The sequence below is a fragment of the Podarcis tiliguerta genome (assembly GCF_965153285.1).
Source record: "Podarcis tiliguerta genome assembly, chromosome: 2".
Lineage (NCBI taxonomy): Eukaryota > Metazoa > Chordata > Lepidosauria > Squamata > Lacertidae > Podarcis > Podarcis tiliguerta.
In genome coordinates, this window is record NC_139535.1 from 30,222,205 (window position 1) to 30,294,293 (window position 72,089).

Here is a 72,089-nt window from a genome sequence, read left to right on the forward strand (position 1 = left end):
ACAAGATTTAGCTATTGCCACATACAGCAAACTCGAGTTTGTTTTAAATAAATAAATAAAATAGGTTACATTTCGTCATAACCTATCTGCTATATTATTCCATATTGTACTATTTGATATTGAAAGATATAGGAATATTCTACCAGAGGGTCTTTGGGATAATAAACTTATTTATAAAGGGAAGTAAGAAAATAATACTTTATTTAATTATTATCTATACACAATATACAGTTCAACCCAACTAGGGAGGACAAGGGCTACGAACACATTTTCAACTTTCCAATGAGTCTTTCTTGTTCTTCATCTTTATTGCTGCACTGCCCCACGATTTCTTACATGATTTTTTTTGTACATTAGCATCCTGAGTAGCTTATTAAAAATAGTTCATTTCATGGAAGAATGAGAACCGTAGCAAGCACCTATGAAGAAAGAAGGAAGAAAGGAGGTACAGTGGTACCTCATGTTAAGAACTTAATTCGTTCTCGAGGTCCGTTCTTAACCTGAGGTACCACTTTAGCTAATGGGGCCTCCCGCTGTCACCACGCTGTCGGTGCTTAATTTCTGTTCTCATCCTGAGGTAAAGTTTTTAACCCAAGGTACTACTTCCAGGTTAGCAGAGTCTGTAACCTGAAGTGCCTGAAGTATCTGTAACCCGAGGCACAACTGTAGAACAAACACAAATGAAACAACAGAAGGGCATATTCCTTCTCACGAGCTAGTTTGTTAAAGTGGAGTAAACGCTTTCAGAAAACAAATCAACAGCTCATCAAAGCACTTGGCATTGACTCTGTAGAATGATACCCACACTCATCTTCAGCCTCAGTCTTAATTAGATCCTGGATAGAGCTGGATGCCAAAGTATACATTGTCCAAACTCCCTGTTTGGGATTCTGTGCCTTCACTTATTTGTGTATTTTATGTGTGTGTGTGTGGGGGGGGGGAGTTTTAAGAGCCGCACACCATTATTCAAATAAATTGATAAAATAAAAATAACAAAGCAGAAGAACTGAACCCCAGCAATGAATAATGAAGATGAAAGAAAACCAGAACAAAGAACCAAAGGGAATCACACACTCTTTAAATCAACATCTAACAGGGTAAACAAAAAGGTTTTCACCTGGTGCTGAAAAGGCAAGCCTCCCCGGAGAGGGTATTTAGGAGATGAAACATCAGCGCCAAAATGGACACGGACTGTGGGGTGAAGCAGGACACAGAGGGGGCAGCCACGCAAGTTATTCATGTGCCTGCCCACTTCATATAGAGTGATAGCAACTTGCTGAAACTAACAGGTCGGAGTCCAGTCAATGCCTAGATGGAAGCTATCCTGGGAACATTATATATGTTGCCTTATAGTTCATCATGGACTAAATGTAATACATCAACAGACCTATTGGATTTTCCAACAGAGATTTCCTCATCTCCTTCACCTTGTATGGCTCCTATGGGGAAGGTGTGCCACAGTTTGTATACCTTAGGATTTGAAGCCACCATAAATCAGCAAGATTGGCAATCTGTCTCTTTGGAACCCAAATCTGTCCCACCATCCCATCCCTTGGCCAAAATCTGATGCACATCCGATGTACAGTATACATGAAAAAATGAAATAAATCGAAATACTTTGTGGTTGCAGCACATTGTAACCCAAGATCAAATGACTCCATTCTGTTATTAGTCTGTTTTAACTTTGTGAGGTCATTTTATGGACTGTGGTCAGGCGGAATGAGTTCCTTGCATTCCTTATGGCTAACTGGAGAAGAGAGCTGATAGTCCCACACTAGACAGATAGCTTATGGAAATCTGGCCACGGAAAAACTGACTAGTCTTGAAAAACCTGCAGGAGACATGTCTTGCTACATGATTACTCTTTAAAACTGCAATAGGTGTCTGCGGTTACAGAGCACAAGACTTCTGCAATTCTGCATTGTGAGGGAGCCAAGAAGTGAGCTTTCCCTGCATTTTCCAAGCCGACTGATATTTTGCTTCCTTTGAACTTTGCCAAAAGTTTATGGATGCCTTTTATCCTTGCTCTCCCTCCACCCCTGGCCTTCCAGGTCTGGGGGAAGTAGCAAAAAAACAACAACTACCAAGCACGGTACTTGGAAACTCTGGCTTCTTGGCGCTGAGAATTTTTTTGTCACTTAGATGACGTGACAGAACTTCAGAAGAAATGTAAGTTCAGAAACATACAGTAATTATTAATTTTGTCACAGGGGCGGGGCTTGCTAAAAAATTGTGATGACGAGTAGGATACATCCTCATTAAGAAAGGATATTTGGAAAGCTGAGTAAGAAACCAACCCCTTATTAGGCTTGCCAATTTGTATGGCGGTTTCTTGCCAGCTTAACAGCTGTGCCAATCAGAGGTTCAGCAGCTAAAAATTTCTATCTTTGCAAGGGAAAGCTTCACCTGTTGAATTTCCCCTGCGAATTTTTAACATTTGCGGAGGGTGATACCCCCACCACTACCTTCAAAAATTGCTGGGCAGAAATACTTTGACCCAGCATGATTTTTTAAAATTTCTATGGCCAGAGTATAACACACAATGCGACCTTAATTCAGACTCCTAAATCCTTGTTGGATTAAATTGCTAATGAGCTCTGTAGGAAGACCCTGTGAACAACTGAGTAATGTTTTCCATGCCCCAAAGACCATGGCAAAGCATCCCTGTAGCCTCACATTTGCCCTCCATTGTATCATAAAATAAATAGATTTGCTGTCCTTGCAACTGATAAATGGGCCCGGGGGAGAAGGCTGTTAAAGAGGAGGACGTGTTGGTCCATTCTTAATGTGGAATGGAGAATATTTGTTTAGGAAAGACCAAATACTCCTGCTGTAAATTTAACTTCTTGTTTTCCCTTTGATTTCACAGTTAAGACCAGCGCACACGGTCTTCTGAAAACGGCCCACAGAAATCTGTGCAGAGGGAGGTCAGCAAAAAGGCAGTGGTTAAGTGTTTTCATTAGAGGGGATTCAAAACACACAGGGCGAGATAAGGGAGATTCATATGCTCAGTGGATTTCAAACAAGCACATGAGTCACCGGCCAGCCATTTGGTAAGCAAGTATCTTTCTCTTTCCCAGCAGTATGATAAAACGCCAAGGTGGGGGTGGGAAGTGGTGCCTTGATGTTGGGAGGCTCAAAAAGATGTGTGTGTGAACCTAGAAAGTTCCCACTGAGCGGAGGGGGAGAAAGCCAGACAGCCATTTATTTCAACACACTGCTGGATTTACTTAAGTTTGTCATGCAGAATATCTAATATAGCTACTACTTGGATACTTAAAGAGAGAGGACACATTTCAGGGATGTTCACGAGGTGTGTTTTGACAGACATGTCCCTAGTCAATAACATGGAAATTGGATCGGGGGGATGAAAGGTTAGCTTGCTGTTTGGCTGCCCAGATACTAAATATAGACTCTTGACCTGGAGTGACACACATCGAGTTATATCATAAATGGGCAAGACAACATGAGCGTGTGTTGCTCTGACACAGCTAATTTTCAAGCTGCAGGTTATTTGCAGGTTGGAGAATTAAACTTCACTTTGGCGCTCAGAATACTTACAAAGCAAATATAACCAAAATCCCTAATGTGAAATAAGAGTACTAGATTTGGCTCCAGTCTAGGGTAGATTGCTGTTTCCAAGCTGCTACCCTAAAGAACAGGGATTTTGAATTTTGTGGGGAGGGGGTAGGGAATAGCATGTGAGTTGATCTTTACTTGGACAATGGCTGCCTTGCTTAAAAGAAAGACAGTAAAGAGTGGAGTGTAGACTGGAAAGATATAGTTTAAAATTCCACCTCAAACAAGAAGCTCACAAAATGACCTTGAACATGCTACCTCTGGCTCTTGGACAAACCTACTGCACACGTGGTTGTGACGATAGAGAGGGGATGATGACACAAATGCTGGGTGGGTTCAGGATTCTGTGAACACTTCATTGCAGGGTGGCCTGGGTCCCCACCAGCTTGAAGAAGGTCAGTGGGGAGGCCATCCTGGGGGGTGGGAATGCCCTGGGCCTAGAGGTTTATGCCAAATACCTCCAGATCACCTATATACTTTTCTTGGGCAAGATGACTGAGAGGAAGATGGTTCAGCTGTAGACACTCTTTGAATTTCTTGATCCATTTCAACCTGGGTTGTGGCCCAGTTTCGAGACAGAATTTGCCTTAGTTGCCCACATGGATAACCTACTTTGGGAGAATGACGAGGGGATGGTGACCTCATTAATCCTCCTAGATTCCTCTCTTTGAAAAATGAAATTGGGGAAAACCAAATAAATTGCTGTCTCAGCTTTAGCAAGTTATACTGCATAAAGGAGGGGGTAAAAAAGCAAACTACTGTGTGTTCAAAACGGCAGAGGAATGGCAGGGCAAACATTTTCAGAAGATATACAGAAGCACATTTAGACAAATATGAACAAATGTACAGCATCATTAACATTAACACACCTCATTAAAGTTATGGGTGAAATAGTATTTTAACCCTTTTAATGGTCTCTATAATGCACAATTCTACTAATGACAGTTGTTGGAAGTATGGGAAAGGCCAAGTGGATTTTATCCTCTGTTGGTAGGCCAGCCCAGAGGATATTCATGATGAGAACTCCTATTCATGAAGCTGTGATCTAACCACCTGCACCCATCTGCAACGGTGGTCTCAAACACACACTGGTCTTAAATATGAAGTGAATGAAGCTTATGTTTTCTAGACAGAATGAAGCTGCTTTGCGAAAAAATGCATCAAACACCAGCAGTGGCATAGCATGGGTTGCCAGTGCCAGGGATGGGCAAGTGTGTGTCCCCTTGGTGGCCAGTGCAGCTGGGATAAATTCCATGAGGCGCATGACTGCCCATGCTGCTGTAGCTGGTGGCAATGACTGCACACCTTCTTGGCTTGGCGGCTCTGCCACCTCCTGGCTTGACCAGCCCAGAGGTGGGGTGTTTGGACATTCCTTCACCGGCCATGAGGAGAAGGAGGCACTGCCTCAACCCCAAAGGCCTGGTCCATGTGCAGCTTGCCTCCTTGAGGCTCCAGGAGGCAGCAGGAGCTCTGACACGTGGCCTTGATGAGGGAGCCTGGTTGGGGGCATCTGGTTGTGTCCCTCTCAGAATTTTATGCTTAGGGTCACCACCCCTCTGAGCCCCCTGACACTACGCCACTAACCACCAGAATTTCTCAAGAAACTACAGGATTGATAGGGATCAGGGCTAACATGTACCCGGCTTCAAAAACTAGTAAGGGGAGTTTACTGCATGTGGAGTAAGTTGTAATGCATGCACACCCTAAGTGGATGGACAGCCGAAGTAGAATGCCATCAACTTCTTTAAAACTGTAGCTTACACACTTTTTATTTTATTTTTAAAGAGCCCCAATCCTTCCTCTCCATCTCTTTCCTTCCTGTCATTGAAACCACCAGAGATGCTTTTCTTTGATTATTCTTCATGGAACGCTTGTAACATTTGCAAGTGTTTTGCTTGCATGTTGTTCCCATCATGTAAACTGACTATCTACATCAGTGCAAGCTGTTTTCATGAATGACAGGACACATGATCTGGAAATGTTCTGCTGGTATGGAGAAGCTCTATGTGGTTAGAACAATGTACAAGAGAAGCAAAAGACGATTACCATATGACTGGGGTAACATTTTGGGTCAAAGGTCTGCATAAACTGTTTTTCACAGAGGCTTAAATCCTGTGGTGTGGAGCATCTTCATTGTACTTGGTGGTACTGGCTGGTGGACTGTTAGAGCTATTCCCTTCATGGGCTTGCAAGAAGCATGTGGTTGGTCACAGGGGAAAACAGGGCACTTGACATACACTTCCCTGGGAGGAAGCCCAGTGGAACCAAGTAGAACTTACTTCCTAATACAGTGGTACCTCTGGTTACAAACACTTCGGGTTACAGACTCTGCTAACCCAGAAGTAGTACCTTGGGTTAAGAACTTTACTTCAGGATGAGAACAGAAATCGTGCAGTGGCGGCACGACCACAGCGGGAGGCCCTATTAGCTAAAGTGATACCTCAGGTTAAGAATGATTTCAGGTTAAGAATGGACCTCCGGAATAAATTAAGTTCATAACCAGAGGTACCACTGTACAGATGTAATTAAGCAGGTATATATGCTGTCAGTGGACTCTGTGAGACTGATTCAACAGAGCTCTTACATTCTGTGCTCTTAGCACAGGCGGAACAGAGAGGTTCCTCTGGTTAAGTGGTTGGGCAAGGCTGGTCTGTCCACAAAAAGGATTACCCAAGATGGCACAGGAGACTTGATGAGAAGGAGCTGTCAGGAAGAAATGCTTTTTTCTCTTCTGCAGGGTTGAGCTGTAACTTGGAAAGGTTATTTTTCTTCTGCACCCCCCCCCCCAATAACGCCTTGCAAGATTACATCTCTCTCCCAGCGGTCAGATGTACACGATGTCTGTGTGACCCTCCAGCTTATGAATAAAACCCATTTCCCCTCCTTAGTCTTCCCTGTCTTCTTCCTCTCACAAAACAATGGCACAATGTAAGGCTTAACCCATAACATCTGTAACTGGCTCAGCAAAGGCACCAACAACACTGAAACTGCGAGAAGAGAGAATAATGCTTGGGCACCTTTCTTGTCCTTTTACTCTTTCAAGAGTCATGCAAACGGCTTCTTGGCAAAAAGGTCTCTAGAATTTATATATCTATTATGATATCCATATTGAAATGAAAAAACAACCCTCTTTTGATCACTGCTGGACTCTTATTCCTGCTCCTGCAAAACCTATTCAATACTAAATTTTATTCAGGTTCCTTCATAAAATGTTGAATTGTCTTGGGAAGCTAATAAAGGCACACTGACGTCAAAATGAAACATAAAAGGCAGATGTTTCTTGTTACAATTATTTACCCACAGCCACTTTTCCTTGTTTTTAGACAGTGCAGAAGATTATTAAATGGGCCATGCTAACTTGCTAATTATTGTTTCCACCATCGCCCCTGCCAAAGGTTTTATAATAGACAAAGCTTTCTTCGACAATGTATGCATTATTAAATTCATTCCTTTTGTTTCTGTTAATGAAATTTAATTTATATAGATCCACAACACAGATGGTATCATTAGATGGCTAGCTGACTTAGAAAGATCAGTCAGATGTATCTAAGATTAGATCATTTCTTAGATTATATTGTGAACTTGCCAAAGGACCTGCGTTACGCTAGTATTGATTATCAAATTTATGTTTGTCCGCATCACCTTATTGTTAATGGGATGCTATGCAATCACGTATCCAATTTGTCTAGATTTCTTTGATATTTCTGTTGCAGAAATGAGATAGTTGCTTGAAGCAGTTCAGGAGATCAGTAGATTCAATAGCTGGCTTTCTCAGAGGCTAGGAAATACCTGGACAGGGGCAAAAGGACCTCCTCCTGCCCCACTAAGCTGAGGATGTTGTGAATCAGGCATCTATGTAAAGAAAACAAGAGAAAGATTGCAGTTTGGGATAGGCAGGGAAAGACACAGGAGATGAGTTAGGGCTCCATAAGTATCTTACAGTGGTGCCCACTGGGAAGGGAAGGGAAGGGAGGCCAACAGTAGCTGGAAAGGCAGAGTCAATGACAGGATTGTAAGTAAAGTACTGACTGGTTGTAAGTAAAACTGCAGGCAGGTGAGGGCTGGCTCAGGACAGATTGAGATGGGTAAGATATTGGCCCAACTGCCCTAAAGGACCAGCCTTCACTGCTTGGGGTGCTTCTTGTCCATTGTGGAAGCACTGGACTCTGCTGGGGTATTTAAACGGTGCCCCCACCCACATTCACCCTGTATATGTGTAAATACAGTGGTACCTCAGGTTACATACACTTCAGGTTACAGACTCCGCTAACCCAGAAATAGTGCTTCAGGTTAAGAACTTTGCTTCAGGATGAGAACAGAAATCGGGCTCTGGCAGCGCGGCAGCAGTAGGAGGCCCTATTAGCTAAAGTGGTGCTTCAGGTTAAGAACAGTTTCAGGCTAAGTACGGACCTCCGGAACGAATTAAGTACTTAACCTGAGGTACCACTGTATCTGCAAACACTTCAAAATGCCTAAGGGCTCCAGGGACCTCCTTCTAAAGGACACCAAAACTGGGGAAGCACTGCATCCCTGGAACTTCTCATGACTTGAAGAAGTGGGTGAACAAAAGAATAGGAGGCAGCCCAGTGCAGGATAGATGAGGCTGATCTCGCCATCCATCCTTCACCCTGAGTGGCCCAAGACAGGGTGGCCCAAGACATTTGGCTGCCTGAGGGGGCATCAGAAGCTGATGGGGTTGGCAGTTGACTCTTATACCAATACTGTCAGTGGCATAGTTTGGCCCTCTGGGAAGCTGGTAAGCAGTGAGGGTACAGAATGGGCTGTGTGGCACTCACAGGTCTGTCTTCCAACAGAATGGTATGACCGGGGACACAGAAGAAAGGGCTGTCTCTGGTGCCACCTCCTCCCAACTGCTGTCTGAGGTGCTTACTTTACTCTGCCTCATGATAGGGCTGGCCTTATACAACAACAACAACAGCAATTTATTATTTCTACCCCTCCCATCTGGCTGGGTTTCCACAACCACTCTAGTTGGCTTTCAACAGAACATTAAAAACATAATAAAACTTCAAACATTAAAAGCTTCCCTAAACAGGGCTGCCTTCAGATGTCTTCTAAAAGTCTGATAGCTGTTTATTTCCTTGACATCTGATGGGAAGGCATTCCACAGAGCAGGCACCACTACTGAGAAAGCCCTCTCCCTGGTTCGCTGTAACTTCACTTCTTGCAGGGAGGGAACCACCAGAAGGCCCTCAGCGCTGGACCTCAGTGTCTGGGCTGAATGATGGGGGTGGAGACGCTCCTGCAGGTATACTGGGCCGAGGCTGTTTAGGGCTTTAAACCCAACATTTTGAATTGTGCTCAGAAACATACTGGGAGCCAATGTAGGTCTTTCAGGACTGGTGTTATATGGTATACACATCTACATTGTCCTGGCCTTGCTACCTCCACCATCCTCTCACCCCCCCCCCCAAAGATGTTAGTTGTATGCAATGCATTATTAAAAACAAAACAAAACTAACGAAGAAGCAAAAGCTACTGAACTGCAGCAATAGAAGTCGTGTGTTTTTATTTTAAGAAATGCTTAGTCTTTCTGTCAACTTAAAAGCCTGCCATTTGCAGAGCTCCAGAATACAATTCATAAGCCCTGCTAAGTGGCAGAACGGGCTTTACAGTATAGCTGTCGACTCCCCCCCCCCTTTCTTTACCCCTTTCCTCCCTAACATAATACATTTTTTTCCAACTCAGCAAGTTTTATTCCCTGCTGGCTGCTTTTGGCCTGCTATTATATTGCACCAATAACATGCCCATATGACACTGTAGTATCTTTTTACAGTATAATTGCATGTACATATTTTCATTCGTAGCCCGAAGCTTCATTTAAGGGCGCATGGTAAGAATCCGTGCTCCACCAGACACAGAACAAAATAATCAATAATTCCAGACAAATCTGTTTTTATAGCCATTTCTATAATAAAACAATATAAAGTTACAGCGTATAAGGAGACATATTAATGTGACTTTCCATATGTAGTGTAGCTTTTAGGTCTCTTAAACCTTCAAGTTAATAATGCCTAAGGATCCCACTGTGAGTTCAACTACACTTTTAAAGGCATGCATGCCTTAAAGTGTGCTTTAATAGTAATATATTGCTCTGCACACAGTCAAAGAAGCAATAGGCTGTATGTCACTAGGCTTCTTTATGATGAATACATGTAGAATAAATATCGAGGACAGGATCCAATGGACTGCAGTCAGAGCTTCTGCATGAATTGGGGTCTGGGAGGCTGGCCCTAACCTCTGACATCCTGTACACCCCCCACCCAATATATTCAAAGGAGAAGATTCTGCAGACTTGTGTTTGATGCAGAACAAGAAGCTGCAGCCAGAATAAAAAACATCTGAGGAGATGTATCATATATTTTTCAGATGACTAGGGAAGAAGCCATAGAGCGCATGCTTCATGTGGAAGGTCCCAAATTCAATACTGGCATCTTCATTTAAAAATATTACATGGAAGGTTATGTGAAAGGCTTGGCTGAAACCAAATGCAACCTGGTGGGCTCATGATGCCTCTGCAGCCCCCAACATCTGCTGGTTACTTCCTGGCAGGCGAACTGGTGCAGGCAGGCAGCGGTAGGCAGCAGCAGTGCCATCATAGGCAAGCCACCTGCCATTTTACTTTATTTTACTTCATTTAAGAGATTTGAAGTCCACCCTTCACCCAAGGGCATGAGGGTGGCAACAGTTCCTGCAGTGCCCCAACATCAGGGCCGGCCCACCTATGAGGCAAGCTGAGTTGACCTCCTCAGGCGGCAGGATCCACAGGGGAAGCAGGTATGGCCTCCAAGGAATGCATCGCCTGCTGCCACTGCCACAGTGGTAGCAAAAGCTGCAGCACACTCCTTGGGCAGCCTCCCGCCTCCCTGTGCCGTCTCTGCAGTGTCTTGGAGAATAGGAGGCCCTGCTGGTCTCCTCCAACCCTTGTTTCTGCATCCCCCACTTGTTCCTGATGTAGATCTTCACTTATCACATCTTCCCAGGCGGGGCTGGGGTGGGGAGCGCCATTTTGCAGTGCCAAAATGTATTGGGCTGGCCCTGCCCAATATAACATCGTTCTAGGTGTTGTCAGCAACTTAAAAGGGCAGAGCAATTAAAACTCACAATAGAAGCAGAAATCTATTTCAAAATGCCCACTGCAACAGGGAAGTCATTGGTAGTCAACTGAAGTTCCAAGGGAAGGGAGCCTGTTTAATATAAGCCAGGAAGGAAACTTGACATTCCCTGCCTACTGTATTATGGCTGTTCCCACTGGGACTAATAGCAGCTTTAGCAAAGGAGGGGCAAATTTGGATCAGAAATGCACCCTGGGAGGAAACTCAGCTTTACTGCTCCAATCCAAATCTGATTGCAGATCCTTTTCTTGCATCGCATCTGCTCTGAGAGGCCCACGCAAATAATTTCTTATCTTCCTCTTTTTCACACTTGAAGGGAGCTTCAGATCTGTGACCTGCTGATATGAGGCTGTCCCACAAGCTTGGAAAAAGGGAATGCTTTGTTGTTATTTGGCCTTCAGTACTGGAATACCCAAAGTGTGAAGTAGTTTGCTTTTTTATCAGTGAGATAACTGGTGATATTTTAGGTTGCCAATTAGCAGATTACCAATTTCAATTCAGTGGAGGCAGCTCATGGGAATTGCCTCATGTTATGAACCTTGGAAGCAGAATTGCCTTATCGCACTCATTGCAGTGGCAGGGTCTAATAGGCCTATAAATATAATCTCCTGATACCTTGATGACGATCTTTTCCTTAATTCCTATTTGGTGTGAGACTTCTTTTTTTTGACACAACCTTTCCTTCATCAGTAGTTTAATTTTGGGATCCTAATCTACACGTACTGTATTACCAAAGGTGGGCTTTGTGGCATGTCACACAGAGCAGTGTAAAGACTCCTTGGCTATAAATCCTGACCAGTATCCACTGTTCCTGAGCATGACTCCCCCTAGTGAAAACGCAAAGCTTTGCATTACCCAAGTGTGATGTTCAAACTCCCCAACCAACGCCATGTCAAATTATTATTTTAAATCAGGCTTCCTCAACCTTGGCCCTCCAGATGTTTTTGGCCCACAACTCCCATGATCCCTAGCTAGGAGGACCAGTGGTCAGGGATGATGCAAATTGTAGTCTCAAAACATCTGGAGGGCTGAGGTTGAGGAAGCCTGTTTTAAATCATAGCCTTGTTAATGAGTTCATTCTTTAAACAACTTGTCCAAGAAATGCAAACATCTACACAACTGATGCTGTGGTTTGGGTTGTCCAATAGGTAATTGAGGTAGGAGATATCGCAAGATCTCTTTACCTTGCCCTTTGACTACCGAAAGAGATACTTTTAGGACTCTGTCCCATTCCTTTTCTTCTAGAAAAAAAAGTGCCGGTACTGTGTACCCTTGACTACCCCCAGAAACAAACACTGCCCCCATTATCTTGACTGCAATTTGTTTTAATGTATTTAAATGCTCACTTTAAGGCAATGTCCTAAGTTCTTAGGTGCCCTATCTATAATATTTCATTGCAAACAATAAGCAGACCAGACATTTTGAATACACTGCCTGCATGAAGCAGTGCACTCCTGGATGAGAAAATGTGCAACCTGCACTATAGGAATCAAAGGCAGAACTCTTCATAATACAAAACAATTAGATACTTTGCCCTGTGACGGAAGATGTATACAGCCTTTGCAGAAGTATCCCAAGGCCTATGGAGTTGTATGAAATATTTTTGAGTAGCCAGACATTTTAACGATTGCTCTGTACTGCTTCTAAAGGTCTTTCATGACGCTGTTCACCAAAATAATGTTCTGTGAGAGGACATTGTATAAAATGTGTGTGTGTGTGTTTCAAAATTAAAATTCCACCTTCAAAAAAAGGTAGGGAAACGGCATGTGGAAATCTCACAGAAATGCCAGTGGTTCCAGTAGATCTGGATCTGTAGTTTTCTTTCCTGTGGTTGGTTTGTCTCAGAATCCTCCCGGCTGGAATTCTGCCTGAGGTGGCCGGTGGGGTGGGGGGTGGGGGAGTGTGAATGTCACCACCTCCACAGACCTCACATGTTGTGTTGTAAAGTGACACTTCTCAAAATGTTTCATAACTTGTGTGCTGCTTCCATTTGGGCTCTTGCACACATTTGACTTCTCCCCCCCCCCCCCACACTCTGCTTCCTTTCAATTTTTAATCAGGGCAGTCATATGTTGTTAGCTGCTTTATCTCAAGGGCAGCAAGCTGGCTCAGGAAGGAAGGAAGGAGGGATGGAAGGGAGGCTAGGTGACTAGACTGGATGGTGGGCCTTGTCCATAATAATAACAATAGTATTAGTAGTAATAAAAATAATAATCAGCCCCAAGAAGTCAAGGAGGGCTTCCTACGATTGCAAAGCGGGATGCTCTTCCAAGCAACAGACATTGGCTTTGCAGCGTTCAAGCAATCTGAGAAATACATAAAGTATTGTTATGAGTTTGGACTGTTAAGCTGTGCGCCAGACCCCTCTAGTCCCTGGATCCAATAAGTGTTAGAATTTAATCAAGGCTTCTAATTCTTGGAATAGCCTGACTAGCCTCCTGCAGAGGTGATAGCATGGGTGAGGGGGAATTAATGGGCTCTGTGTAAGGTGGCAAATGGATGGGACCATCTCCCTCAACAAGACCCTTTTGAGTGTTAATGCTGTGAACCCCTCCATCTTAGGCTCAAGTTGTATATATGTATAAATAAACCATATGTCATAAAGACACCACAGTCTCCGCTATGCCTCATTCCCAAAAGGAAATGAACCCTGGGTAACATGCCTGGAACCCCCTGGGATCTCTCACGGCTCAGAGATTGGATGGTGGGCAACAGCACTGTATGTAAATTATGTATCCCTTCTTAAAAAAAAACCCTCATTTAAGATTTAGAGCTGTGCGAAACATCCACAGACAGAAAGCTGGCTGCAGGAGACCTTGGATATATGTATGCAATTTGTATAAGATGGTTAGACTAACACTCTTATGCCAGCCATAAAATAAAATCAAAAGTATATTCAGTGGCAAAGTGAATTATTTGCCCCAGTTCAAGACTCCAGTTCAGTCCAGACAGAGCAAAAGAGCTGTAATTCTAGAGGACTGGACTCATGACCAGTCGAAGGTGAACGAATCTTATGGAACAAATGAGCAACTGTGTGTGCTTATTGCTTGAAAAGCTGATAATATGTAAATGTCCTGATTTCCCAGACAAGAAACCGAGGTTAATAGCTAATGCTGTTTTCCAAGGCATCCAATGAGTTACAATTTAAGAGAGGGTCAAGAAGATTTTCTCGCCTATATCTGCTCCAGCAGTTAGTTGCGGCATGTGCAGAATATTCCTGAATTCATTTACTCTGGAGTAGTTCTTTTGAAGTTGGTGAAAGTTTTCCATATATTTTAAAGGAGGAAAGCGGGACTCTTAATGTGATTAAACTGGAGCTCAGCATGTACTGAACTTGCTGCTCCTGGCATTCCACATTAAAGACGCACACTGATTGGAGGAATAGTCTTCATTCTAACGCCTACCCTTAAAAACCCATGCCGTGGTGGAAGGAAAGGAAAAAACACACACATGCATATTTAGAAGAATTTGCTCGTTGTACCAATGGAAAATTGAACTGCAGCAGCGCAGTGAAATCCAAGATTTAATCTGGGTTTGGAAAACGGAGAAAGCACAATTGCTGAAGAAAATGCACTGGTTACATAACTGACCAAGCCCAGGCTTAAATCATTAACATGTGATCATGTGCGGTGCACTTTCTGTTTCCAACAAACCGTTCTGGGATGCTTTGGAAAGGAAAGCACAACAGACCCCCATCTTTGTGGCCTGTTAATCTTCCTGAATGCATTTGTTTGGTTTCATTTAGTGTAGCAACTTGATGTATTTAGAGCATGAAAGGTGGTTGACCGAGCATGACTTGCAAGATCACAGCAAACAATGTTTTTCTAGTATTAAGCAAAATCCATAGTAAAGACATGAGACCATCTGATCTCAGGTTACTCAGCTAAGGAGAGAGAAAAAACCCCTCTCCCGCTGCTCCCTGCTGATGCCGCAGATGCCAAGAAGGGACTGGATCTCTTGCTACTTATTTGTGGGATGAAGTTGCGTACAGCTGCAACCATATTCGCATCTCTGCTGCAGAGGGTGGTGCTAGCACTCAGCAGGGGTCATCTTTGGATCTGGAATCGGTTTCCAACTCCAGGGCTGAGAAACTAAGCACTGGATGTGTACTGAATAAAACATATTGGAAACATTAAAACATAACTTGAAACCATGATATTAAAAAGACAAAAATTGAAGAAGGGCAGGGGAGGGGAAAACTTTATCAAAAATAACTCATCTGCTCTCGAAAGCCTAGGCAAAGAGGTGTGTCGTTGCTAACTGATGAAAAGAGCACAATGGTGGTGTCAGAAGCACCACCAAAAGGAGGAAGTTCCTTAAGCAGGGGGCCACCACTGAGAAAGCCTTACCTCAGACCTCAGCAGTACCAGCAGAGCCTCTCTTTCTGATCTAACATTCAGTCAGATCTATACGGACTTGGGATCCAAGTTGTTTAGGGCTTCATATGTTAACATAAGCATCTTGCGTTGTGTTATGAGAGAGGGAGAAAAGGAATTATTTCATTTTTCTCTAACTTACTTTGTATTGTTGTATTGTACAGTGAAAGACAAGTAAGAAACCTTACAGATAAATAACTAAAGCAGAAGCCTAAACCTATATTCTTTTAAATGTGTTTGTGGGAGGGGAGGGTTATTGGTCTGTTTTGTTCTTGTTTTTATTATGTATTTTGAGTTTTTATTTTGTATTTTTATGCTGTGAACCCCCCATCATCCAAAGATCTCAGTTCAAACAATTAAAAAACCCTAAGAGTTCCAATAAAACAATGAAACCTTTTGAAAGACTGAGCCCATTGAAAGACTGAGGAAAGATGAGCAATTGCAAGATTGACTATCCCCTCACATAAAAACACCTATGTACTTCATGGTAAAGACTATAAGCTGACCTCTTCTTCTTAAACTAGCTTTCTGTTTTCAGAGGCATCTGATGTGGGGAGCATTGGCGGTGACTGGTGGGGAAGTACAGCAGATTGTAAACCACATAAAGGGGAGTGGGCCTCTTGCCCCCACATAATACACAGTGGTGTTATTGGAGTCAGGGGGCGCTGCAACCGTATTGTGCAGGCAGATGGCAGCTGACTGGTTAGCAGTGACCCATCATCAGTCTGTGCTGCTGATGTCATCAATTCATGCCACACCTCACTTGCTGCTGCTATTTATTAATCCGCTCTAAATTTATTGTTAAGCTGCTGATGCTGGGAAACATTTGCACAATCCCCTGGAGAATAATTATTTGATCCTTTCTTTCCCCCTTTCGTCTACTTACTGACATAAAATGCATGGACACCCAGAATGAGGTCATGAAGAGAAAGTTAATGCAGTTCAGATGGATGTTTTGAGAAGCTGGTGGTTCACACAGCATGCAGGGCCCTCTAGGTTTGGCATGTTAAAATTCCCCAAATGTGCACCGGGATAATACGGAAACTAAAACAGAATATTTTATGCAAACATCCCCTAATCTGCACAGCTCTGGCTCTAGGAGGTTATTGCGTTCCCAGAGAATTTGAATATGTTATCCAAAATGAGATGCTAGTTGCAAATTGAGAAAAACGGAGGTCTGACGAAGTGCAGAGCTCCGGAAACACAAGTATAACAAGCAAATAATCAGCTCCAATTTAGCTGCAGGAGGCTACAGACTTGGTGTTTATGGTAGGCGTTGTCAATACAGCATTGGCTCCATCAGCTATCAAAGCTTTAAATTTAGAATTTAGGGCTTATCCACACTCCCCTTTTACCCTGGTCTTTCCAGGCAGAGGTCCGCACTTTTACATTCCGTGTCCAAGCATTTTTTCCTTGAGCTTTCCCTGCGGAAAACTGCTCTTTAAAGCAAACGTCAGTTTGGGTTTTCTGTGGATTAACGTTTGTTCCGATGGAGCTTTAAAGAGCAGGTTTTCGTGAGGAAAGCTCCAGAGAGAGAGAGAGAGAGAGAGAGAGAGAGAGAGAGAGAGAGAGGTGCTTAGGCACAGAGACATGGACTGTGCCTGGAAAGAGCAAAGGAAAGTTAAGTGTGGATAAACCCTAAGCAAATTGTTGTGCTATCTAACCCAAACAAAAGAATGCTGAAATTACATTGCTCAATATTTCTTTATTGCATATCCCTGCCCACCTGCAACATGCCTTCCCTAAGACACTTCAGATTTTATCTGGACACAGGATGACCAATATATAGAAAGGAGATGGATCATTAACAGGTCCAGGGTAACTTGTGTGCTGTAAGAGGTGGTGCTCTTGCTATATCTTCCCACTAGAAGGTGTATTGTGCAGGTATTGTAAAACAACAACAACACGTTTGTTGGCTGAGCTCACCCTTGCTGTGTAAAGTTTGTGCTCTGATCAGTGCTGCAGTTTTGGCTAACTCAACACTGCATGACTAATATTATTAGACATTCTTAAAACAACAACAATGTGCTGCAGCCAAAGGACAATGTCGCAGTGCTAATGCCGCCTTGGCTGATTAATTGAGCAGTTGATGCATAATTTGTCAATATTAAGACTGAATGTTCTGTTGACATCTGTTCCTCATTCCCCTTTGCCTGTGGTGTAAGTACATTAATACTGGATGTAATACTGCCACCTTCTGGTTGCAGACAGTGGTAGGAGGCCTATAGTGAATAAAAAGTTTGCAATAGCAATAGGATTTGAAATGTCTTACATGTCACCACAGGGAACCCCAGTGAAACCCAGGGTGAGGATTGGTAAATTTTCCAGGATGAGGCATTAGATCCTTTCCTTTTGTTCACAGTCCTTTCATTTACAAGACCACGTAGCTTCCGTGTTACAGTGATTTACTGCACTTATCTCTTTATTTATCCCAATGTATCACAAAGGAAATCTTTCCGGGTTAGAAGAACAGTAGTTCAAAAGGAACAGTGTCCAGTGGCAGCTGGTAGAAATTCTGGCAAGGCGAGGCTCAAATTATGCTGTGGTTGACCACTTGTGAATACTCATGCTTACATAAACACTGATGGCTACATGTGGCTTGTAATGTTGGAAGAGGCCTTGAACTGAACATACTAATTTTCTTCAGTCTTTCTTTTTATATTTTCGATGGTTTCCTTTAATCCATCTACTGGTGTAGATCCTAATCCCTCGCTGCTGACCTATTTTTGAATCTTCTCAAATACGCCTATATGTCATCAACAAAAATAAAGCTATGGTGTCAGAATCGGGCCCTTTTAACTTGACACGGTTTAGTTTAGGTTTTTTTTTAAATTAACCCCAGCCTTTAATTTTTTTTGGGGGGGGAGGTGGGTGAATAGGATCATCTTCCTCTTCTCTATTTCAACACAGCGATGGCAGCAAAAATTTATTTTCATACGCCTATCTGTGAATCTAAAAGTCCCTCTGCAGGCTTTCACACTCAAGAAAGGATGTGAATTTATGACATCTCCCAGAGGATTCCGGCTCCATAAATTTAATAGGTTGGAACAGCTTTAATCCTTGCTTCCATATGTTTTCTGAAGCATGGGATGATATTGTAGCAGTTTCCCTCCTCATGGGCAGAGCAAAAAATTCAAACTAAGGAAAGGAAGACTTTTCCTCTGACAGCATTTGGCACTGTCCTTCGGTTTTTACCATTCTTTGAACTACAAAACGAGCAGCCATTACTAGTCTCATACCATCGTTGCTGTTGTTATAGTCATGTAGAACCAAACATGTATGCAGTTATGTATGCACAGTAACAAACAAAAAGACAGGTCCCTTCTTCATCCGATGACGGATGCCAACAGAGAGATGACAGGAAGATGGAGATAATGGCAATGGTTTCAGTTGTCGATACTCAAAAAGAGTTGCAGTGTGGAATAAGAACCAAGGGGTTAAGTGAAAGGTTCTGCAGAAATGCTGGGTTTTGAAGGGGCAGCATCATGCAGTTGTCATGGAAGGAGGTTCAAGGGATACAGAGCAGCTAGGAAGAAAGGGTGGAGTTTTTTGAGAAAGCAAGAAGGCCATTGAAAGTTTTGAAAATAAGGGTGATGAGGAGTTGTGTACTGGGAAGGATGTCATGTGGTTTCAGAATGATGGAGAGGAATATCAGGCTTCTGAATAGAGGTGAGAGGACCAATGGTGTGGCAATGGAAAGTCCTATTAGGCAGGGGGAGGATCTCCTAGAAAGCAAATTGGCCATTGCTTCACCCTAGTTCTATCTTACTGTCTCTGCCCTTCTCTATTCGATGGTGAAAAACTGCTATGTCCCCCACACTCATCAATTGAACATGTGTTCCCCGCAGATGAATTGCAAAATTCGGCAAACTGCTATGACAATTAAGAAACATGGATGCTTTTTGTCAAAGGTCATAAGGGCTATTTCACAGGGTTCAGGCCAGTCAAACTCAGAATAGGATTTTTGTTTTATTTTTTAGTATCAAAGATAGAGAGTAGTTGCTGAGGATTAGTCACATGCATATTGATTAGGGAATTTGATATGCTTGCCTGGCCAGGAAGGTGACAGAGGAGCAGCAGGAAAGCCTGCATTTAGAGTTTGCGAAGCCAAGATTTAATTCCTCTGGAGGGTCTTGTACTAGGCACCAAACAGTTAAATGTGAACAAATCCTTAATATTTGCTGAACTGGCAGTTATGACCAGGATGCCTTAAAGGCTTTCCTCCTCCAGTTTCAAACATGAATTACAAACCACTTGAACAACGTTGAGTGTTGTCATTTGTCCCAAAACCTCAAAAGCCTCAGCCAAAGCCTATCCATCTTGCAAATTATGGAGGGAGAATTGGAAGAACCGAGTGGAGCCAGGGTATTGGCTATTACTTTCCCATCCTCCGCTCAACTATTTGTGATCCACAGCCAACATTAGTTATAGCTTGGTACAGACCGATTCCTACGGAGAGTGTTTGGAGAATAGGCACCTGGAAAGGGATCCCTATGCTGTTTTCTGTTTCCACCTCAATCTTCTTACAGGCCTGTGGGGTCTCTCCCAAAAACTTGTCTTCAGAATTTCAGTTCAGCATAAAGGAGAGAGGAAAACAACCACCCAACAGTTGGACCTTGATTTAAAAGGACATATGAGATTCACATTTTGAATACGTGATCTTTTTCTTTTGTTTTGGTCCTTTGCATAGTCATATTAGGCACAATATTTTCTTTCTGTGCTGCCTTAAGCTTATTTCACAGCTGAGATCAAGTGTGTTCTTTGCAAAACCCTTATCTATCATGTTGTTGTTTAGTCGTTTAGTTGTGTCTGACTCTTCATGAGTCCATGGACCAGAGCACGCCAGGCACTCCTGTCTTCCAGTGCCTCCCGCAGTTTGGTCAAACTCATGCTGGTAGCTTCGAGAACACTGTCCAACCATCTCACCCGCTGTCGTCCCCTTCTCCTTGTACCCTTAATCTTTCCCAACATCAGGGTCTTTTCCAGGGAGTCTTCTCTTCTCATGAGGTGGCCAAAGTATTGGAGTCTCAGCTTCACAATCTGTCCTTCCAGTGAGCACTCAGGGCTGATTTCCTTAAGAATGGAGAGGTTTGATCTTCTTGCAGTCCATGGGACTCTCAAGAGTCCCCTCCAGCACCATAATTCAAAAGCATCAATTCTTTGGCGATCAGCCTTCTTTATGGTCCAGCTCTCACTTCCACACATCACTACTGGGAAGACCATAGCTTTAACTATACGAACCTTTGTTGGCAAGGTGATGTCTATCTATCATAGGCACAGACAAAGGTTTGATGGACACTGTCCATGCCCAGCCCACTGGGGTTGATTGTGGTGCTAAATCCATTTCTTCCATTTTCTTCCAACGAGGGAGCAAGCTTTGTTATGAGCACACTTGACACCTGAAATATGGTGACCAAGAGAGAAAATAGACAGCTAACCATGTATCTCAGAATTGTGTAAAATGGTCCTAAGAGGGTTTGACTTACACTGTGGGGGCTGCTGTGCATCTGAGCTGCTGGAGCAGGGGACCCAGCAGCTAACAGGAGGTGGAACCAGGGGTAGCAAAAGGCGGAGTTATCAGTACTAAGAATCCTCCCAAACATTACCTTCTTCCCTACTCAATCCTTTTTCACAAGGACCACTGTTCTTAAAATGTTTTTCAAACCAGCAACTTTTCAGCTCCCATACTTTTAATTCAAGCTGCGTACATGCTCCCCTTTGCTCTGTGTTCAGTGTGCTCCCATTGGTTTTGGAAGCAGTATGCACAAAATATTAGTCACAATCCATTTCTATACTGTATCTATCCTGTCATTTATTATGTTTTAACGTGTGTTTCCTCCACATTTTTGAACTGAGAAGCAGACTGGAAGCTAGCAGCATTGGCACAGGTAACAAAGGCAAGAAGAGGAGTTGTTGCTAAAACCCCAACTTCCAGAAAATATACTATATAGCTGCTATCACTTATTCCTCTACTTTTTATTATGCATTGCAGAGCAAAATCATCAACCATGGAGGAAGCTTCATCTGAGCAAGCTTTAAGAACACAAAATTATGTGATCATCTTGTTTCCAGGATCCTATCTTCCCCACTTAGAGACATCCCACAAGAAAACCCAGCCCAAGAGTTATTAAGTCAACCCAACACATGGTACTATTAGTAGTTGACTGGGTGCCTGCCAACAATAATGTCTAAATTGGTTATTTGAGTATAGCCCTGCACTGTTTAAGTAGTGGCTCATTGATAACCACTTGGAGTTTGCCTTTCCTTCTAAGCGGTTTCCAAGAAAGCAGGGAAAAAATGACTTACGACAAGAGAAAGTTCAGGGAGGAAAGTGTTCTTTGCAATGGAACAAATATTATATGATTCAGAGAGTTTGGAGAGCCAATTCTTCTAGCATTTTAAAGGCATTTTTGATTATTTATTTTTTAAAAAATAAATATTAGAACAATCATAGCACATATCCAGGACACACAGAAGTATTTTGGGTGCTTACTTTTATGAGAAGCATAATATTTTTAAATATTCATATTTAATATTCATACTATGGCATTACTCAGTTTTAACACATTTCTCATATTTATCCTGAGCTACATTTTTTCTTCATGAATATTTTATACATTTTGAAACCATTTGTATAGCCATAGCATATATTCCTGTGATTAAGATGCAGAATGTAGTATCTTACTGTGGTGAGTTGGTGGCGATTGCTTTTGAATGGGGTGGTCCAACTTTTCCTGCCAAGTGGATCACATGAGTACTTTGACATCGAATCCATGGGACGCACCCTGCCTTGCCATGCCGGGGGGATGCCAAAATTTGATGCCCCCCTCAGCCCTTGCACAGCCCTTGCTGGGTAAGCAAGTTGCTGGGCTTTGGGAAGGAGGTGCAGGGCTCTGGCAGGGTCCTAGAATTCGCCAGCCTCCTTCCCCAAACTGGGAAAGCACTAACAAGGCTTTGGAAAGGAGGAAGGAGGACTCCAGGACACTGTCAGAGTACTTATGGCTCCTTCCCAAAGCCCATCACCTCTCTTACCCAGCTTTGGGAAAGCAGCACGAAGGCTGGAGGGGCATTGTCATGGGCCAGGAGACGGCTTCACCTGTTGAGCAGCAGCCTGAAGGAGCAGAAGGCAAAGCGACTCCACCTGCTGCTGATCAGCCTTCTTGCTCCTGATGTGAACCAGCTGGCTCCAGCTTTCTTAAGCAGGGTTTCCAGCCTCAGTCAGTTGCTGGAAACAACATTTGTCGTCCCTGGCCAGATCTTGCTGCTTCTTGTTGACCTTGGACCCTTGGCTTTCTTGACCCCTGGCTTGTCTGACTACATGAACTGAGGTACTCCTGCCCTTAGGACTGGACTGAGCCTTGCATACGGACTCTGCCTCTAGGCCAAGAGTCCTTGAAGCCTGGCTGGTTGGCTGGCTACTCCCTCTACTGAGCTCTGCTGTGGCTGGCAGCACTGGACTACGACAGGCATCCAATGTTGCCAACAGCCACCAAAAAAGGCCTTGAGGGCCACATGTTGGAGAACCATTCTTTTTAGAAGTTCTCTTCACTTTCCCAGGGTTCTCAATGATCACCTTAAAATTCTATAATACAAAAGTCTCCCAAACACTCCTTGCCAATGGCATTATGTAAAAAGTTAAAGTAGAGCAGGCAGCAACAACCAGTTTGCATAGGAGGGAAGGGCCATCAGGAGGATGCTGTCTGGATAAGGCCCTCAAAGTTGGGTGGCACAAACAAAAAATGGTTTCCTGTTGTAAAAAAAGGGGGGGGCGAGGGAAAGAAAGGGTGTGTGCGGAGATTCCATACACTACCAACAATGGCCCTGCTACACACAAAAATGAAAATGCTGAATAGATGAGGCAAGTTATATCCAACCAATCCCTTGTTTATCTTACTACTTTTTCTCTCAATTCCAGTTGCCAGTATCCACCACTAGTCACAGTGCTTGTTACCTGGGTAGGAGGAGCATGATTCAAACTGCTTCATTCAGAAGATGTCCTGGGCCATCTTGCAATGCCATCATATAGAGATTGCCAGAGCCACCCTATTTGCTCGATAGTGTGATTCAGCTTCATAATGAATCATAGAATCATAGAGTTGGAAGAGACCACAAGGGCCATCGAGTCCAACCCCCTGCCAAGCAGGAAACACCATCAGAGCACTCCTGACATATGGTTGTCAAGCCTCTGCTTAAAGACCTCCAAAGAAGGAGACTCCACCACACTCCTTGGCAGCAAATTCCACTGTCAAACAGCTCTTACTGTCAGGAAGTTCTTCCTAACGTTTAGGTGGAATCTTCTTTCTTGTAGTTTGGATCCATTGCTCCGTGTCCGCTTCTCTGGAGCAGCAGAAAACAACCTTTCTCCCTCCTCTATGTGACATCCTTTTACATATTTGAACATGGCTATCATATCACCCCTTAACCTCCTCTTCTCCAGGCTAAACATGCCCAGCTCCCTTAGCCGTTCCTCATAAGGCATCGTTTCCAGGCCTTTGACCATTTTGGTTGCCCTCCTCTGGACACGTTCCAGTTTGTCAGTGTCCTTCTTGAACTGTGGTGCCCAGAACTGGACACAGTACTCCAGGTGAGGTCTGACCAGAGCAGAATACAGTGGCACTATAACTTCCCTTGATCTAGATGCTATACTCCTATTGATGCAGCCCAGAATTGCATTGGCTTTTTTAGCTGCCGCGTCACACTGTTGGCTCATGTCAAGTTTGTGGTCAACCAAGACTCCTAGATCCTTTTCACATGCACTGCTCTCAAGCCAGGTGTCACCCATCTTGTATTTGTGCCTCTCATATTTTTGCCCAAGTGCAATACTTTACATTTCTCCCTGTTAAAATTCATCTTTTAATGAATTTTAACCAGCACCTTTGTACAGTAAGGCCTTCACAGCCATAGAGCGTGTGTGTTCAGGCAGAGCACAACAGACAATTAGATCTACATTGTGTACTTTTACGCACAAAGCCAAAAAGAGATATATAACCTCAGAGTAGCTATGGGGAACTGCTGGCCCTTCAGATGTTTCTGAACCACACCTACCATCACCCCTGGCCACTGGCCATGCTTGCTAGGGCTAATGGGAGGTGTAGTTTAGAAACACCCAGAGGGCCAAAGGTGCTCCAGCTCTGCTTTAAATCCTAGGGGAAATAATCATTGAAAAGTGTGTGCTACTTCTGCCCAAGCTCATGAACTGGGGGATAGCCATAGAAGAAGAGTTTGGATTTGATATCCCGCTTTATCACTACCCGAAGGAGTCTCAAAGCGGCTAACATTCTCCTTTCCCTCCCTCCCCCCACAACAAGCACTCTGTGAGGTGAGTGGGGCTGAGAGACTTCAGAGAAGTGTGACAAGCCCAAGCACACCCAGCAGCTGCATGTGGAGGAGTGGAGACGCGAACCCGGTTCCCCAGATTACGAGTCTACTGCTCTTAACCACTACACCACACTGGCTCTCAGAGGGCTGAAGCTGAGCAACACATGAGCTGATCCCCAAGTGGGGGGAAAGGTGCCCTTTCCTTTTGCTCTGTTCCCTAAATACTACACAGGCAATTACTCGTGCAAGATAAATTAAGACCCAGGATGGAGTTTATCCATTGCTGCCTCTCTGAGCACCCTGTTTTGAAACGTGGCTCACATGGGAGTTCTGCTTGCTTGATTTGGCTCCTTAATTTATGGCATAACAGCATGTGGTAGATAAGAGAATTCCCATTAGGACTTCACAGAGCCCCTCTCCCAATTTTTTCTCTGTATATTCCAAGTGAAGGTGGAGAGGGCAAAGCTTTGATGAATAAGGCATATTTTCTCACTAGCTTCTTTCCTTAACTAGCTCAGGTTTTTGAAATAACATGGAATGACCACCGAAAACACTTCTTTGATAGTAGTGAGGAACTTAAGATAAAAAGCAGCTGGGCAGGAGGGTTCCTTTCCTTTTTTTCCTAAGACAAAAGGAAACAACTTTGAACTCGGTAGACAATGTAGTTTAAACCCAAACAGATGTGGCGTAATCTCCTTTTTTGATCCTCTTGTAGGTTTCCTTTTAAAATGCGTACATGTGCGTTGAAATGATGACTTTCAGATGTCTCAACGTAATTTGTCTCTGTTGGAGTATCACCTTGGTACATAGATCATATGTGCCGAATGTTTAAAGTCTTTGAACATGAACTGAAGGGAACCGAGTAGAATTTATGTTGGTCTTTTAGCTCCTTTTTGGTGACCATGTAACAGAAGCAGTATAATCGCACTAATGCAGAAAGTTTGAACAATGACACCCACACCCACGTCAATAAATCCTTTACCGTAAGGCTTTCAGATGTAACTAAGCTAAACTGATCTAAGTTAGAAAATATGACGTTTGAGACCATGAAATGGTAGACTAATGTGCCGTAAACACCCTAGCTTTTCTTGCTTGATTGACATTCGTTAACATGAGGTTTTCCTGTGTGCATGGCTATGCTCTTACCGCCCTAGCTACCCCAGTGAGATACCACAATTAGGAATCAACAATGGAACAGATTTCCTTTCAATAGCCATGCCAACGCACTTACGTGATAAATGTGGCAATGACACCGTCCTTCTGCGTGTGCATAAATCTACTTCCAACTTCAAAGAGTTATAGATTCATGGCCTAACCACCTTCTGCAGGGGAGAATATAAAAGACTGGATATACAGAGGAAGTGGCAACAGAAATATGTGGTGCCCAGGTGTGAATAACAATTATAATATCAGAACTGCATGTCTGGGAATGATAAAGTGAAGGCGGAAGCATGAACCCAAACTGGTGGGAAGACTGCAATCAAATTCTCTCTTAATAATCCTAGCACTTATATGATACTGTCTTCAGGCCCAAAGAGATCCTTGCTTGAGTTCCAAATATGCTGAGGATCTTTCTTCTGACCTTGGCTTAGCTCCACCAAATTTTCTGTGCTGCAAAATGTGAGTTATGATCTTTAACACCTGTGGCTAAGATTTAGTTAATACAAGTATAGGAGAATCTGGGAGCCTTTAGAAAACGTTGTTTATATCTCTGAACATTCCTCTTTCTTGAAAAATTGCTGGTTCACTAGCCATTTCTCTGCTCCAAATCCATTCAGAGCACACCTAGTCAAAAATTTACATTCTCAGTATTACAGTACTTGCTCGAAAATCTCTTATGCAAAAATACTGTCACCCTACAATTCTCCTCTCCCTTAATTTTTGACTTGCCATCTTTCTGAAGAAACATGTACTTGTTGAGGAACATCTCCCATGAAATCATTCCTTCAAAGACCAGTCTGGCAAGAAAAAGGACTATTTCAGTGTGTTTTTTTCTTTAAAAAATGGCCAACCTAGATTTTGGTCACTAAACCTCTCAGTGCTCATGATGAACGATTCAGTCGACTGATTCACCACACACAAATTCAACCTGTGCTTGGGGAGAAAAGTTAATAGAGCATTCATGGAAGTGTGTGACTCAATAGCCAGTGCGCAGCATTCTTATTTACATTTTTATCCCACCCTTCCTTCAAGGAGTCCATTGTTCTCCCCTCATCCATTTTATCATTACAACAAGCTTGTTAAGTAGATTAGGTTTAGGGTGTGTGACTAGCCATGATGTCTATGCTCTGTCTCCACAGTTGGAGACAGCAATGTTTATGAATACCAGTTGCTGGAAACCAAAGGAGAGGAGACTGCTCTTGTGCTCAAACCCAGCTTCCCTGTTTCCCACAGGCATGTGGTTGGGCAGTGTGAGAAGAGGATGTTGGACTACATGAGCCATTGGCCTGATCCAACAGGCTCTTCTTAATGTCCTTGTGTTCTAATAACTGGGCCCAAGGTTATCTTGAGAGCCAGTGTGGTGTTGTGGTTAAGAGCGGTAGTCACGTAATCTGGGGAACCGGGTTCGCGTCTCCGCTCCTCCACATGCAGCTGCTGGGTGACCTTGGGCCAGTCACACTTCCTTGAAGTCTCTCAGCCCCACTCACCTCACAGAGTGTTTGTTGTGGGGGAAGAATGGAAAGGAGATTGTTAGCCGCTTTGAGACTCCTTAAAAGGGAGTGAAAGGCGGGATATCAAATCCAAACTCTTCTTCTTCTTCTTCTTGTGATCTTCAGGGCTCAGGAGGGATTTGAACCCAGGTGCCCTGGTTCTGGACTGACATTCTGACCACTACACCACCTTGGCTCTCACTGAAGGTGGTAGCAGACTTCTAGGAAAAGATGATAACATAGACTAAAACAAAAAACCAGCCAGGTTGTATTCTTGGGGTTTGTATTCTGCTGCATAACTTCTCTTTGTCTAAATGAAGCCAAAAGCAACATACTGAAGCTGGAAGAAAGATGAAGCTGACACATTTCTATAAATCACAGAAGTTGTACCTTGACAGAATTCTGTGATACTGTCCTGTGTCATTCTAGGGCAAATGTCTATTTCCAGCTGTCTGAGAGTTCTACATTAATTTCCTAGATGGGGTGTGTGTGTGTGTTTTAATCCTGCATATGGGTGGAGTTCTGAAATAAACCAGATATTTCCTGCTTTCTCTTACATGTCTAGGTCAAAACTTTAATATCTTTGCCAACACTGTCACTCCAAGCACAACAAACTGATGCTGAGATTTAAGGGGGGGAAACACACCCCAACCCCTCCAAAAAGAAAATCTCCAGATAATGCTTTCACATGATTCATTGTGAGATAAGAATGTAGTATCTAATAAAGTAAATACAGCCATGCCCAAAAATGTGATTTAAACAGCTGTTGGCTTAGAAGGGGGGCTGAAAACCAAAGGCCGTTATTTCTCAGGATCTTGTGGTAGAAAGTTTTGCATTCATGAAGCTTTAGAACATCTCTTCCACCCACCCAGTGAAGCTCAGCTGTAATTTCAAGTTTTCTACTCTTCAAGTTTTATTTAAGCAGCTATAGTTAATGTCCTTCAGATGTTAAGGAACAATACAAGATGTGCTGCTTATAACATGTCTTAGCATATTGCTAAACCAACCACTATGCTAAATATTCCTTAACATAGATGTCCTCCTACTCCGAGGAGGAATCTTACACATCCTGCCTATTTCCTTGGGCTAGGTAGTCTGTGTGCCCTGCCCTGTTTCCTGTAATCAGAATAGGTTGGCATCTTACCCATCACATGACTGAGGAGAGTGGTCTTATAACCAGGAGCTATATTTGCAATTTTCCAAGACATTTTGCCGATTTCTGCCCTGGATACTGCTTGCGGCTACAGTATTCTGGATATGTATGGGAAATTCCAGGCGTATGGCAATCCTACTATAAACAGTGCAAGTACAGAGAGCAGTGGGGTCTTTCCCATGGGCCCCACCACTATGCACAGTCAGTATAATGTATTGGGATGCCCCATTTTGGCCTTCAGGCTTGAACCATCTCCTGAACATGCTGCCTAGATACCACAACAATAGCATCCCATGTGGCCCCAGAAGTGATGGGGAGGAAGTTAAGGTCTACCTGTGTCTTTGTCTTCCTCTCCAGCAATGGAGCAAATGCACTTGCAGCTTTTTCAATGGTCTCTCGTCTCCTTCTGCCCCGTATACTGGACATCCTTAGGTGGGAACAGAGATGCAGAGAGGAAGCTATAATTTGTAGTAGCTGGCTGAGGCTACAGCATCCTTGAAATACCGTTCCTGTTGGGTGATCTCATCAGATACAGTACAAGCACCACCACACCTCGTGAAAGAGGGCTTATTCCTGTAATTCGTTCTATGTGTATATTTGTAAACAGATACAGCAAACTGTATGCCTGTTGCCTTTGTCCATGGAATTTTCTTGGCAGGGATACTGGAGTGGCTTGCCGGTTCCTGCTCCAGGTGGATTACGTTTGGTCAAAACCCTCCACTATGACCTATCCATCTTGGGTGGCCCTGCACGGCATAGCTCATGGCTTCTCTGAGTTATTCAAGCCCCTTTGCCATGGCAAGGCAGTGTTCCATGAAGGGGAGAGAAGGCTCCCTGGAAAATACCCTCATGTCGGGAAAGATGAAGGGCACAAGGAGAAGGGGACGACAGAGGACGAGATGGTTGGACAGTGTTCTCGAAGCTACAAAGGTGAGTCTGACCAAACTGCGGGAGGCAGTGGAAGACAGGAGTGCCTGACGTGCTCTGGTCCATGGGGTCACAAAGAGTCAGACACGACTAAACGACTAAACAACAACAGCAAACTGTGTTAAGTCTCTGATAGCATCTCTTACCACCCTCAAATTTTGATGACTCCTCAAATTTTGTTCTTCTCAGAGTGAGCTCGTTAATATTTGTAAAATTTTATTACTTATTTCCTAGCCAGAACATGGTTAGAAATCCTCCATAGAAGGGAAGAAAGCAGTTTCAGCATGTGAGTCTCATCACTCATGAGTATTTCTTATACTCGCCCCAACAATTTCCTGATAATAATTGTTTCTACTAAAGTTCAGATATTTGGTTTCAATTAAGCTTCTATTGGTTCCAGCCAGATAATCTTCTCCATCACTCTGCATTTTGTGTGATGAAAGAAGTACACCGAATTGCACTTCATCAGCAGCTGAATGTTTAGTTTTAACAGAGCCCCAGGCTACACTACGGTTAATCTAAACATACACATTTTGGACGAGTCAAGTGCTTTATTGTAAGCAATGTGGAAGTGGATGTGTTTGCAGCTGTTCTTCCAAAGGGGACCCCAAAGGTGGGCCTGGTGCGCTGCAGGTGTCTCACAGACATCTGCCAACAGTTATAGCTGTTGGAGTCAATGTTACATAAAGGCCTAAGTGGGTTTCATTTCTGGGTGATAACATTATAGCTGGCAGCTCAGTCTTGAAGAAAGATGAAATTCAGTTTGAGCAGGTCACTGAAATAGACGTCCAAATGAACATTCTCTGCCATTACTTCTTCTACTACTGGTCACTACTGCCTCATAGAACACTTAGGTGTTTTGTTGCTTCAAGAAAATAAAAATTGGTGGTGTTGTGGCTTCAGAAGACCATTTGTGGCTACATGGAGTCCACATGGCCTATACAGTCTAATTTTAGAAAGCTCACAAGTTTCAGACAAGAGGCTTTCCAGGCCCTACCTGACCTTTTGCATGCAAAACTGAGCCACAACTCTTCCTCTGAGCATGGTGTGGATTCTTAAAAACTCCCAGTATATTAGTTATATTTTGTATAATACAGAGAAGAGACAAGAATTGTTCTTTGAAAACCACCTGAATTAGATACAAAAGCTGTGCATAGACCTGAATCAAATTTATTTCTTGTCACCCTAAACCTTACCTGCTTCACTACAAAGAAAAGGAGAAGCAGCTACCTTCAATTTGGCACTGCCTTGAAACCTGGATAGCTTGTCCATTAAGAGCACAGGGTATTCATTGCTGCTCTGTTGATTTATATTGGGAAGCTGGGCATGGAAAGAAGATGTATGAGCAGTGTAAAAGTAAGCAATACTCTTTGGCAGTAAGACAAATACCTGTTGAAGTGTATGCATGAAAGAGTAAAGGTGCTTCTCGTACACAGAAGAAATGTTTTTAGTGAATGCACCACATCATCTTTCCATTCTTTTCAAGTGGATCAAAATGTAACATCAAATGAGGTTTATTTCATGCAAGTAAATTTTTACACTCTTTGGTAACTAGGCTCTGTTGGACCTGAATAAGGCAATTTGAGCTCTTGGTAAGCCCATCTGCATGCAAGCTTGACAAACGCTAACCTTTATTAAATGGACACTCCTAAATTCAGGCTAACATAATTGAAACCAGTAGGAGAATTAAATTATAACTAACCTCATAAAAATGTGTCTTCAAGCAAGGCATGATGCTGAAGAAATTGAAAAATGAAACATGTTGCAAGGTACTCCGGCTACTGCAAGTCTCATTGTTATTTTAGAAATTTGTAGGTGCCAGCCTTCAACTGTAAAAGGATGACATCTTAGGGTGGTATCACTGCTAGTCTTATCCAGTTTTGGGAAACACTTGCCTGCGAGTGCTCCAACTGGAGAACAGCCTCTACCAAAGGTGCCATGTGCTTTGAAAACACTTGAACTCAGGACGCAAGGGAGAAATGTGCTAAGAGGAAGGCATGCTTGGCAAATCCACACCGTGATCAACTCCCACCCGGAAACGAATGTCCCCACTATGGAAGGACGTGTGGATCCAGAATTGGCCTCCACAGTCACTTACGGACTCATTGTTAAAACCGTGTTTATGGAAGACAATCTTACTCAGCTACGAGTGATCGAAGAAGACCCAGTTTAAGTCAACAGACATGACTAACTATTCTAAGTAGGACTTAGCTGATCCTACACACAATAAACTGGCATAAAGCAAGATTGTGCAAGTAAAGTTATGCCAGATCCAAGCTCCATTAAATAACAGGGCTACTGCTTGCTAAAAACCAGCCTTTAAAATAGTATTTTTGTTACTTTATCTTCAACCCATGTTGGGTTGCCCTGTCATGTGACTGAGCTCAATGATCTTGGAGTCCAGTCTGACTCTTGCTTCTTTGCCACACCCCTGGAATGCTCTTTCCTCCAGGGATTACACTGGCTTAAGAGCCACCAGGGTCAGCTCTGGGCCCGAGCTGAACCAGGATGGAGGCATATCTCCAGCTGAGCATGGGTTGAGGGAATGAAGGCAGTGTAGCCCAGTTGCGCCAAGATCCTTTTGGCTCAGCTGAAGATTCACTGGTTCCTAACCTGCTCATCCTGGTGGATCTTGCTATTGGGTTGCTCCCTACCACCCTTAATTCTGTGACGGTTTAAAACGAAGCCTGGAACATCATGAATGTAACAGCTACCTGTTTCCCCACCTCAAAATGCCAAAATTTTAAGTCAGGTCATGAAATTAAGTTGTTGTTGTTAAATGTCTTAGTCACCTTTCTCAAAACAACCCACGGCAACTTACAGAAATGTAAAAGATATGAAAGAAATGTAAACCTGATAAATGTACCAAAACGTACACCACAATGAATCCATGTCATACTAAAAACACCCTGCATAAAAACGAGCAAAATCAAAACCAGCAGGATATGCAATTACCTAAAAGTAAATAAAAAACTAATGATCTGTAAAAACAGACCATCACATGCCATCAAATGCCTGAGTGCAGAGGCAAGTTTTAACCCATTATCCGTGTCAAACAGGTCTCACTGGGTAGAGCATTCCATAGACACGAGGGCAACAGCTTAAAAGTCCCTTTCCCATGAAAATGTCCAGCACTGAAAAGACTAATCAGTTTGCAGAATCTAGGGCTGTAGGGGGAGAGTTTGTTGGCAGTGGAAGAGAAATTAAAGGATAGAAATACTGCATTTTAAATCCACTCTGGAGAAGAATCCAGAGTTACATGACGTATTAATTTATGCTTAAAAAAATTACAGACAAGTCCCCCTGGCCCCACTCATTGCTTTCTATTTCTTCTTAAAGTGTTCGGATTTGTAAATTGGAAATGAGTTCACTTCCCAGACTAGATAATGTATTTTTCATAATTAAGATTCTAGTCTTGAGAATTCATGCAAAGAACAAGATATGAAGTTCCACATTACATGCTGTTTTATGTTCATTCAAAAACGTGATACTGAAATCTTCCAGAGGGTCTGGCTGTAATATGTAGAGGCAGACAACTAAACTAAGCATCTTAATTCCCATGAGATTTCAAAGTCTTCAAAGTCATGATGTAAGAAATAGAGGACCACTATTTTCCAGGGGCAGCTATTATTAGCAATCTTGCAGCCATTAAAACATTTCCTTAAAAAAACACACTGCATTATACAAACTGTTACTTTAATCGTGTCCAGAATAATAATCTAGTGAGCAGTCCAAAGTTTTTGTTTACTTTTATGCAGATTTACTTCCATTATTATATATATATATGAAGAAGAAGAAGAGTTTGGATTTGATATCCCGCCTTTCACTCCCTTTAAGGAGTCTCAAAGCGGCTCACATTCTCCTTTCCCTTCCTCCCCCACAACAAACACTCTGTGAGGTGAGTGGGGCTGAGAGAATTCAGAGAAGTGTGACTGGCCCAAGGTCACCCAGCAGCTGCATGTGGAGGAGCGGAGACACGAACCCGGTTCCCCAGATTACGAGACTACCGCTCTTAACCACTACACCACACTATACACACACACACACACACACACACACCACACTATTTCTAAAAATCTAAAAAAAATTCCCAAAACTTTGAGAACTTCATTGGAACCAATCAATATGTCATAAAAATGTGCCAAGCTTTTTTTAAGAGTCCTTCTTGATTGAATTGTGCAGTTTCATTTTTTACATTCATTGAGTGAAGTTCTACCACAGTCCAAATGAAGGTTATAGTTCACAGCTATAGAAATATGTGCTGAGGCTTCCATAATTTTTTATGAGATTAGGATTCCCATCCACACTCTACTCATAACAACCATTTCTCACCCCTTTTCAAACTTCAATTCTCTTCAAAAGTAAACGTGGAAGTATTTATGGATACATATTCCAAAAGAAAATGGACGAAGCAATTTTTCCATCGTCTCTGTCGTGAGATGTGGAAAATCTTTTCAAATGGTTTCAGTTCACCCTTTGATCACTTTTCCTTTTTTTTTTTTGAATGGCATGATGCCCGGTGTGTTTTATTTTGTTGATTTCCACCTGCTTTGCGTTAGCAACTGTTGAAAGCTGGAGCATGATTTTGATCGTGACTTGGGAGAGTTAGGAAGTTGATCCATCATACATGGATGGGTTCAGTCAGCAGATCAAACAATTCCTAGGCACATCACTTGTTGCTGAAAGTGAGTTCAATTCCCATAGATTTCCAGATGGATGGAGAAATGCAACAGTGTTCCCTTGTTGAAAGCATTACAGTGGCCCATTAGCAAAGATATGTGTGGGTGGCTTCCGTGAACTGTTCTCCCTTTTCTCTCAAATCTCTTTTGTTTTTCTAACTCATGGGGGCAGTAAGATTACCTCAGACGCAGCCTGGAATATTCCCTGAGGGTTGCCTTGGGAGACGGGCACCTTTGTAAAAATAACAGGTGTATCTAGATAGTTTTGGTCTTGGTATCTTCAAAGGGAAACCTGCAAAGCAGAGAGGGAAAATGACAAATCCTGACTGCTGTTAATTGTTCTCCTTCAATAAAAAAAGCATGGCTTGTCTATAGATTCCGTCTAGTATCTCTTTCCAAATTAGGGGCTGGCCCTCTGTGCTTTATTATCTGATGTAGATAAAGCCGCCCGTATCTCCAACTTCAAAGAAGAAACCTTTGGCACTGTCCATTTCAATTAATCACGAGAGAAAAGAGTTTTTAAGTAACTGGAAACATTTATTCTAATGTATGAGAAGATTTCTTACAACTAAGCATTTCTTTTCAAAATGCAAGGGCAGCATAAGTGCTTAGCAAAAAGACTTTCTTATCTTTATACACTTTCATTCTCGCTAATCAGCAGTAACAAAGACGTGGCTAATTTTAGAAGATTTATATTTGATGTCCCCCTCTCTCTGTGCTATCCTTCATTTGCTGCTTTTTTTCTTTTTTGTTTGGTTAAGAAGAAGGAAAAATAAAGGTAGAAATCTACAGGATACAAAACAGGGAAATAAAACCCCAGAATTACTGTGTGTAGAGTATGCTCACAGAACTATGCAGCGGTGTATGGGATGTTAGGGGAGGGGTAGTACCTCTTTTGCCCCCACCTGGCACCCAGCTCTCACCTGTGACTCCTAGAAGCTGTCAGCATGCAACAGTGGCCACGCCCCAACTAAATCAGATGAGGATAGTCAATGGGTCTCAAACCCTCAGTGAGTTAGGGAGTTCCCCCGCAGGTGAAGACAGGCTCCAGCAGATCAAGCAGATGAGAGAAATAGTGGGTCCATTGGTTAAGAAGCCGGTTTCTGCACGTGCTGTAGAGGGAAGTGAAGGGGCTCATCAGCCTGAGAAGGTAGTCCTTCTAGGACAGGGGTCAGCAAACTTTTTCAGCAGGGGACCGGTCCACTGTCCCTCAGACCTTGTGGGAGGCCAGACTATATTGGGGGGGGGGGGAATGAACGAATTCCTATGCCCCACAAATAACCCAGAGATGCATTTTAAATAAAAGCACATATTCTACTCATGTAAAAACACTAGGCAGGCCCCACAAATAACCCAGAGTTGCATTTTAAATAAAAGGACACATTCTACTCATGTAAAAACACACTGATTCCCGGACCGTCTGCGGGCCGGATTGAGAAGGCGATTGGGCTGGATCCGGCCCCCGGGCCTTAGCCTTTCCTTCTCCTGCAGATATCCCACAAAGCAGTGGAGGTTTAGCAGGCCGGATTTAGAAGGCAATTGGGCCGGATCCAGCCCTGGGCCTTAGTTTGTCTACCCATGTTCTAGGAGAAGGAAAACATGATCCTAAACCTCCACTGCTTTGTGGGATATCTGCAGGAGAAGGAAAGGCTAGTGGAAAGCTGATTTAGATAAGAAAAAGTGAGTTAAGTATGCTTCCTCAGCACCTCTGTTCCAATGCTGTTCAGAAAGCCCCCCCCCCAAGGCTACTTTGAAATAAATATTAAGACATGGTGGAGGGATCAAATCCTAGGTATTGATCATAGCAATCCCACATCATTAAGAGAGGCCTGTTTTCTCAAACTCCTGATGCCATTACTTTTAGGGCAGGTTTACACATTTTTCCCAGTAAAATGTTAGCTGCTGGAAAATGACACCAAGTGGTTCAGATGGGAGGGCAATAGACACTTTTCATGTTTATATCCTAATTGTGTGTAGTCTCTCCATGCCAGAAACATCATGTTCCAGTGCTGTCATGGAGACTCTTCATGGAGACTTCTTTTTTAGGTAGAGTCTCTTTGCCAACCCTAGCTACCTCAAGAATGTATGGCTCGGGCATGAAAAATCGGCACAAGATTTAGGAGATTACTGAAGATCACTGGCATGCTTTTTCACATGCTAAAAATGATAGGATTCCTTTCAGATTTGTCGTAGACTAGTATTAGATCAGTCTATGGTGGAAAGCTAAAAGTTCCATGAAACATTATACACCACTGACAGCCTTTACTGTTTGCTAAAGTTTCCTGAACCTCTGTACTGCTGCTGTTTTCCCCATTTAGAGAGTGATATACATGAAAATGCTTATTCCAGAAGTGGTAGGACATTTATTTTTTGTCACTAAGGTATTGAAATTAAATTAGAACAGAGGAGAAATTGTCATTGGCCCGTTAAAGAAGGACCACATACACATGGCTAGAAGATTAGTTAACAACTGTTTTGGCTGCATTACGCATTAGAGACAGAATGCCATCATTTCACTCCTGAGCAATTATACTTTTTCCAGATTGTCAGAGGGGCAGAGGTGTTCTGGGGAAATTGCTTCTTTGACAATGCAACTAGTATCTATGTGAGACATATTCCATTCTTTTGCCATATATGTGCAAGCAGATATCTTTCTGGGCCTGAGAAGTATAGTGTGCCAACTTGAAATTGCTTTAATTAAATAAAATAAAAGAAAAAAAGTATCCAATTTAATGTTGTTTAATTTCAAAGCAGTTAAAAAACCCTCCAAACAGTAAGAACTTGAAATCTAATCATTACTCTTCAGGCATCAGTCCCTGAAAATATATTCTTAAGATTCAAATATCATGATATATTTGATTGGCATGAGAAGGTGCTTGGATAGGGAACCAGAAATTATGGGCGTCCCTGAATGACATCCACAAGCCCCACCCACTGACTCCTTCCCATTTTAGCTAAATTATGCCCTTCCCAAGTATGCTTCTAAAAATAGTAATTAAGGAGGCTGGAACAAGAGGAAGACAGACCCTCCAAGTGTCCCTATTTTCCAGGGACGTCCCTGATTTAGAGAAGCCATCCTGGTTTCTGATTTGATCCTGGAATGTCCCATTTTTCCTTAGGATGTTCCTAATCATGGTTCTTTGAGTGATTAGCATCATGGACTGATGAAGATTGCTGTGAAACCTGGATAATATCTGAAGAACAGGTCTCATCTATTTGACTTCAATTGATCATTTGGCTTTGCGCTTCCAGCTAATGACCACTTGAAGAACGCTTTCTGGTAACCACCCCTACATTTATTGCTTTGTGCTTCCAGTGAACGACTATTTGTTCCAGCTGTGTTATGACATATTTATCACGTACATAACCAGTACAGCAACAAGAGACACTGGTGTTAGAATTCCTGCTCCGTGATTGCAGTTATAGGATTGTTGTCTATCACATGACGGTGTATGTTTTGACTCCACAGAATGAGAAGTGACGGAGACAGGATGTTTGTGTTACTGTGTTCCATGAAGTGGGACTATTGTCCTTTGTTCTTTTTCTCTTTGCTGTCTAGAGAGAGAGGGAGCCATGTTGCAGTGCTCCGTGTGTGTTTGTATGTAAATAAAGTAGATTAGCCAAAATGCTGAGTTGCTGAGGTCTGTTATGCAAACTGCGAACACTCTGCGGTGTCACTGTGTGCTGGTGTTTATTGGCATCAGTTGCTGTGATGTTCGGGCTGAAGAAAGCTTTTGAAGCTCCCGAATGAATGACCAGGAGGGAGAGAACATACCAGTCGGGCATGTGTCTCTACCAGGGTCCTACTCGAGTGTAGGACGAGCTCCTGACAACTGGTACATTCTTTGTTCATGAGTACCTCCAGGCTTGGTTATGCACATTGCACTTTAGTTTGCTCATTGTCTAGTTGGTTTATGAGTGTATATATTTATTCCAGTAAAATTGTTTTGGTTTGTTGGTTTGTTGTTCAATTATTGTTATAACACCTGATATTTTTGTGTATACTTTGTAGACATGACTGTTCATAAGCACAATCTCTCGAACTGTAGAGCTAGCTCAGCTCCTTGGTTTTCTGAGAGCCAGGAACTGCAAGGCGAAAGTGGTGCCAATGAGGTCAAACCCTGATGAATGAAGCCAAGAATCAGAGCCGAAGACACCAAAAACACACCAAGGCCCAGAAGATTCTGCTTGTTCAAACAAAGTCTCAGGGGAATAGTCTGTTCTGTCTAGCAGGGCCCTGTCACCAGCCTAAATGGGCAGGGCAAGTTCAGAGCATGAAAATCCTTCATTGCCCTGGAAGATACTCCAAACTGCAGTTGTGATGATTCATTGCAGCTACATAAAGAGCCGAAGGTTCCTATTCTAGCTCACATGTGGGGGTTTTCTGACACAGAAGGAGTGGTTGGTAAAGTTGCTTTCCTCCTGCAGAAAAAGCAGATTCTGGACCAGATAAATGCCAGCAGAAACAAAGAATGGGTGTGTCTGTACTTAATTTTTGGTGCACATTCCATTTGTTTCAAAGTATGTCTGACATCAGATTTCTGGCAATCCACACCATTTTTAAAGGGGGATATATATATGTTGACCCAGATTTATTTTGCAGCAAATCTTCATGATATGAGGTTTTCTGAAAGCCTTGTATAACCTGTGTTGAATATTACGAAATAACTTCCACTGGTTCTATTAAAATGACTTCAATAGTATATTAAGCCCAGTGTTCAGGGGTGTAGGAAGGGGGTGGGGGGTGGGCCGCCCCAGGTGTTATCCTGAAGGGGTGTGACATTCGGCGACACCCCCCCACAACTCCCCCAAGCCCAGTGAGTGGCAAAGCGGCAAGTGGCAAAGCAGCTGCTACGACTCTCCCTCTTTCCCTGGTTTGCTGTAGGCTTGGGGGTGCCAGAACACCCAGCTCCGCCACTGCCAGTGTTTACATATTGAAAAATATGTGGCATGGCACCATTTGCCTTTTGCATTGATGTTTACTGTCCCCCCCCCTCCATCCTAGTTAAAGCACAGACAAGAGAAGAGTTAACTCCCATAATCTGCTGCAACATCAGAAAGTCAGATACATGATGGCCGTATTCCAGCAGAATATGTATTAGTTTTAAAATCATGGGGAACATTAGCTCTGCCATAGACCATAATGGCTACTGAGGAACTCCGTCAACCAATCCTGTGCCAGCTAATGAGTCTGAAAGTCTACGGAGGATGCATCAGAAAGAGTCTTGTGGTACAGCAGGACACAACTCATTTGATGTAATATTATCTTTAACAGACGCTGGGTAGTTAAATTTAGAACCAGTGGAGAAACTGATTCATTCTTTTCAGCCATCGTCTGATTTACTTCGCAAGCCATCCCTTGCCAGAGACTCCCTTGCCAGTGAGGTGTGGCCACAAGCTCTGAGAAGCTTAAAGCAATATATTTAGATTTTTACATCAGACATAATAGAAAGCTAAATTAGTTAGTGAGTTGAAAGTCAAAGACCAAAAGTACAGATACAGTGCATGAATTTGATTAACCAATTAGCCCCCTTCGAAGAGTTTCTTTGTAAAAGAAACCCTTTGGCTTATTCATCCTGATAAAATGTAATCTGGGAAAAGATTTGAGGCAAAGAACTACTTGATTAATAGTTACTCAGATGACAATTAGGAACATGAATATAGGTGGTCAGGCCTCAAACATTCTTCTGCATTGAGTATTAAAGTAAGCTGCTGAGTTTGCTGTATCTAGGTCAGCGCACCATATGTTTCCTGATTTGGATCAATGTCCTGAACAGCTGTAAGATTGCAGGTCTTCAGTTTTTAAATATTGGGTATTTCTTGAGACCGATCCAACTGAATGATGAAACTCACTGCCACAGGACATGAGACTGCACAATGTAATTATTAAAACTGTTTACAAAATGAAGGATTGCTCATCTGAGTTGCCTGTATCGGGGCCAAACTAGATGTGATGGTGGGGAGATGTCTTTTCATTTTCCAAGTAAGTTTAGGTTTACTGGATTTATGACTCGCTTCCCACAACACAAAGAACTGAAGCAGTTTGAAACATTAATAAAATGCAGACATAAAAACAGGGGCACCAGCTTTAGAGGGCTCTGGGTGCCCGAGCATCCACAAAAAAAATGTTGTGGGTGCTCAGCACCCACACTGCAGGGCCCCCAAGCAACTTCTGTTGCCTTGCAAAGCACTGCAAGTCACGTCCAAGGCCTTGTGAGACCTCAGAGATGCTTTCGGAGGTCTTGCGAGGTCTTGAACTTGACCTCTGGTGCCACCGGAAGTCATGTGCCGAGGATGTCATGATGTCATGTCACGCACACTGGGCACCCATGGCCTGGGGCCCAAGTCAGCTCCCTTGTATAAAAATGCATTAAAACATTAAAAACATAGATTTAAAGCACCCAAAACAATTGCAATATTGGCATCAGGGTATTGGGCAGACCTCTCTGAGGAATGCATTCCATAGATGCAGGGTTACTACAGAAAAGGCCCGTTCTTTCTTGTGCATGTACACATATGTGTTCCAATCCAGACTGGGACTGTGGCACAGAATTAAGGTATTGTGGTTGAGGTGACCTCAGATGATATGAAAGCACTGTCTGCTATGTTTGATCTTTGATAGCTTATTCTCACATGCATATAATGGTTTCAGATTGCTGTTACCGAGTGAAAACATTCTGCTGTTTAAGCTTATACACCGATATAATCAGTAACAGCTACTATTGCATTGTTGAGAAGGCATGTATAACTCAAATTAAGCATTTCCTAATCATGCCCCTGATCTAAAAGCCCTTAACCTTAATTCCAGATGTGTGCAAGCTGATCGTGATTACTCAGTGGCATGGAAAATATGCATGTGAGCTATTATAATTTCTTATTTCTGGGGCTAAGCCACAGTATTGCATGCCATTCAATACTTAATTCGTTTAAATCCTGCTTTTCCTCCAAGGTGCTCAAGGAAGCATTCCTCTGTTCCCTGATTTTTTTACTTATTCCCTGGAATCAAGTGCCATATCTAATGCAGGTGACACCTCTATTTTGGCCACCGAGAGCAATGGAGTCCCTGCAGTGAGCGTATCCTTCCCTAATTAAAACAAGCACTGGGAAGTTCAAGGTCAAGCCCTCTCATGGTTACAGGAATACCTCTTAAAACACGGTGGTGAACCTCCAGTCCACAGGAACTATTTGACCCCAACACGTGTTCCAATTTGGCCCACAAACTCCTTTCCACAAACCATGCCCTCCTCCCTTGCCACTGATGTCGTATGTGATGTTGGCTGCTGGGCCAGCAAATGTGCTGCTGAAAGTGAACTCCCGGTTCTTCTACAAGCAGTGCTTTCTGACGGTGCTGATCTGCAGACTGGTGCTCCACTGAGATCAGCTGCACTAGAGAGTTTCCCATTGGGAACTTCCTAGTGAGGCCAAAGGGGTTTGATGTCAGCGTGAATTGGTTGATCGTTACAGTCAGTGAGCCCCTTTGAAGGTATGCTCCATTGACAGTGCACATTCAAAGGTGCTCATGGCAAGCTCTGCTTTGCCCACTTGCAGGAAAAGTGTTTGAATGCGAACTGTACCCACAAGCAAAACTCCAAAGGGACTCAGCTGGATCATACATACATTGTTGTTGTTGTTTAGTCGTTTAGTTGTGTCCGACTCTTCATGACCCCATGGACCAGAGCACGTCAGGCACTCCTGTCTTTCACTGCCTCCCACAGTTTGGTCAGGCTCATGTTTGTAGCTTCGAGAACACTGTCCAACCATCTCATCCTCTGTCGTCCCCTTCTCCTTGTGCCCTTCATCTTTCCCAACATCAGGGTCTTTTCCAGAGAGTCTTCTCTTCTCATGAGGTGGCCAAAGTATTGGAGTCTCAGCTTCAGGATCTGTCCTTCCAGTGAGCACTCAGGAATGATTTCCTTAAGAATGGAGAGGTTTGATCTTCTTGCAGTCCATGGGACTCTCAAGAGTCTCCTCCAGCACCATAATTCAAAAGCATCAATTGTTCGGCGATCAGCCTTCTTGATGGTCCAGCTCTCACTTCCATACATCACTACTGGGAAAACCATAGCTTTAACTATACGGACCTTTGTTGGCAATGTGATGTCTCTGCTTTTTAAGAAGCTGTCTAGGTTTGCCATCGCCTTTCTCCCAAGGAGCAGGCATCTTTTAATTTCGTGACTGCTGTCACCATCTGCAGTGATCAGGGAGCCCAAAAAAGTAAAATCTCTCACTGCCTCAATTTCTTCCCCTTCTATTTGCCAGGAGGTGATGGGAGGGACCAGTGGCCATGATCTTCATTTTTTTTGATGTTGAGCTTCAGACCATATTTTGTGCTCTCCTCTTTCACCCTCATTAAAAGGTTCTTTAAAAGAACATACATACACTTACATTTCTGTCTTGCTGTTTTGCAATGCATTAGAATAGGCGCCTGCAACACATTGTAGACTGGGGAAAACACGCCACCTTCAGGTAAACGACTCTATATTTTTCTTGAAATATAAGGAGGAAAAAGGCAGACGAAAGTGTCAAAGACAGTGTAACATTGTGTAATGGGGATTAATTATACATGCACATTTTTTATCTTATCAGGTTTATTGTTGCAATTTTTAATTAAAATTTAATTAATGATGAAACTTTGACATAAGATCTTAGGATCATATCAGAGGACCCGGTGTGATGGGTGGTAACTGGGCAGACCCACTTTTAAATCCCCACTGAGCCATGAAGTTTGCTGCCTTAGCTTGGGCTAGTCTCAGAACCTAACCTACCTCACAGAGCTGTTGTAGGAATGAAGTGCGGGAGGAGAGCCACATACCGTATTTTTTGCTCTATAAGACTCACTTTTTCCCTCCTAAAAAGTAAGGGGGAATGTGTGTGCGTCTTATGGAGCGAATGCAGGCTGCACAGGTATCCCAGAAGCCAGAACAGCAAGAAGGATCACTGCTTTCGCTGCGCAGCGATCCCTCTTGCTGTTCTGGCTTCTGAGATTCAGAATATTTTTTTTCTTGTTTTCCTCCTCCAAAAACTAGGTGCGTCTTGTGGTCTGGTGCGTCTTATAGAGCGAAAAATACGGTATATGGCCGCAAATTCCTTGAGGTTAAAGTTTGAGTGTAATAAATGATAATAGGGCAACAGGAAACACAAGGCCGAATGACTTTTGATGAACACTGTGATACCAACCAAGACTGGGACAATTAGGAGCCCAAACTCCATAGTCATGACACTAGCATTAAAATTGCTTTCTAAATACTGTATTAAAACAAATGGCAGAAACTTATTTTCCTCAAAAATATTTATTGAGTCTTTTCATGTCTGCACAGATGCAAGGATCGGATAACTGAACACTATGACACTTCCTTCCAAGTAGGACTAGACTACGTAATAGTTATTAACCGTGTAATCCTACACAGGTCTGTTCAGATGAAAGTCCTGTTGACTTCAGTGAGGCTTACTCCAGGAAAATAAATATTTCACTGCAGCTAGGAATGAATGAAAACAAAGATTGCCATGTGCACCACAGTTTGGTTTAGAAACCTTTTAAGTTTAATGTTTATTATACAGTGGTACCTCAGTTTTCAAATGTCTCTGTTGATGAACATTCCGGTTTTCGAACACTGTAAACCCGGAAGTAAGTGCTTTGGTTTTCAAACAGGCCTCGGAAGTCGAACATGCCACGCGTATTCTGTATTCCGTATTGAGCTTTTGGTTTTTGAATGTTTCAGAACTTGAACGGTCTTCTGGAACGGATTATGTTCGAAAACCGAGGTACCACTGTACTTTTAAAATTATATCTTATATAGTTTATATTATGTTCCCAGATAATTTAACTGTGCTTATTTAATGTCACTGGTTTTAATTAAGGAACTGTTTAGGCACTTTTATTCTGTAAACTGCTTTTAACTCAGAAAAGCACTGGCAATCATGTACAAGTCTTCTGTTCCCATGTATGGGATTTAAATAAATATTTATATTTTATTTAGAATTAGAAACATTTGCTAATTTTCTCTGATAAGTCCCCTCCTGCCACTGGTATTCTTCCTCGCTGGTCCCCTCCTCTGGGTGTAGATTCAGTGCAGGCCTTGCACAAGTCTTGCACATACACACAGTGGTACCTCAGGTTAAGTACTTAATTCGTTCCGGAGGTCCGTTCTTAACCTGAAGCACCACGTTAGCTAATGAGGCTTCCTGCTGCTGCCGTGCAGCTGGAGCACAATTTCTGTTTTCATCCTGAAGCAAAGTTCTTAACCTGAAGCACTATTTCTGGGTTAGCGGAGTCTGTAACTGGAAGCGTATGTAACCGGAAGCGTATGTAACCTGAGGTACCACTGTACATACATACATACTTTCGAACACAAGGCATGGACTGGAATGTGTCCACCAATAAGAAATGCATGCACCTAAGAGGTGGTTGTGGCAGATCTTTGAGTGCCTCCTGCTCAAGTGAAATGCCAGGGAAACATTCACCAGTTTTTAGATTGAGGAATGCCTGCGATTTCTAGTGGCGCAATTCTAGTCACAGCAGCAAAAGGCTACCTTAATTTGATTGAAAAACTAAGCACCGCTTGGCCACTGGAGGGCAGCAACAGCCAATACAAGAAGAGCAACATTTCAACCCCCCCCTTTTTAAAAAACACCCTCCCTCCACACTCCTATAAAACGAACTGCTCATGCCAAGCTACTGCAAATATCTCCTCCCTTTGCAGATTAAATTGAATCTGCCTTGCCTTGCATAATTTGGAAATTCAAAAGACCAATTTCTGAGTGTAATTGAAAAGCACATTTCAGGATTATTCGCTGAATCAATAGTTCCAGCTAGAGTTCATATTAATCTATATACTGTTCAACAAGATAACAAGGGGATAGTTATATTTACTCAACATTTCAACAGTTCTATTGAAAGAAAATAGTGGTATCGTGTGCATGCATGCACGCACGTATGTGCAGGTGCATATTAAAATTATATGAATGGAATATACCCTACTTTAAAGGAAATTAGCATCTTTATTCTGGATGGGCGGGCGGGCTGCTGAGCGCCTGCTGTGCTGAGACAAACTTTTAATGCTTAATTAGCAAGTCATTCAGTTACCATGTCTGGGTAGGGGGACGAGGGTGCCCGAGGGTGTAGAATGCTGAGTTTAATCATGTGACGCCCACATCCAATTACTGGCTTTGGTAAAAATCAGTTCTTTCCCACTTAGCCTGAGCTGACTGGGGTTAAATGAGATCAGAATGACAAATCACTTGGCACACTCAGATCTCTTAGTTATTGGGGCAAAATATAACCCAACTTTAACATAAGCACAGAAAGGGGTTGAGCTGGTCTGCAACTGACCAGGAAAGGGATCTTGGGGTTTTGTTTGGGGTAGCTTGAGGAAAATACTCACCCAGAGTGTCCAAGCTGTGGATTTAAGGGAATTAAACTCACAATCCTGAGGGGGAGTTGGCACCCCTCTGACTGCAGGCCCTGCCCATGGACTTCCCAAAGGCATCTGGTCAGCCACTATAGGAAACAGGATGAGAAGACAATATATCCTTTGGTCTGATCCAGCAGGGGCTGCTCTTAGTTTCTTAGGATAAGTGACAGAAGGCAAAATGGAGCATTAACATCCCCTTTGCAGCAACTCCTGTGTCTGGTCTCTTAGGTGGAGTTAGGTTCAGAGTTGAGTTGCCAAATGCCAGAAACTTTTCAGTAAATTTTGGAATGATGCTTGGTTGTGGGTTTTTTTTTAATGCTGGTTACACCCCCCCCCCCCGGGACGCTGGTGGCACTGTGGGTTAAACCACAGAACCTAGGGCTTGCTGATCAGAAGGTTGGCGGTTAAAATCCCCATGACGGGTGAGCTCCCATTGCTCAGTCCCTGCTCCTGCCAATCTAGCAGTTTGAAAGCACATCAAAAGTGCAAGTAGATAAATAGGTACCGCTCCAGCGGGAAGGTAAACAGCATTTCCATGCACAGCTCTAGTTCTCCAGAAGCGGCTTAGTCACGTGACCCGGAAGCTGTATGCTGGCTCCCACGGCAAATAAAGTGAGATGAGCGTCGCAACCCCAGAGTCGGCCACAACTGGACCTAATGGTCAGGGGTCCCTTTACCTTTTACCCCCCCCCAGCAACCCCATACCCCAGTAAGGTAAAAAAAAAGAAGTTATGCAGCATTTATGCATGTTTTGAATGCATATAATAAAGCACCTTCTCCATTTTCCTAGGATAAGAAAGGCAGGCATGTAACCCCTACCACTTCCAGCAATCTGTTCCTATAGCGGGAACTATGGTACCTGGGCTAAAATGAGGGCATGGTATGCCAGTGCCCTAAACTGTGTGCCTGCGAGGCCCTATATTTCCTGAAGGCAGGAATCAGTGGGTAATATATCAGAACATTAAAAAGGGAGCTAGGATTTATTCAGCAGGTAGAGGAAAAAAGAGGAGGGGGCCGTCTTTCAGTCCAGTCTCTTCAGCAACACTGTCTTGGGATGGGCTGCTGCTGCCACAGTGGGCCTCAGCCTGACTGTGGAGCTGCTGCTGGATGAACACTGTGTGAGGGGAAAGAGAAAGCCGCTGCAGTTCTCCTTTTTACTCCCTCAGCCTCTTTCATCTCTCAACGCTCCCTCTCTGAGGAGCAAAATCTGCTTTGTGCTTATTCAGAAGCATGTTGTTACACTTTCGGTTTTTGCTCATTAGCATGTGGGTGTCTATGTGTGGCCACACTGTGGGGAACTTGAACTCTTCCTCCACCCTGAATGGAAATGGCCTTTCCTGTGTGGAATTTGCCTCTGAATCTCTCCATCTGGTTCCCCCAGAGCTCTCTCACATTTGCCTCAGCCCCTTCCAGAAGCTCTTCTGAGGAAAAAAACCCTCAGTCTCCTAGAGCAGTTCTCAAGCCCCCCACCCTTGCAAAAGCTGTCCCCCAATGCATATTTCCAAAAATGCATGTTTAGGTATGATTTTAAATTAATGGTGTGGTGTTTTTTGGGGGGTGGATTGAACTAAAATATTCAGAGTTCCTGCCAACCTAGCAGTTCGAAAGCATGTCAAAGTGCAAGTAGATACCGCTCCGGTGGGAAGGTAAATGGTGTTTCTGTGCGTTGCTCTTGTTTGCCACAACCAGCTTAGTCATGCTGGCCACATGACCCAGAAGCTGTCTGCGGACAAACGCCGGCTCCCTCAGCCAGTAAAGCGAGAAGAGCATCGCAACCCCAGAGTCGTCCGTGACTGGACTTAATGGTCCCTTTACCTTTAGCTTTATTCAGAGTTTAATGTGGAAATGGAACGAACGGATTTAGGAGTGAACACCTGCAACAATGACCTGAACAATAACCAGACTAAGACTGCAATCCTGCACATAGTAACAGGGAGTTAAGTCCCGGTGAACTAAATGGGATTGAATTATGAGCAGATGCTTACAACACTGCCCTGAAATTCTTCCATCCCTAGCTGCTGTACACCTCTGCAGAGCTGTCTCCTGGGTTGACGGCTGACTAGCGTAAGGTTCATGGCACAGGGTATGGTTCTCTGTCATAGCACATTTTGGATATAATCCAATGCAGAGCTAAGAAGAGCCTGATAGGTCAGGCCAAAGCCCATCTAGTCCAGGGTCCTGTTCTCACAGGGGCCAACCAGTTGCCCATGGAAAGCCCACAAGCAGAATCTGTGCACAACAAAATTCTCCCAGCAACTGGAAGGAGAGAGTGGAGGCAGAACATAGCCATGGTGCTATAGACTAAGCAGGACAGGTTGGCGAGACCACCAACATACCGTATATATGTTTGCCCCCATTCGCCTATTAAGTGCTATAGCCCAAGGCTCTCTGCAGTTTTCTGTGCCTGGATCTGATACCAGGCAAGCAAATGAGGGAGGGAGAAAATTGGTTATGGAATGCTGTGAAGTAAAATGGAGAGGAGGGGGTGAGCTCCATGCTTTTCTCCAGCCCCCTCCATGATCCGTACCTGTCTGCATTGGCTTCTTCCAGCAGCACCAAGATAAATTGGTACCCAGGTGGATTCTTCCTGGGTCTAAAGTTTGGGCCAGTGACATAACTGCCAATTTCTTTGTGAGGTATGCCAGAGATAAAAATCTTAATTAGTGACATTTTACTATTTCCTGGGGGGAAAACAATAGGGCAGATTGCTCAATCTCAAAACATACTTTCAATTACCAAAGGGACAATGACCTCCCTTTTCTGCAGCTGTTACAGAGACATAGCTTTGATGGACAAATTAGCTTTGGGAACTAATTTCTAGAAAGATTAGCTTCTATTTTAAGATATCACAGACTGTCAGAGTTATGACCTATTACAGGAAACAGTGACTCCACTGCAATTTTGAAAAGTCTCCTCTCTTTCCCCCTCCCCTGCTCACTCTGTTAGGTTACATACCCCAATTTTGTAGCCCGTATTCCAGCTCTCACACTTTTTCATCCAGCTTTCCACATAACTCTGTCCATGCTGGTTAGATGATGGGTAGCCTCCTTATAGCACTACCCAGAGGCTAGTCCTACTCAACAAAAATGTGTTTATATATGATATTAATCATTTGGTATCCTATACCTCACTTTCACAGGTGGTAAAACTTTGCCCAAACTGCACCACTTCAGGGTATGGACTCACATGTTCCCCCATGCAAAAAACAAACATACAGATCCCCAAACAATGACAAATAGATGCCACATTGAAGGGTTCTAGACTTAGCAGACATTGCAGTATGAAAGTGCAGGATTTCAATATGTTTTGGTATGGAAGAGTATTTGAGGTAGCAGAGCCCGTTCCTGCAATCTGAAGCAGTATGTCCCAAACAGAAGTTTACAGCATCACCTGCTGTGTATAATAACCAGGCTGTGGTATGCGCTCACACTTTCAAATCAACATGTACATTTGTATGCGTGTACTAGGGGCCACATCCCGGCTTGCAATGCACACCATCTTGGTCTACTACTTTATTTACAATCCACCCCTGTCAAACTCCCCTCACTCCCTAGACTAGGCATAGGCAAACTTGGCCCTCCAGATGTTTTGGGACTACAACTCCCATCATCCCTGACCACTGGTCCTGTTAGCTAGGAATGATGGGAGTTGTAGTCCCAAAACATCTGGAGGACCGAGTTTGCCTATGCCTGCCCTAGACTGTGCCAACCCACACATCCGTAGATGTCACCAACTCATGCATCCATTTCAGTTCTGGACTAGTAGTATGACAAACAAAAAAACAATATGAATTTACTAAAATGGGTACACCTCTATTGGGACATTCTTTATGCATATTGGTTATTGAAGTCTCTCTATGTGGGTCTCTATGAGGCAAGATACAGTGATAACAGCAAGAGACTTTACTGAGTTAACAGAACAACAAGGGCAAAGCAACTGCTTATATTCTGAAGGCGTGGGCCACTCCTACCCTCAACTTGATTGGCTGTCTAAACCCCCAAGCTGCGAATTGCAACTCAGAGCTTAAGAGCCAATGCCAGTAGCCCAAATCCTGATAATACCACATGATTGGATATCAGAACACAGGCTCAGAATCCTTAGTCCAGACTTAAGCTCAGTTGAACACAGACCACTGAATACATAACAGTTATTGGTCTTTGAAAGCTTTATTTGATCAAGACAGGAAACAGCTAAAATGAACAGCACACACAAATATAGTTCCAAGCATAGCAGTTTATTTATATACAGTGGTACCTGGGTTTACAAACTTAATCCGTTCCAGAAGTCCGTTCTTAAACAAAGCGTTCTTAAACCAAGGCGTGCATTCCCATTAGCAGCGGCGGACTCAATGTACAAATGGAACACACTCAACAGGAAGCGGAACATGTTCTGCTTCCAAGGCAAAGTTCACAAACCAAAACACCTCCTTCCGGGTTTGCAGTGTTCTTAATCCAAGTTGTTCATAAACTAAGCTGTTCTTAAACCAAGGTACCACTGTCAATGGGGCTGCAGAAGACAATGCAAGGATGGCTAGGAAGTCAGCTACTCCAAAGGCACTTGTAAGCATTTCTAAAAATACTTCCAACAAATCACTTCCTCAACTGGAAATAATTTTTTTACTGCTAAGATACTAAATCTTCCTACAGTTATGAATTGGATTTTGGAAGGGTTGAAAATTCCATTTATCACTGGCCTAGTTCATGGACACCTTCTTGAAGTGCTGAAGGGGAAAGGAAAGGTAGACAGGGAGGCATTTAAAGCAAAAAGTTTTGTGTGTTCTCTCTCCCCAGCCCCTTTCTCTCTCCATAGTGCTCCTTATCTTGGAGGGGAGAGCAAATGCATGTGAGAGATACTTTTAAAAATAAAAAATTAGAAGCTGCTTCCTTTCCCCCCCAAATGCTACGCTGACCAAGATAGTGCTTGCTGTTTTTTTCTTTTCTTTTCTTACATGTCTGAAAGCAAGTACATAACATTCCAGGAAATGCATCTGGAATTTTAGTAGGCCATGTTTCTAAACAGCATCTGCATATGATCAACAGGTGATTAGAATGTGCACACATGCACAGTGGTTTTTAAATATGGCATTTTATCTGCTTTTGCTATTTATTTGATTGGGGGTTGTATTGTTTTAACTTTTTATGCTGCAACCTGCCCTGGGATTGTTACTTGATGACAGAAAGACTAGAAATCTAATGAATAATATGCACAAATGTCTGATTCTCACGATTCTTCCACCACATTGAATTGGGTGCATGTATTAACAGGGACGCGGGTGGCACTGTGGGTTAAACCACAGAGCCTAGGGATTGCCGATCAGAAGGTCGGGGGTTCAAATCCCCGCGATGGGGTGAGCTCCCATTGCTTGGTCCCTGCTCTTGCCAACCTAGCAGTTCGAAAGCATGCAGTGCAAGTAGATAAATAGGTACCGCTCTGGCGGGAAGGTAAACGGCGTTTCCTTGCACTGCTCTGGTTCACCAGAAGCAGCTTTGTCATGCTGGCCACATGACCTGGAAGCTGTACGCTGGCTCCCTCAGCCAGTAAAGTGAGAAGAGCGCCACAACCCCAGAGTCGGTCACGACTGGACCTAATGGTCAGGGGTCCCTTTACCTTTACCTTTATTAACAGGTGTACAAGTACATGCCTGGGGTATCACTTTGCATTTTATTATGTGTGTGCATTGTACAGAATTTATGATTGGCGAGTATATGAATGAGTCTTACTGAAATATGTGTTCCTGTAAATGTTATGTTTAGAATCAGACAGCATGCCTCAGTGGATTCTCTCTGCAAATATCCCTGTTCTAGAAACATCCTTCCACAGATACTCATTTCCCCCAGAATCAAATAATCCAGTATTATTTGACTTGTTTGCAGTTTGACACAAATCTGCAACAGCTGTTTATTTATGGGTTTCTTCATTTTTTAAAACAGTAAAAAAAAATGTGTAAGTTATACTTCCTTGTCAAAGATATGTTTAAACACAGTCATGGATCTTTCATCTTTCATCTGCAAAGTCATATTTATTTTGCACACTCTTTCCAAGTGGATTGAAAGCTAACACATTCCTCTATTTTTCTGACCCCATGTAAGGCATGTTTCCAGAGCTTCTTGTTCAGTTTTTGTTGCTCCATTTTTGAAAGTCTGCATTGTCTTATTAAAATGGAAACAGTGCCTTTAAATGACACTAAATGCAGCACCCAGAATGTATGGATGTGATATGCACACATGGAAACGCACAATTTTGTAAATAGATTGCTTTTTATACTCTAACAATAAATAAATAAGTAATAAATAGAAAGATGAGTTCTGTAGCCATGCTAATCAAAGTTACAGACTTGCCTTGCCTTGAGCAGTTCTAATTTGATTAGTTAATTTTTCTGCAAATGTAATTGACCAAACTCTTGCATACTGTGCATCCAAAGTGAGATTCTCTGAATTACGCCAGCATTAAGCAATTTTCATTCAAGCTGCAACAAGAAAAAAGCTTAATAGGACTTTATGTGTAATCGATCTTGGAGGTTTAACTTCCTATAACCTGAGTAATGCCAACATAAGAGACATGGTAATATTTGTCTTGAAAATGAAGCTTATTTCCCTGAAAACATGAAGACCAAGAGTTGAAAATACGAGTACAACTCGTACAACATATGAAAATAGGACCCTAGACCCGTACACCTCTTCCAGCAGCTGGGATCTACATTGTTAGTCGTGCAAGGCAATCTTAAAGGTGTGAGAAACCATCTATGAAGAAGCTTTAGCAAGGTTTCCCTCATTGTAGCCAAAACCGATTTTAAAGGTCTCTTTTTCCGCAGAACATGCCATTGCTCATTAGTAATTTCAATTACCAAGTCAGTCTCCCATAAAATCACCATGTTCAGTTTCTGTCATAAATTTATACTTTACTGAAACCATACCTTTAGATGACGGAGAAACATTTACAATAATATCTTCAAAAACTTCAAATGCCTGAGCAATCGCCTCTGACTTTAACAAAAAAACACACCATTAATTGGATAAACTGGAACCAGGAGTATAGGAGAGTATTAATTTTAGCTTTGATCTGTTCCCTCCACCTTGGGATACTATTAAGGTACAAATACTTTAACTGGTAGCAGTCCAGCCTGCTCCCAACAGTCCCAATTTAAGGTTTCTCCCTCGTCCTTAAGCACTAAAGGTAAAGGTACCCCTGCCCGTACGGGCCAGTCTTGACAGACTCTAGGGTTGTGCGCCCATCTCGCTTAAGAGGCCGGGGGCCAGCGCTGTCCAAAGACACTTCTGGGTCACGTGGCCAGCGTGACAAGCTGCATCTGACGAGCCAGCGCAGTACATGGAAACGCCGTTTACCTTCCCGCTAGTAAGCGGTTCCTATTTATCTACTTGCACCCGAGAGTGCTTTCGAACTGCTAGGTTGGCAGGCGCTGGGACCGAGCAACGGGAGCGCAGCCCGCCGCAGGGATTCGAACCGCCGACCTGACGATCGGCAAGTCCTAGGCGCTGAGGTTTTACCCACAGCGCCACCCGCGTCCCTCGTCCTTAAGCACTAGATGGAAACAAATTGGAACTAAATGAGAAATTGGAGGTGCTAGTTTTAAAAAAACCAAACCATTCTCCAAGCACCCATAGTAGCTCGAAGAAAAGTTGTCTCTGTCTTTGATAAGTGTATGCTGAAGGTTTAAAAATGGGTTGGTTACCAGTGTGTTGCCTGTTGAATTACTGTTTCAGGCTCCATACAGGTGTTAATAACTCAGTAAGTTTATTAAATTGGATTACATACAGCTCCCTGGCAGTGCTCAGATGGGTGGGGTAGAAGCAGGACTTTTTTCCCAGCAGGAACTCACTGGAACTCAGTTTCAGCACCTCTTAGATGGGTGCCATGGACATTGTAAGAAAACAAGGGAGCCGTTCATGGTGAGTTGTGGTACCTCTTTTTCTAGAAAAATGGCACTGGGTACAAGTTGTTGTTAACGTGCAGTCTGGGAGCACAGAAGTGGATCTCAAAGAGAGAAAGTCCTCAAAATGAGCACTTTCACAGATTCCCATTTTTCTTTCAGTTTAATAGTCATCCTAGCAACCAGGACACAGGAATTGGTATACAGCCACCAAACAATATTAATAGGGTCATAGCCATTGAACCTTTGGCAAGGAAAGTGGGGTATCTCCTTATTTATTTTATAAGCAAAACCCAGCTTCCACTCCAATAGTTTTCCTAAACCCATATGTTTGCCACCATTTAAAATCACCTGTACCCTTTGAACCCTTAACTTACCAATAACCCTGGTAACTGGGGGATATAGGCTTGGTATAAAACCAATCAGATACAGTTACTATGTGTGGCAAAGATATTAATGTTTATTTATTACAAGATTATGCAGTGGGCTAGCTTCCATAGTTACTTTAATTTAGAATTTAATTTGGAATTGTCTCTTTAAAAGGGCACATTTAAAATGTGTTACTCAAATACACCTTATTTTTTTTACAATTACTAAACTGAGCCAGCTTTCAGGAACCTTGTTAAAACTTTTATGCCAGATTGCAAAGGATTGCAGATTTCATTTACTCTACCCCAATTAAGCCTCAACAAAACACTGTGAGGACTTTGACTGAAGCCTCTGTTTCAACCTCTGTTGACTTACTAAAGTGCAGGCCTGTGTTTGCTGACCTGTCCTGAGATCTTTCTCTGCTTCTCCTACCAACATTACCTCTCATTTTTTCTCCCTCAGGCCTGGAGACTCCTCTCCTCAGGTCTTCAGCCTAAAAGTAAGTAATTTTCTTGATGAAGGAGAACCCAGACAGGGGAAAGAGGAAAGAAACCGTCCCCACCTTGCTGATACCCTGCAGTCTTTTTCCTTGTTTTCAGGGGTTCTCTCTTGAAAACATTGCTTCAGACTTCATTGGAAGGAAAAAAATATATAGGAACAATGAATGGGATGGCTGCCATTTGCCTGCATTACCCAGGCACCTCCGCTGGCTTCTCCCTGGCAACTCCACCAGCAGGCTTCAGGCTGCCAACTCCCACAGGTTTCATCTATCCACGAATACCCACCAATTTCCTTCCAAGCATCACATTCATTCTGCATCCCAAGACCAACTGAGGCCAGGCTCTGAACATGCATACACATGCAATATACTTTGACCACATCCTTACACCAGCTGATGGCCATGAAGAATGCCAGCGGGCACATTCATTAATCATTCAGTTCATTCAAAACCTCCTTATGCACACTCAAAAATGTACATCATCCCTGAAAAAACCCAGCAGACACATTGTCATATTCACTCCCCATTCCTTCAACACATTGTAAGTTGTGTAAAACTGTTTTAAATATTGTGCTTTTATGTTGTAACCCACCCTGGGACCTTTGGGTGAAGGGCAGGTAATTCATAATAATAATAATCCCATTCACATACACAAGCACCAAGAAACATCCAGAGGTCATATTTACTCAGCACTCATTCAAACCCTCCCATTCATGCACACAAACATATGCTAGCCAACATTCAGCGGACACATTCAGTCATCATTCACTCTCCGTGCATTCCAAACTTCCCATTCATGCACACAAAGATATAGCAGCCAACATCCATGAAAAACGCCAGCAGGCACATTCACTCAAAACCTTCCATTCCCTCACAGCAACATACACTAGCTAACATCCAGTGGGCATATTCCCTCATCATTTACTCTCCATTCATTCACTGTCATGCCCTGCCTCCAATCCATAAATATCATCTAGCTTCTGTTGGCCAGCTTCTGAAGGAGAGCTTCAGCTGACAAATTCACAAACATCAGCCTGTTTCAGCTCAGGTTGCCATATTTCAAACAGGAAAATCCAGAGAGAAGAGTTGTTGAGCATTTTTGGGCAAAGTTGTTGAGTTTTTCGGGGGAAGGGGGGGTCAAAGTTGTTGAGCGTTTATTAGTTTTGCCCAACATGGGCTGCCAAACATCCAGATTTCCCCAGACATTTGCCTGATTTCCACCTGGACACTGTTGCTGACTATGTCTGGGGAAATCTGGATGTATGGCAGCCCTAGTTTCAGCCTTTCAGCATCACCATCTACCTGCCAACATTTGCCTGTTGCCAGACATTAGCCAGCTTCAAGCCATGGATATCAGCTACCATAAAGCAATAAACATACCACCCCCTCAGCAAGTGAACTTGCCTTCTCATTTGCTCCACAGCATCCTACTACTGAATGATCATCTCCTTGCATCTGCTTATTTGCCCACGAAATGCTGAATGTCAGAGTTTTTGCCTGCTGCGTTCTCTTGACACAGAGAGAAAGGGCTTCCCTTAGTCTAGTGGTTTTCACTAGGTCTCTCTGGCATGGACTTCTGAGATGGGGAGGTAACCAGAACAGTTTGGCCAAACATCCATGACCCCATTGGCCGTGCCCTTTGACCTCCTAGCTGCCCTACCTAGGTCTAGTGGGCACTAGTTATGACCGCCAGGTATACTGGTTTCATGTTGCCTACTCCCAATTTGTATCTGAATTGTTTCATTTAATTCTTCTATCGTACCTCAGTTTCTAACTTTTTTCTTTTTGTACAAATACATTACTGAGTGCAGTATAAGTTGCATATTTTACATTGTTTAGACCAGACATCAACTGCACAGTTAATGAACCAAAAGTCTTTTTTTAAAGCTGACGTATCTGAATAGAGGGGGCATAAAAGTATCTCAGGAGCTTCTACCCTTACATCAGTAGGCTAGATAATGTAACCTTGAAAAGGTATGTGCGTGCTGCGGTGTGTGTGTGTGTCAGGGGGAGCAATGTGAGAGCATCAATGATTTTCAAATGAAAAGTTGGACTCTGAAAGCATTCCTGCCAAAGTTCAACAGCCAAGGTTAATTCATCAATGTCAAGGCAATGATGGAGTAAAGTGGAAATTTCAGGTGAGAAAATGAAAACCTAAGGAAATAAAAGAATGAGGAGAACTAGTCAGAAAATGAACAATATAAATATTACGAAGCAGGAAAGAATGCAGAATGATTTAACACATAAGTGGAACTGAGTATTTTAATGGCTAGGAAAACAAATAATGTAATGTCATAGCTTTCTTTCATTAGGGAAGAAAAAACCTGTTGTTGAGGGAGTACGGATTCCCACTGAAAAGTACTGTATCACATGGTTACATTTAGAATATGAAATATAAAGTGAAACAAGTATATCAAATTATACACTATCCTCTTAAATCTGGGCACGCACATGATAAGTTAAATAGAAAGCTGTTATAAGGTGCCCAGAATTCTGCCTACCTTCTCAGTAGGGGTCCAGCCTGCCACCAAAGCAGCTCTATTTTGGGTCTTCCAGCTGGAGGAAGATGCAATAGCCCTTTCCCTCCAGCTGGGAAAGTTTGAATTCAGCCTGCCTGACAGGTTGACCAATGGCAAATGGGCTTGGGGCAGGGTTCATTCTGGGGGGCTGGACCTGTCTGGGTCCCCATGAGGACTTCACTCAGGTCTGCTCCTCAGGGATAAAAGTGGACCCACCTCACACTGGGCACAACAGAACCTTTTAAAGGTCTTATACCCACCCTGCCTATAGTATCACCAACTTCAGAATATGGAAGCGTATGTGGCTACCTTTTCATCCTGAATTTCTGGAGACAATGGTGCATGTTTTAGAAATTTCAAGGCTGCTAAGATGGACCAAGATCTGCCAGTTATAATATAATATCAGTCTTACATTTCTTCCAGTCAGTCACATAAAGGCTTACACAATGGCTAGGCGTAGGATGTGCACAAATCACAATGTTTTAATCCGAAGTAGAGATGCTTTTGAATTATGGTTCTGAAGGAGACTCTTGAGAGTCCCATGGACTGCATGAAGATCAAACCTCTCCATTCTCAAGGAAATCAGCCCTGAGTGCTCCCTGGAAGGACAGATCCTGAAGCTGAGGCTCCAATACTTTGGCCACCTCATGAGAAGAGAAGACTCCCTGGAAAAGACCCTGCTGTTGGGAAAGATGGAGGGCACAAGGAGAAGGGGACGACAGAGGATGAGATGGATGGACAATGTTCTCAAAGCTACGAACATGAGTTTGACCAAACTGTGGGAGGCAGTGGAAGACAGGAGTGCCTGGCGTGCTCTGGTCCATGGGGTCACGAAGACTCGGACACAACTAAACAACTAAACAACAACAACAAGAGACAGTGGCGTAGCGTGGGGGGTGCAGGGGGGGCCGGCCGCACTGGGCGCAACATCTGGGGGTTAGGGTTAGGGGGCGCAAATCCACGGGTTAGGGGGCGCAAATCCACGGGTTAGGGGGTGCAAATTACTTGCCTTGCCCCGGGTGCTGACAACCCACGCTACGCCACTGACAAGAGATGCTTAGATCTAGTTCTGCAGAACTAGGTTGATAAAATAAAGGTTTCTTCCAAAATCCAGAAAGTGATCCTCAACTCATTTTGGATTCTGGATCCCAGCTGCATCAGCTGCTCCAGGGGCTTCATGACCTGGTCTGGACAGCATCCAATATATATGTGAGCAAATGTGCATGTGAAACCTATGCACTGGATCCAGACTTATTTTCTGGAGTGTGGTGTTACTCTTCTGGAATCTTCTGAGGTTCCAGGCCAGTCTAGGACAGTTGCTCAATTTAAAGGGAAAAAATGCAATGCCTCTGATAAGTTTATAGCAAATGAAGATGATACATACAGTTAAAGCATTGTGCCTTAGCAACGAAAAAGGGGCAGGGAACTGAAAAACTACTGCTACATTTCAATGTAAAATTAGCAACTCTGAAGGAATTTACTTTAAAGTTCTTTAGGCATAATAAATATTTTTAAATAAGTAATTGTGGGAACAAAAGCACAAAAGTGATGTGTACCACACAGTATGAAGAAAATGTAGTGACTTGCCAGGATGAAAAAGAGTCAAGGAGAGATATTAAAACTCACAGAGCAGAGACCATAAATCAGATACAGTGAAATCTAATAATATCCTAGTAAGCAAGTGCCTTCTTCTTCTTCTTCTTTTTTTAAACTGCATTATGATGGGCCTGTCCTTAATCACCTTCTCTGCTCTGGCCTTGGACCATTTCATATGTGAAGTGAAAAGTCAAAATCATATACACCTTTCACTGGACTAGAGCTCATTTTTTAAAAATGTGACCCCCAAGAATGGAGATCAGAAGCAGGAACATGGGTGTCAGCTCTGGAAACTGCTACCTGGTGAAATTTCTTCGTGTAATTTTAGACCAAACCTGGCCTTCTACATTCACCCTGCTTTATTTCCTCCTTTCATCTATCCCTACCTCTGGAGCAGATTCTCCGTGTGTAACCCACCCCAATGTATTAGGCAGTTTGCTAGGGTTGCCATATTTCAAAGCTGTTGAGCTCTTTTGGCAAATTTTCCAAAAAACCCTACAGTTTCCCAGTTGATTTGGAGATGGGGAGCAGGGCTCATGACCATCTATGTACCTCTCAGAGCAAGGGCCTTGGGCTGGAATCAATGCCAGTGGACCCTGAGTGGTGCAGAGAGCCAGTGTGGTGTAATGGTTAAGAGCGGTAGACACGTAATCTGGTGAACCGGGTTCACGTCTCCGCTCCTCCACATGCAGCTGCTGGGTGACCTTGGGCTAGTCACACTTCTTTGAAGTCTCTCAGCCCCACTCACCTCACAGAGTGTTTGTTGTGGGGGAGGAAGGGAAAGGAGATTGTTAGCTGCTTTGAGACTCCTTAGGGTAGTGATAAAGCGGGATATCAAATCCAAACTCCTCCTCCTCCTCCTCCTCCTCCTCCTCCTCCTCCTCTTCTTCTTCTTCCTCAGATGCTGCCAATAGTGCTAGGCTCATACCAGTGGTGATTGCTCCCCTTGGGCCACCTGCTAGACCAAGCCTGCTCTCTCATTCTCTCTCCCAACCCCCCCATGCTAATCATGATGACTCAGTCAGCATTATTTGCTGCCCAGAGTTGCTCTAATAAGAGAGGGTGGAAAGCTGATCAGCTGCTGCCTGTGCACGTCTTCTTCTGTGTCTTGGCAATGCTTCGTCACTCTCATGGTGGGGGAGGAGAGAGAAACAAATCCCCATAGAAAAAGCTTTTAGTAGAGCAATGAGTCCTTTTCAACAAGGTCCTTTGTTGTGATTGACAAGAACCATCCAAGCAAGGGTACATATATTTACGTAAAGATAACTCTGAAGTGGCGCTTATGTGGCTGCCATCCAAAACCAACCTTCCAACATGTATTTCCAAGTGTTTGTCCATTGATTGGTTGTGTGCCTGCTCTGTGCTCATCGCATGCCTGCTGGTTGAGACCAAAGGAAGCAGGGCCCAGAGAATGAACCCGGAATCTTATTCACTCACAAACAAAGCAAGGCCAACAGCAAAACAACAAGTTTGTTCAGAGTGCCATGAGGGGTGAACTACAGTTCCCAGGATTCTTGGGAGGGGGGAACCATGTGCCTTAAATGTGCTTTAAATATATGATGTGGATGCAAGTAAAATAATTACCCAAACATACTTATTTCTTCCATATACTCTCAGATACTGCACATCTGGAATCTTTATTCTTCAACCTTAGTTTTCAGCTTTGTCTGCGTCACACATGTTACTTTATTCCCTCTGCTTAAGCCATGCCCTTTGCACTTGCTTCTAACCTTTGGCTTTCTACCTGCATCCTGCTGCATCATAAACCTAAGATATTTAACTTCATCCGCTTTTCATAGTGGTTTATTTCATCTCTTTAGACTTTTCCTTCTTCACTCTCTTCCCTTGGCGCAAATAATATATTCTGTCTTCTATGTATTGATTTTTAGCCTGTTCTGTTCTGTTGCCCCAAAATACCACTATATGTTCACCATAGCACACAATATCACCTGCAAATAACATAGTCCACCTCTGTCACAATCCCATCCATTATTGTGGGGAATGGCTACTTAACCAGTTAAGAGGGTGGGTGGCTGTGACAGCCCTGGGAACAATGCTGGATTCAGTTTGCCGGCAGATGGGGAATCCACAGGCTGACTGCTCTGGTTAGCGGGCTTACCCATTGGTGAAGTATGGGTGAATCCAGGCTGAGGTGTGTGGGCGGGGCTTGGGAGTGGATCAGAGTGGACCAGGCTTCACTCCAATCCGCCCCCAGCTGATAAAGGTCACCTGTGCCCTACCCCAGGGATTCCAGTCAACAGAAGAACATCCCTGCCTTAAGCACATGCATTATTGTGTGGGACGAGAATGAATATGTTTTAGTATGTTTCCTTTGTCACTGGAAAATGTTTGGTCTGCTAAATCTGAAATAATAATAATAATAATAATAATAATAATAATAATAATAATAATAATATTACTTATACCTCACCCATCTGACTGGGTTGCCCCAGCCATCCTGGACTGCTTCCAAAATAATAAAAACACAGCAAAACATCAAACATTAAAAACATCCTGATATAGGGCTGCCTTCAGATGGCTTTGGAAAAATAATGTAATTGGTTATAACTTTGACTTCTGGTGGGAGGCCATTCCACAAGGCGGGAGCCACTATCAAAAAGGCCCTGTCTGGTTTCCTGTAACTTCATTTCTCGCAATGAGGGAACTGCCTGAAAATGTACCTTTTGATCATAACCAGATTTCTGGCTAAGTATGGATTGGAACCTGGGTTCACGTCAAACTTCCTATCCAAGGGGACAAATTAGTTCTAAAGTTTAATCGTCTGATGTTGTTCCACAATCTTTCCCCAGCTCTTCATTTCAACAGTCCTTGATCTGGAGCTTGGGGTGGAGGTAGACAGATAGAGCTAGGGGACAAATTTCATTTTTACTCACCCATTAGAACTGATTCAGCCCCTGTCTTCTGCTTTCCTCCAAAACAAATAGGGCATTTTAAGTTTTTTAAGTTCATGCCACACAGTTTTCTGTTGGTTTTTCTTCATAGTCTGTGCAGCTTTGGCAGAGAGAAACATGGAACACACAAAAACCTGCCAAATGATCAGATTCAATATATTTGTCCTTCCCTTAACCCACAATATACTCAGAAGTCTGAATTACACTAAATTCTACCTCTTACACCTGGAAAGACAATTTGGTGGTGATAGCAGCCTCTGTTATAGTGTTATGTTCTCTGCCTTAAATTGTACCAGCTTTTCAACAGGAATTTCCTCTCTGAGGGGCACTTTGTACAGTGAGACTGGATGCATTCTGCCTCCAATTTATTGCTGCCTCTAATCTCACATTTTTAAGAGTATTACTGTCTTAGTTTTGGGATAGGGAATGAGAGAAAAGAAAAGCTGTGTGTGTTTTACAAAGAAAAGAAAGGAAGAAAGACCCCAAAGCAATAGAATTTATCTGAAGTTCATTTTAAGCACCTGTTGAAGAAAACATGCCATGGAAAACGAGACCCCAAGAGTCCCAAATGAACCAGGATTCAAAATAATGAAGTTTGAATTCATGACAATATCAAAAGCATCAATGACTTTTAAAGCTAGCTCTGATTTAGGACTTTAAAGTGTGTTCCAGCACATTCAGTCAGCTGTCCCTCCCCACCCCTGCCTTCTAAAAGCAGGCAAAATAGTTAAATACCAGCATAAATGGCCACCTGTTGCTCTACCTGGTGAAGCATACAGAGGGAACTGAACAGGAAATGATGTCATGATAGTGCTACCATGCAATACAGCATGTACCTTAGCCGGCATAACCAGTTCTTTTTTTGTTGTCGTTGCTTATCTTGCACAAGACTAAATTTAGATGCTCAAAGTTACTTGACCCTCTTTTTGTGACATATTGTGCAAATCACTCTCTCCCAGAAGGAGGAGTGAGATGATGACCTTTGCTAATAAAAAAGCATAGTCACCTTATATGCTTCCGAAGTTCGATTACTGTCAGTCCACGCTCCTCAGATAACCACAGTTGAACTTGGTGAAGCTTGAAAGCAATTGTAAAGATTTTGGCCTGGATGTTTGGGTGTTGTTGGACACCATTTCCTTTCACATTTTAGCACAGTGATTTAGAACATCAGTTCTGGTATAGTGTTTAATTGAATAATTACAAGATGGGAAACGGTTAGGGGTCTTTGGAATTGCACAATCCCGTTAACTTCAGGGATGGTAAGAGAAAATTAGTTGAGAATGAAAAATGTGGGGCTAGCCTTGTGCCTTATCTGTGGATGCGGACAGACTCTAGTGCTCAAATGTTTCCTCTGGCTGCCCATGTAGTCATGGTCCAGGTTCACGGTTCTTGTATTAATTTACAAGGCCCTTAACAACTTTGGTTCAGTATACCTCAAGGACCCCAAAATTAATCAATTCCCTACCACTGAGGTTTTTGAGGACTCACTGTGAGCTGTCCTCCATGGCTTGGCTGCACAGCTCATATCCACCTGGATCCCTGTGTTAAGTATTGTGGGTCCATTTATGAAACTCCCTTCCAGTTACGGTTAGACAGGCTCACTCCCTACTGAACTTCCAGCACCTACTGAATACTTTTTTTATTTAAAAAAAATCCAGCAGGCATGTATTCGAAGCTTGATTCCATAGCCTTAACCATTTTTAAAAAACCTTTTGTACTGTATCCTTGTCAGCTGCTTAGAGACAATTGTAGTTATAGCTGTTGAAACAAACAAACAAACAAACAAACAAACAAACAAACAAACAAACACAAACGTGCTGCAATCCATCTCCTCACTAACAGCATGTGCTAACAGTGGTTTTAAAGTTTGAGGTGAGCTCTGCTTGCCATGCATGAAAGTCTCTTTTGCTCTCAAGTAGCACCATGCTATATCAGCCAAGTTGGAAGAGAACTCCACAAATTAGTCCAATGCTATTTCCCCTAGTTCCATTGCTTAGTTGTAGTTTTTCTGCTATTCATTCATCGACAACATGTTTTCTAATTCACTTGACATCCTGACCTTTCAATACGAGCTTTCAAAATGGGCATTAGTAAACTCTTGGGAATAGTGATGTGATGTGATTTGGGTAACCCTATGGCTATTTCCAGTTCCTGTCCCAACATAACTTGCACTTCCATCTGGTGAGATACCTTTGCCCACTTCCCATTCCAGTAGACCTACATGGACTGTCCTATTGATCACCCCTTCCTCATTTTAGCTGAGTGTCTAAGTGACAGTCATTCCTAATATTGCTGTTTGGTTTTACAGCTTCAAGTTATCTTCAGTTTATTTGGTGCTTCTGCTGCCTATAACATTCAGTATCCAATTTTCATTTGCATTTGGGTAGAGTTGCCATATTTCAAGAAGTGAAAATCCAGACACAAACAAATTGTTGACAATTCCCAAAGCTGTTGAACTTTTTTTAAAGGAAAAAAACACAAAAAGGCGGGCAGGATTTTGGTTAAATCCAGGATGAGCCACCGCTTTTGGAGAACCCAGATGCATGGCAACCCTACATTTGAGTCAATTAAAGCAAGTTTCTTTAAGGTTCTTAATATCTCACCTTCTCCTGCATCAGATCTGATAATTATTGTGCAGGCTTTAGTTCTTTGAGTGAAGTTATCCAATTCCACCTGTCTGAAAGCTTGGGTCAATTCACCTAGCACTAGCCCCACTCCTGGACAGAATATGGAACAGGAGTAAATTGTACTGACATATGTTTCCTCAGCATAAATGATTGCCCTGTCCACTAACAACCATTCAAATAACTCTGTAAGCCGTTGTGGCTAATTTATACCACAAACCTAAGCATGTTTACATGCAATTGTGTTATTCTGAATAACTAGGGCACTTCCTAGAATGGAAGTGTTAATCCCTCTACTTATTAGAGTACCTGGGCAGAAAGAAAAGGCTCTCTCATGGGCCCTTTTGCCCTGGTTTAGTGTGTTTGATTTGTTATTTGATTATTGAGCTGTTCTCCTTTGCCATTAGGCCCACAATCTGCTTCCTCAAGAAGAGTACTATCTCAATGGTTGCTTCTTCTTACCACAGCCCTTGGCATAAGCTCTGATGATGCACTTTGAAATCATCTTAAGCCTGACAGTGCAGCGACCTTTTTAAAAAAGATCAGGCACATGAAACAGAAAAAGGTTTTTATTTTTTTTAAAGTGCAGTCAATGCCCCTGGGTGCATCTATTTGTGAACTAGCCTGTGTTCTTCTTATGTAGGTATCCCATCTGCTGCTGCATCTGATTAATTTGACCTGCCTCGACTGTATTATGAAACCAGCAGGCATTTCTCGGCTGCTTGTTTAAAAGCAGCAGTCGTTTCTTCTTGCAGCCTAACCGTGTCGCGGAACATGACTCATCCAAGTTGCAAACAAAAGCGGGGAGGTCAGGAAGAATCAAAGCCTGAGGAGAAGATGCACATATGTAAGACTTCCTTCTGCCAGTACTGCAAAGGGAGTCACAATGCGGTCATCCGCTTTCAGTTGTAAAATTCCAACAGTCATTAGCCAAACAGGTGGCAAGTCTAATGCCAGAAGAAAAAGACGTGAAACAGAGCTTCATTTGCTACCTCGTCTTGCTGTCTTGCCAAGTTATAGGGGGGCTGGCATTGTTGCTTCAGAATACAACAAGAGTCTTAATAGCTGCTCCAGAATAATCTTGTGATCCAGGATTTTATTTTTACAGTAAGCTAGAGGCAGGTAGCTGTATCCTTTGTGCCATATTTAACTTTTATAGAAGACAACATGGGGGTAGAGGAAATTGGCCAGGAAAAAAAATTATTTACACAGAAAAGCAGTCTCCTTTCTTAAAAGCAATGCACAAAAACTGTCCCTTTGCTTTTTTAGATACTCCTGCTGAGGATATTTATCCACAACAGTATTTGCTAGGGGTGTGGATGGCTCCAAAGGCTCACTTTGTATCTGTGCATTTTTTAAAAAAATCCAGTCTGTTTCCCAGCACCGTTGTGCTCTCTCTGTTTCAATCTGTTTCACATTCTGAGCTGCTCCATATAAAATGAAGCTCTGCGTTTCCCATTCAGTATTATGAGGAATATACAAAACTGCTGTAGCACCCCCCCAACTCATTTTGGCCAAGGTAGATGAAATTTACAGTCACAGGAGCCCCTCCGGAGTGCAGATAAATTGCAGGGAAACAGGTCTAGGGGCTGTTGTGGGGAAAAGAAAAGAGATTCACTTTCCACCATAATCCACCTTCCAGGTATGGACTTCAACTCCCATGAGCCCCAGCCAACATAGCCAAATGATCAGGGATGATGGGACTTGTAGTCCACAGAATCTGGAGGATACCACATTGGCTACCCTTACTCTGCAGATTAGACACATCATTTGGATCTTGTGTGCAAATGGGGAGGCCATCATTTTTAGGCCTAGAAGTTCCGATTCAGCTCTAAGGTCAGTGGAATGTGGTGAGGCACAGAGCCTTTTGCCAACTGTTCTGCTTGATGTGATTGCGAACAGTTGGCTGAATGGCTTGAGGGAAAACAGAACACAACATAATCAGTGCATTGATCATTTTTCCTGCTGCCTGGAGACAATGTTGTGATAACTATACATGGAAAACAGCCCCAGGCAAGCCCAGCATAAAAGCTCCTAACTAGACCAGAGGTATATTTAAGAGGTAATTATTGCCAATTGACAAGAGTATACAGAAAACACAAAGGCTTTCTGTTATCTAGACATCCTGATTTCCCTCCTAAATGGAATTAATCAAATACTGGCAAGCCCTGTGAAATTATGTTGCTGAATGTGCTGTTTTGTCCTTGAATAATAAACTGTTTGGAACCATTTGGCTACAAATCTCAGGCTGAAGATACATGGCTTCCTCTCCCCACATGTGGGACGGCTTTTAACAGGTGCCTGAAGAGTCATGATGAAGCCTCCCATCCCCTGTTCAGTGTCATTCACCACCCCTTTCCAATGTGTCCTCATGGTTTGAAAATAAGGTCATGTGATTCCATCCAACCACTTAAGCATGGAAGATCTTCCAAGCCTTCAGAGGTTTTGATTCCTTATGCAGTCTCACTTTACATTTCAGAGATGGAAACCTAATGTGACAAGTCAAGGCACTATGCCTCACTAGAATCTCTTCAGGTCCCATTCCTTTCATCTGTCTTGACACAGCATCTCTCACCCATATTTATTACATCAGTTGATGCCTGAAGGATGCAATGTTTCCAAGCCTGTCTCTACTTGTTGTGTAAATCTTCACTTTGCTTACAGGCATAATTTGTAGATAAGATGCACTACGAACCCTGTTCATACAGTTTAGTCCATTGGTCTTCAATTGGTGGGTCGCAGCCTGATCCACGGTGGGTCTCAACAGGAGCGCTACCATCATGCAAATATATGGCGAGAGATTAGGAAATGGGTCCCCAAATACATATTTGGGTTAAAAGAGAGTCCTGGGTCTGAAAAGGTTGGAGGTGCCTTGTTTAGTCTACACATGGTGGCAGGAGTAAATAAATAAGTTCTACAACTGTACATTCAAATGTTCCTCTTTTCAGAAATTACTCCAAAAGTCTAGATGTTGGAGAATGGAGCCGGCTGGAGAAATATCATGGAAAGTGTTTGGGTCTTCCATTGATTACTAACAGGAGAAGGGCCGTAGTAGCTCACATGGTAGTGAATATGCTTTGTATACCAAAGGTTCTAGGTTCAATCTCTGACATCTTCAGAGAGGGCTGGTAAAGATGCCCTGTTTGGAGAGCCACTGCTTACCAGGGTGGAAAATTTTGAGCTAGGATGGTGCCAACAATTATATAATTTCTATACTGCCCTTCATCTGAAGATCACAGGACAGCTTACAATATAGAAACACAAAAATACACAAACACAATACACCCACACCCCCCGTAGTTTAAAAGGCCATAGATAGTTTAATTAGCCAAAGGTCTGGGAGAAGGTGCCTGGTGCCTAAAGCTATGTAGTGAAGGTGCCAGGCGAGCCTTCGTGGGGAAAGCATTCCTCAAGCAGGGAGCCACTGCAGAAAAGGCCCATTCTTCTGTTGCCACCCTCCAGACCTCTCTTGCAGGAGGTACATAAAGAAGGTCCTCAGGTGGTTGCCGGGTCTGGGTTGGTTCATATGGGGAGAGGCGGTATACTGGCTTAGTTTAAGGCGGCTTCCTATGTACTTTTAAACACATACATATGAGTTTTATTTCTGCAGGAATTTGATAGTTTGGAATTTTGAATGTTTCTGTTGTTGTTTTGCTAGTTTTATTCAAATATGTTTGACTATATTGTACTTGTTTTTAAAGGCTGTTAGCCACCTGGAGTGGGTATACATTTTGGGTATTTTTCATTGTATTCATGTCCTTACTTTCTTACCTAATGTGCAGCTGGAAACCAATGATTGTGCCTTGCTCTGTTGTCCCATCCCTGTCAATGGGCCAGAACCTCCTGATGGATTGTGTCCTAAACTAGTGCCAGCCACAAAGGGGCCTTCCTCGCCTCTTTTAAGTTTGTAATTTGGCTCCAGAATTGATACTTCATCTCAACAGAAAATAAAAGTGTCATTGATCCCAATGACAAATTGAACCGTGTTGCTGAAAATACAGTAATATACAACTTGTAGTAGTTGTGTGTATGTGTGTTTTTAATTTATTAGAAAGATGTCCTTGTCTGTGTTGTAAATCATCAAGAACCAGGGTCTTCTGGTTTGTGGTAAGAGCTGCAAAAATATTATTATTCTCGAAATGCAGACTGTTGTGAAGATGAAAGAACCTTAAGGGCAGGCCTTCTCAATTTCTTCAGACTTACATTGGGATAAATTTAATTTTCTGTCTGTTCAATAGCATTATTGAACTCCTCCCTTAGGTATACACTGAAAGGAGTAGCACTGGAGAATTTGCGTTCTTTGTTGAAAGGAATTCTTTTCTTAAGAATTATAGGAGAAATATGATTAAATTCCATGGCAAAAGTGTCATTCATTTTAGTGGATTCAGCTCTACCTAGATCTCAAAATGAATCTTCCTTTAAACTCTAACTCCAGTTCTTAGTGCTACATTAACAGTGAAATTGAGGGGTATTTTTTTCCCCTTTTTTGGCAGGGGGTGTAGAAGAAGTGAGACAGGAAGATGAGTTCTGATTGCACAGTTTTAAATTGGAGGGAAAGGTGGAAGCTGAGCTATCACATTGTGATTGTGGATTGCACTGAAACGGTGCTAACATCTTTGAATTGCTAAAACTTTTATGATTAGCAGCAATGGGTTAAAGAACAGTTGGGTGCCATGGCCAGCAATTTAGGTTGCAGTCCTTACCTGGAAATTAATGTCCTTGAATTTGATGGGGCTTCCTTTTGTGTAGACATGTACTGTATAGGATTGTACTGTGTATTAATTTTATCATCGTGGTAAATGAATTACTTCTTTATTACCCGCTTCACCTTCAGGTCTCATGTGGCATCTATGAGGTGTAATAGATAAAATGTTAGACTTAGGCAGATCCAGAAAGTTAGCCATGAAAGTAAGTGTAAGACTTGCTTTTACATAATGACCTACTTTTTTCTACCCTCTGCCCACAGGGTTGTTTAGCATTCAGCCTGAAGATGAGCTCTGGAAAACCTAAAAGCTTGTTCACTGCATTGTCATATATTGGTTGGTCCTAATTAATGTATTTACCTTACTGCTGCTTTTAGACCACACAAAGTAACCTTCATCCCCACTCTTGGGCTGTTCCTTTGCAATTTCAGTGGTGTGCAAAGATGGATGAGATGGTGGAGAATGGCTCTGCTTCACCATACACATTTGTTGGCACATCTGCCATGTGTTTAGGTAGGCGTACAGTACATCACAGACACACATGAAAGGGTGAAGCAAGCTGACCACCCACTCCAACTAGGTTTACTGAATGTGGAAGAAGGTGGCTCAAATGTATTACAGTGGTACCTCGGGTTAAGTACTTAATTCGTTCCAGAGGTCCGTTCTTAACCTAAAACTGTCCTTAACCTGAAGCACCACTTTAGCTAATGGGGCCTCCCGCTGCAGCTGCGCCGCTGCAGCACGATTTCTGTTCTCATCCTGAAGCAAAGTTCTTAACCCGAGGTACTATTTCTGGGTTAGCAGAGTCTGTAACCTGAAGCGTCTGTAACCTGAAGCGTATGTAACCCGAGGTACCACTGTAAATAGTTATTCTCTGCTCTGCAAAGGAGAGCTTCAGAATGCAGTGGATGTTATGTTCAAACCACTTTACCACACTTCAGAATGGACACCTGCCTTTGTTCTGTTTGATTTGGTATGGGTATGTCCAGGGACAACCCTTCCTGTTTTGCCACCTGAGGCAAAATGGGAACTGCTGCCTCCTAGCCCTGCCTGCTGTGCTCCACTTCCGCCACCGCCGTGCTCTGGTTCTTGTCAAACTTGGCAGGAGCTGGGGCACTCCTCTAAGTGTTGCTGATTGGCTCCCCCCCATCATAGGGTAGCCAATTGGCAACCGGCTCACAAAAATGCCTTGGCTCTCACCAAACTCAGTGGGAACCGGGGAGCTCCTCCATGTGTTGCCGTTCACTTGGCTTCTCCACTGGGTGGTGGGGAAGATGAGCAGCAATGCCGCATGCCAGAATACTTCCCTCTCAGGGGCCTGAAGCAGTGGGGTGGATGGGAGGAGCACTGCCTCTTGCACTTCTGCCGCCTGAGGTGGGTACTTCACCCCATGACCTGGGTGGGCCAGCTCTGGGTATGTCATTGTTCTACTACAGAGCCTACTCTACAGGGTAGTGAAGGTAAAACTGCTATGAGATCTTTAGTGTAATATGTGTTCTGTCAAAAGTGGCCACCTCTCTGACCATTATGATACATTCATACATGAACGTTGTAATTCTAATCTTTAAGTATGTCACGGGAACAAAAGAGTCTTCCCTTCGTCCTGCTAGGAAGGCTCTCAGTGTTTAAATTTATGCACAACAGGAAGCATGGATTATTTAAGAACTTTAGCCAAGATCACTTTTATAGGAAAAAGCGAAGCTGACAAAGATTGTGTGTGGTTAAAAAAAACAAAACAAAACTGGATGGTGTTTAGAAATGCTTGTACTTTCTGCAAAAACCTGAGGTTGTTTAAGCTTTTTAAATAACAGATAGACTTTATGGTTTTGGCACTGTCTTTGGGAACTGTATGAAAAGTCATCCCCCAGGACACAGTCAAATAATTTCATGACCCTGTGACACTCCCAGTAATTTGGTTTTTCCAACTTTTTTTTGTTTTGATAAATCCTGTAAATGGTTTATAAATTCCTGAAGCTACAAATCTTACAGTGAATAATAATTAATTTACATGGAAAAAGAGACTGGGATATATGAGACTGAGACACACGCAAACACATTCTAGAAATTCTAGATGTAGCTGTATTCAGAAGGCTGTGGCAGCAAAAACTACAAAGTCTCTTGCGGTGCGTTAAAGGGTAACAAATGCATAGTGGCATAAGGTGTTGTGGTTCAGAGCCTACTTTGTTTGTAGCAATCATCTGTGTGGCTACGTATTAATACTCTGAATACAGGGGCAAGAGGGAGGGAGGGAGAGAGAGGGAGACTGGAACCTTATTTTGAAATAAAGGTAAAAATACAGGCAACAACAATGGCGAACACGCATAACAATATAAGATAATTCATTAAAGGAAGAAAGGTAACTTACTGATTACAGTCCTTTGTATATCCCATGCACTCTGGCTTCCATCACAGTGTCCCATTGCACCAGATGTGGTTTAGTCATGCTGGCCACATGACCCAGAAAGCTGCCTGCGGACCAATGCCAGCTCCCTTGGCTTGAAGCGAGATGAGCACCACAACCCCATAGTCACCTTTGACAGGACTTAACTGTCCAGGGGTCCTTAGCTTTACCTTTATATAAATGGTATGCTTGTGGAACAATTAAGGTAAAAAAGTCTAATGAGAAACTCAGCAACTACTGAGACAGTTTGGATGTGTAAGTATGCAGCTGTTGAATCATATTCCGGAAAAAGCACACAGCTCTATTTGTATTTGGAATGTGGTCAGAAGCTTGGAGGGCTGTGGCACAAGAGATAAACATGGTACCATAACATCTTTTTTAAAAATGGGGGTACCTTGTTCATTGCACTTGCTGATTAAGTTTGTATGTAGCATCTCCCAAACATTATCAATCCACTGCTGCTTAGAAGATTACATGGGAGACTTTCAATTACATGCGACACACGGCTCTGCTGCTATGTACAATTGCTTATGAAGGTCTTCATGCAGGAGTCCAGGGTCATTAGATTCAAAATGATGAAGCAGCACAGCTGTGGGAGTGATCTGTCTAATGTGGTGAAATTCCTAGCAGTTGTTCCAGAACTTCTGCACTTTGGGATGTTCTCACGCTTGTTGGTTTTATTTGCGTTTTATCAAGTGAGAGCTAAAGGTCAAATAATACAAGATATAATGATGGGTGTGTCCCAGTACTGTGGCAAGCAAAAATAAGAAATAAAATCCAAATCCAACAAAATGAACGATCTAATTCATACCAAGTGGATATTCCTACCAATTTGCACCAAGTCCCAGAAGACCTGACTAAAAAAAAAAAGAGGTACATTTCCTAGGAACAAGATGCAATAGGACGATGCTGAAGAGAAAAGGCAGATAGGTCAATTTAAGTCTATTGCACCACATATTAGTCTTCCTGTAAATACAGCTGTGTTCGGATGTGAGGAAAACGCCAGCTGCACTTGTGGTATTAGCTTCTTTTAATGCTGCACCTAAACCAGGGCTGAGGATCTTGTTGCCTTCCAGATGGCGTTGGACTGCAGCTCTCAAGCCAGCATGGCTAACGGCCAGGGAGGATGGAAATTGTAGCCCGGCAACATCCAGAAAGTTTCCCATCCCTCAGCTCAGCGATCTAGTTGCACCATGCCCAACATCTCTAGTCGTTCCTTCTTTTTGGGTGGCAGGGAGGTGGAGGGATTGAGTGACAAATTTATTCTACATGAATTTTGCAAAGAGGCCTGTCGGTGGGACACAGCAAACTCATGCCCTCTAACATTTCTCCGATGAAAATAGGGGCA

At 43.0% G+C, this 72,089-nt stretch overlaps 1 long non-coding RNA gene across 2 annotated transcripts; it reads left to right on the forward strand.

Moving 5' to 3' along the window:
• Nucleotides 1-1,799: 1,799 nt before the first annotated feature.
• Nucleotides 1,800-37,424, forward strand: LOC310671149. Of its 2 annotated transcripts, none has more exons than XR_014507831.1 (3): nt 1,800-2,169; nt 2,870-3,053; nt 36,939-37,424. It is a non-coding gene; the product is annotated as an uncharacterized lncRNA (long non-coding RNA). The 2 variants fall into 2 exon arrangements; XR_014507832.1 differs by lacking the exon at nt 36,939-37,424 and adding an exon at nt 21,084-21,533.
• Nucleotides 37,425-72,089: the final 34,665 nt, after the last annotated feature.